The sequence below is a fragment of the Chanodichthys erythropterus genome, chromosome 20 (genome assembly GCF_024489055.1).
Source record: "Chanodichthys erythropterus isolate Z2021 chromosome 20, ASM2448905v1, whole genome shotgun sequence".
NCBI classification, from domain to species: domain Eukaryota; kingdom Metazoa; phylum Chordata; class Actinopteri; order Cypriniformes; family Xenocyprididae; genus Chanodichthys; species Chanodichthys erythropterus.
Window position 1 is genome coordinate 3,096,040 of NC_090240.1, and position 72,089 is coordinate 3,168,128.

General features: G+C 40.4%; 1 protein-coding gene, 1 long non-coding RNA gene and 1 pseudogene across 4 annotated transcripts in view; all 3 read left to right on the forward strand.

Annotated features, from left to right (window-relative positions):
* The first annotated feature begins 9,877 nt into the window (after window positions 1–9,877).
* On the forward strand, window positions 9,878–47,804 carry si:dkey-150i13.2 (mitochondrial carnitine/acylcarnitine carrier protein). The gene is made up of 10 exons (XM_067371908.1): window positions 9,878–9,988; window positions 10,592–10,666; window positions 11,406–11,533; window positions 11,763–11,853; window positions 23,823–23,835; window positions 28,250–28,354; window positions 29,218–29,290; window positions 29,365–29,471; window positions 36,809–36,930; window positions 47,742–47,804. Exons 1-10 carry the CDS (start codon window positions 9,878–9,880, stop codon window positions 47,802–47,804), a joined length of 888 nt encoding a protein of 295 aa, XP_067228009.1.
* A 2,802-nt stretch (window positions 47,805–50,606) lies between these two features.
* LOC137009718 (putative nuclease HARBI1) lies at window positions 50,607–51,666 on the forward strand (annotated as a pseudogene).
* Window positions 51,667–64,733: 13,067 nt separating this feature from the next.
* Window positions 64,734–72,089, forward strand: part of LOC137009171 (uncharacterized) — an 8,408-nt gene continuing 1,052 nt past the window's right edge. Inside the window, exons 1-7 of one of the 3 annotated variants that reach the window (XR_010892852.1) lie at window positions 64,734–64,819; window positions 65,745–65,849; window positions 66,042–66,156; window positions 66,392–66,456; window positions 66,952–67,143; window positions 68,927–69,006; window positions 69,760–72,089. The exon at window positions 69,760–72,089 is cut by the window's right edge and continues 1,052 nt beyond it. This is a non-coding gene — a long non-coding RNA (uncharacterized lncRNA). The remainder of the gene's footprint in view (window positions 64,820–65,744; window positions 65,850–66,041; window positions 66,157–66,391; window positions 66,457–66,951; window positions 67,144–68,926; window positions 69,007–69,759) is intronic. The other 2 variants (XR_010892851.1, XR_010892853.1) reach the window with 2 other exon arrangements.

Sequence of the window (72,089 nt, forward strand, 5' to 3'; positions counted from 1 at the left end):
TGATTCGAGCCCTTCACGCCTTTTAGACACACCTGACGGGACGCAACATTTTAAGTCCAGTCGGACAGCATGACAATGGTGTCATACATAAATCACCAGGGTGGTCTTTCGTCCAGCCGCTTATGCGCTCTGGCGAAGCGTCTTCTGGAATGGGCATTACCAAGGTTTCAGTCGCTCAGAGTGACTCACACAACCGGGAGAACAAACTTGGGAGCAGATATGCTATCCCAGAGCAATGTCCCCTCAGACGAGTGGATGCTCCACCCCCAGACGGTTCTCACGATCTGGGAGTTCTTCGGGAAGACAGAGGTAGACCTCTTCGCCTCAGAAGACAACTCTCACTGCCCAATTTATTTCTCGGAGGACATTGCGCTGGCTCACATCTGGCCCAGCACCCTCCTTTACGCTTTTCCCCCGATTGCTCTGATCTTGCAGATCATCAGATGAATCAGGGAAGACAAGCACAGAGTCCTCCTGGTGGCCCTGCTCTAGAGGAGCCAAGTTTGGTCCTCAGAGCTGTTCAGGCTTTCCACGAAAGCCCCGTGGCCGATCCCCCTGAGACGGGACCTCCTCTCTCAGGCGAACAGGATGATTTGGCATCCCCAGCCAGAACTCTGGGCTCTGCACCTCTGGTCTCTTGACGGGAGCCTGCTAACCTCCCCAGGGACGTGCTGAATACCATTTCTCAGGCGAGAGCTCCGTCCACGAGACGCCTCTACGCCCAGAAATGGTCGGTCTTTGACTGGTGTTCTACACGCAACATAGACCCAGTGGAGTGTGACGTATCTCCGATACTGTCTTTTCTCCAGGAGCGTTTGAGTCTGGGTCGCACACCTTCAACGCTCAAAGTTTACGTAGCAGCCATTGCAGCGTTACACGCTCCTGTTGCTGGCCAGTCAGTGGGACGAAACAACCTCCTGGTGCGTTTCTTGAGAGGTTCTAGGCGATTAAATCCTCCTCGTCCTCTCACTGTTCCCACCTGGGACCTCTCTTTGGTCCTCAGAGCTCTTAAAGGGCCTCCCTTTGAGCCACTGCGTTCAGCTGACCTCAGGCCCCTGACGCTCAAAACCGCTCTGCTACTTGCACTAGCATCGGTTAAGCGAGTTGGTGACTTGCAGGCCCTCTCCGTGAGCCCTGCATGCCTTGAGTTCGGGTCCAACGACTCCAAAGTCGTTTTGAAACCTAGGCATGGCTACGTCCCTAAGGTGGTCTTGACTCCATTCAGAGCACGGGTCATTTCCCTCTCAGTGCTTCCTCCCTCGTCGGACAAGCGAGAGCTGGAATTGCTCTGCCCCATCAGGGCATTAAGGACCTACGTTGAGCGATCACAGCCTTCCGGCAATCCGATCAGCTCTTTATCTGCTTTGGTGGCTGCACCAAAGGGTCTTCAGTCTCAAAGCAACGTCTTGCGTGTCGGATAGTCGATGCTATCACTCTTGTTACTCCTCTATGGGCCTCAACTGCCCCATAGGAGTTAGAGCCCACTCCACTAGAGGAATGGCTTCCTCTTGGGCCTGGTCTAGTGGAGTTTTGATTAAAGACATCTGTGAGGCAGCCGGCTGGTCCTCGCCGTCCACTTTTGTCAGATTTTATCATTTGGATGTCCCGACCTTACAAGCTCGGTCATCTCGGTATGATCCAGCGACCTCTATTGAGCTCCGCTTCATGCCACTCTGGGAGTTAACTCCCCTTTTGGTAGTGTAACAAGGGTTCGACGGCTCCAGCCTTCTCACTTGTCCTCTGATTCCCTCGCGGTGTCCAAGACAAGTCCAGTCGTTCCCTGCCGTGGCACGGCGCGGTTGAATTCGTTCCCCATACGCAGTACGAGTGAAGTATCGAAAGGGAACGTACTCGGTTACTAACGTAACCTCGGTTCCCTGAGATACGGAACGAGTACTGCGTTACATGCCGTGCCACGAGGCTGCGGCTTCAGTGTCGTCGCTTCAGTCGAATGACCTGAAATCCTATGGCGACGCGCCTGCTTATATAGCTACCCCGCCCATTTCGGCGGGAATATTCGCGGGCTTTGTCGCCATAGGCCGAGCGGCTATGCCGCGCCGTCATTGGTTCAACAACTTGTCTATGAGTGAACCAATGACGATGCAGTTACACTGCGTTATTGAAAAAGGCTTCAGTAACGGGGAAAAAGGAGACCTTTCCCCATACGCAGTACTCGTTCCGTATCTCAGGGAACCGAGGTTACGTTAGTAACCGAGTACGATTTATTGGATGGGGCACGCGCGAGACAAATTTGAAATTTTAAAACGAGCAAGTCAAACGGACTTTTGTAACGGTCGACTTCCAGCAGACGGACACGGAGTAAAAGGTAAGCCCTACAAATCTGCTTTTATTCATCGTTTTTGCCCATGTGACATTAAATATCACTTGTGATGAGTAATGTTAGTGCAGTGTTTTTGGTTTTCTAAATGGATTTCATAAATAAATTACGTTTGGTTAATGTGCGCACGAGCGCTGTCCCCGTACACTTCGGTAAAGTTGGTTTTATATTCGCACATTCGGACATCCGTATATTCAATAGCCTTGTCAGTCACACTACATTGGACATTCAGTGGACATTCACAAGTAAATATGCCATTAAAACTTGCCTATTTTGATAGATTGTGAAAAATGTTGTAAGTTGACAATCGTTGGTTGTCAATATCATGTCGCTGCTTAAAATTCGCAAACATTAATTTATTGCACATTTATTGGAAAGTCTGAATTTATCAGAAGTCCGAATGTGCAAATATAAAACCAACTTTACTTAAGTTCCCCGTACGGCGGTCTGAGGTAACGTTAAAATCTGAGACGCAGTTTTATATATATATATTTTTTAGTTATTTTAAGTGTAACGTTCACTGTTTAATGCTATAAACGGCAGAATAATCACGTATATTCGTTAAATGGCAACTGTAGTAGAGTGTTTGTTAATTTTAGACCCTGCCTGGCCTCCCTGAAGCTCATATGAACCATATTTAAAATCCAATAAAATCTGTATAAAACGATTAATCAGACACGGTTAATTACTTCACGATTTGTTTACTTAAATTCTTTGTAATGACAATGAACCAGACAAATCAATGACTTAAGAGTTGTTTATAACAAAATATTCTCGTTTGTCGCCACTTACTGGTTTAACGTTAACGTTATGTGTGAGTCTATTCATTCTAATAAATCTAACATACTTTTTATTTTCAGCAGCTGGAGGAGAGACAGCCTGTGCAGCAACAACAAGACAACAATGAGCATGGGTGGGTATTAAATTAATTTCTGACTTATTCAGTACCAATAGATACAAGGTCCTGGACTAATATTGCTGCTATCGGTATGTATGTAACGTTCAGTCATTAATTGCCCTTTATATACACCCACATATCATTCAGATAATCTCCAGGTGGACTGCATGGATCCAGGATCAAGAGATCATTCATCATGCAGACCATGTTCCAGGAGAAGCAGCGTATACTGGGTGAACAACTATGCCTCATTTTTCCAATATCACTTAGGTAAGACCAAATGGATTTAAAGTGATTTTAATCATGGGTCATTTGTTTCAGGTCTGCTTGATCCTTTTGTTGTCCTGGATGTGAGAACATGGTCAAAAGGTGTGTCAATCAGCATCCAGCCATAAAAGCAGCCTTCTTGTTAAAAGGCTCAGGAGGACAAACAGGTAATTCACAGGGTTGAATTTCACAATTCAATTACTCACAGAGACAAGGAGATGTTAATAATTCTGAATTTGAGGGGTCAGCAATTTTACTATTTGATACATTTACACTTTTCATTTAATTCAGAATGAAATCATTGTGATTGATGAATCTGAATATAGGTGATGTGTACATTTATTTAGAAATCGGATTTGATATTTTAAAATGCACTGTCTGTCCAGAATTACAGACTTTCCAGCTTGTTCCAAAGCTGTATACATTTCTTCTGTTAAAAACCACCATTGACTTCCATAGTTTTATTTATTTATTTTTTTTCTACTATGGAAGTCAATGTTGGCCCAAAGCAGCCTGGTAACAAACTTTCTTTAAAATATTTTATATAGCTTTGGAACAAGCTGAGGGTGAGTAAATGATGATAGAATTTTCATTTTTTTGGTGAACTATCCCTTTAATTCGACTGTGCAACTAGTCCGATTACAAATTAATTACTAGGGTTCATGTAAATGCAGCTATTGCATAGTCCCAAATTATACACAATCACATTACATAGGCTGCTTGGCAACCCTATAACTTTTTTAAATCTAAAACTATAGCAGCAACATTAGCTGTGTTTACTTGGGCTCTAATAATCAGACTTTAATCAGACTAGTAGCACAGATGGAATAAAAAAATCACATGTAACCACATTAGTTGAAATGAATTGGCTGATTGGCATTTCATTCGGATTCAAAGGGCATGATTAAAGCTTTTTTAAAATCTGTTCGATTAAAACTGTTCGAATCAATTCGACTATCATATACAATCCAAAATCTCCTTCCTCTCATCATCTCATCCGCAAGCTTCTTGTTTTGGGCGTTGAAAGGAGCATTTTTACTGCTTGATAAATATAAACAGCATGGCACAAAGCTTAATGTGCTCATTGTCTCCTAATTAGGACCCATAATAGATAAATGTTAAGTCTGTCTTTAAAACAAAAAAAAGCTGTGTAGTGCAGTCGTGCAATGTACCAACTGCTTTGACATGATAATCGGGTTAACTAACTTGTATCCAAAGGCTCACAAACTACTGAGTGTTCGAACTTACAAAGTGTACGCCTGCCTAAATGGTTAGTTCGCACAAAAATGAAAAAAAAAAAAAAAGACTCGCCCTATGTCATTCCGAACATGCAAGAATGTGTTGTTCATCTTCGAAAAATAAGTGAAGATATTTTAATGAAATCTGAGAGTTATCTCCCTCAATTTACACACCATGCAACTAACACTTTGACACTTCAAAAAGTTCATAAAGACATTGTAAAAGTGATCCATATGAATGGAGCAGTTTAGTCCAAACTTGAACTTCAAAGAGACTTGTTCGCTTAATGCAATATACAGTATGAGTTTAGACTTTTATTCACATATAAACATTAATTAGCGAACATAAATGGAAGCTCAACTGTACTTGTTTGTAAATGCACTTGTGTATTAAATTTGTTCATTATATAAAGTGATCAAGTTTATTCAGAAAATTTGGACTAAACCCCTCAATATTCATTAGATTAGATTTACGGTCTGTATGAACTTTTGTTTTAAACATCAAAGTGGCAGTTGTGTAGACTGTCAATGGAGGGACAGAAAGCTCTGATTTCATTAAATTATCTTTGTTTGTGTTTTGAAGATGAACAAAAGTCTTAACAGGTTTGGAACGACATTAATTCATGTCATGATAAAAACAAATAATGTTGTAACTTACAATATATACATGATATTTTAATGATTTCAAAATACTATCAAAAATTAAAAAAAAAAAAAAAAACTTCATAATCACAATTCATTTAGGCTACATTAAATATGCCCTTACTGTATTTTTTCTTAAAATATTTTTTTCTTGCTTTCGTGTACAGAAAGATGTATTTTTGAGGAGGCTACAACAACGATTAAAGCCAGGGACACACTTAATGACTGTAAGGCCGATTATAAATGTAATTTGATACTTTCAACTGATCTTGCCCAAACACGTTGAGTCAGAGCCAGTTGCGTTCAGTCTGTTTATAATCTGTAAGTATTTAAATCCACTTCAGTCGAAGGAAACAGTTTTTAAGTGTGTTGATTTCAGTCTTAGAATGTTTTTTCTAGTCGTTCAGTGTGTCCCCAGCTTGAAGGAGTCAATCGTTAAAATGTAAGTTCTTTGAGAATTTGTGCACTGTTTATTATCTAAATGCAATAATGTACACTGCCAGTCAAAGATATTGAGATTTGGAAGATGTTGCAAAATTTAATTTATTCCTTTGACGGAAAATTTTCGGCATCATTTTTCTAGTCTTCAGTGCCACTTGATCTTTCATCATTCTAATATGCTGAATTGATGCTTGGACATTTCTTTTGAAATGTGCTGCTTCATTTTTTTGTGTGTGTTCTGAGCATCAAATCAGGCATATTAGAATGATTTCTGAAGGATCATGTGACACTGAAGACTGGAGTTAATGATGCGGAAAATTCAGCTTTGATCACAGGAATAAATTACTTTTAAAAATGGATTAAAATAGAAAACAGTTAATAGTAAAACTATTTTAGAATATTAAAGTAAAACTACTTCACAGTATTATTATTTTAATGTATTTTTTTCATCAAATGCTGCCTTGGTAAGTAGAAGAGACTACTTTCAAAAGTAAAAATGCAACTTCTAACAATGTAATTCAACCTTTCAGCTGCCAGTGGAGGATGATGATTGCAGTGGTGACCAAGGTGTAGTGCAGCTCAGGATGAAGAAGAGCTTCCAGTTTGCCAAAATCCAAAGTGAATATATAGAGACCAGCCTCCTATCCTTGCCTCAGAAGAACCTGAGAAAGACACTCTTCCTCTTCTCTCACAGCTCTCCATCATCTACCTCTGCAACACTGTTGGCAAGAGTGTTCTACACAGCTGAGGACACGGTAATGAAAGATCTCAAATTCTTCCTGAGAAAGTCCACATGTTCATTTTCTTGAACAAAAACTGTACATGTATTTTTGGGTGGGCCAAACTATTATTTGAAGGAATGCTAAAAATCTCTATATTGTTTTTTATACATATCTTTACTCTTTATGAATGTCATCTTCTGGATTTTTTTAGCTTTTGAGAAGCTCAAGGACTGTATATCTTTGGTAATTGTGATATTGTCTGGCAGTAAAGCAGTATTAAAGAAAATTACCTCAGTATATTTGTAGCAGCTGCCTCATACAGGACACTTAGGAAATGGTTTAAAATATATTTTTTGCAAATAAATTAATAAAATATCTGCTTAATCTTTTTCATATCTTTGTCTTTTTTGTGCCAAATTATGGATAGTAGTAATCATAAGAGTATCTATAAATATAATTGATAAAATCATTATTTAACTATACCTATATAATGATAAAACACTTTGTCAATTAAAAGAATAAAACATATTAATTACTGGTTACATTTATTTATTGATTGTATTGTTTGATGTATGAATGTGTTCAATTTATGAATTCATGTGTTAACACTTTACATGGTTAAAACATGGTTACATGGTAATGTTCAAATGTTTTGGCTTAGTAATTGTACAAAGTAACAATGCTGATGATTTCATGGATGCAGTGTGTTTCTAGCCATTTTCTATCAGAATTTAATGAGGGTTTATATTGGTTTCCACTACATATTTTGATCTGCAAATGTACACTGTGTGCAGAATTATTAGGCAAGTTGATTTTCTGATCATATTTTTTTTCCAAGCACATTTTACCAATTACAATCCACATCAATCTTAATAACTACTATTAATATTGTTTTTAATCATTTATAAGTGATATATAATTATTCATGAAGGCTGGAAATGAAAAATGCCCTATATTCAGGTGTGCAGAATTATTAGGCAGGTTTTCTTTTACAGATAAAATGAGCCAAAAAAAAATTTAACTCAGACTGAAAAGTCAAAAATTATTAAATACTCATGAGAAGGACGCAATACTAATGTAATACTAGAAATTGCAAAGTTAAAGCATGACCATTGGACAGTGAAATGCTCATTGGGTCAGCGGGGTCATACAAAAACAGCTGGAGAAGAAAAGACACGCTAACTGCAAAATAATTAAGAATTAAGGTGAAGAATGAAGTGTGAAACCATCAGGAACCCTTTAGTCTCCAGCGCCACCATTTCCCAGTACTGAAACCTACCTGGAGTCTTCAGAAGTGTGAGGTGTCAGGATCTCAGAGACTTAGGATAGGTGAAGAATCCTAAAAAATGACCCGCTCTTAATAAGAATCACAAGCTGAAGTGTTATAAAATACATGAAGACTGGGTTTTTATAGGCCTTATAGACAGACAGCTTGAGAGTGACTCCTGAAGGACCAGCACCACATCCTCTTGTACCACTGTTTGAAGAATTTATCTTCCAGAATCTGGCAGTAAGGTGTGGGAGTTCACTTTTAGTCCATCTCTTATCCTGAAATGTCCATCTTGCAGAGATGGACTAAATGATCTTCCAAAACTTACTGCCAGATTCTGGAAGATAAATTCTTCAAACAGTGGTACAAGAGGATGTGGTGCTGGTCCTTCAGGAGTCACTCTCAAGCTGTCTGTCTATAAGGCCTATAAAAACCCAGTCTTCATGTACTTTATAACACTTCAGCTTGTGATTCTTATTAAGAGCAGGTCGCTTTTTAGGATTCTTCACCTAACCTAAGTCTCTGAGATCCTGACACCTCACACTTCTGAAGACTCCAGGTAGGTTTCAGTACTGGGAAATGGTGGCGCTGGAGACTAAAGGGTTCCTGATGGTTTCACACTTAATGCTTCACCTTAATTCTTAATTATTTTGCAGTTAACGTGTCTTTTCTTCTCCAGCTGTTTTTGTATTACCCCGCTGACCCAATGAGCATTTCACTGTCCAATGGTCATGGTTTAAGTTTGCAATTTCTAGTATTACATCAGTATTGCATCCTTCTCATGAGTATTTAATAATTTTTGACTTTTCAGTCTGAGTTAAATCTCTTTTTTGGCTCACTTTATCTGTAAAAGAAAACCTGCCTAATAATTCTGCACACCTGAATATAGGGCATTTTTCATTTCCAGCCTTCATGAACAATTATATATCACTTATAAATGATTAAAAACAATATTAATTAGTAGTTATTAAGATTGATGTGGATTGGAATTGGTAAAATGTGCTTGGAAAAAAAATATGATCAGAAAATCAACTTGCCTAATAATTCTGCACACAGTGTTAACCAAAGCAACACAATTCCCGATAACAATTAGAATTTATTAGGTTTTATAGCAGAGAATGAAGTGTTTATCAGTTCTGCATGGATTTCAAGGTTATGTACGGTGCACATCTCCATTTCCCGGAGTAAAGGTGAGAAGCAGATTTTAAGATAAAGGTCGAGGTGGTATTTTGGTCTTTAGGACGTACCTGTCACATTCCAGCAACGTTCCACTATAACGTCGCCACGACGAATATGGGAATCACAAATTTACGTCCCCAGAACGTTATTTGGTACGTCGCTACAACGAATATGGTCCGGTCCAGTTACGTCGTCACAACGTAACTGTGCTAGCTGGGTGGAGACGGTTGGATTGTTTTCCCCCCCGGTGGGCGTGTTTTTCAGATTAACATAAATGCGCTCTGTCTCTATAAATAAATAAATGTCGAAATAAATAAATATAGGCATAAATACATATATACATAAATAAATGTGGAAAAAATACAATTATACATAAATATGGAAATAAAAGTATAAATACTCATTCACATTTCCTTATTTATTTATGTATTTATTGATGTATTTTTGTTTTTTACATTTTTTATATTTATTTATGTATTTATTTATTTATTGTTTTTGCAGATTTGGCCCTCCATATTGGGTTGCTGGCTGGGTGTAAATGCAAAAATAAAGCATTAGGCTAAATTGAAGGGGGGAATTTTGAAAAAAAAAAAACAAAAAAAACAAAAAACATGGAATTGAGCGCGCCACTAGCATTCGGGTTAATATTTTAATAATAACAATTTATTCTATTTTGTTCTATTTATTCTAGATGCAATTCATACCAATTGCCGTTAGAGGAGGCAATTGTAAAAGGTTGAATGGTGATCAGCAGGCTCAGGGAAATATGGTAAAAGTCAATTCAAAGCAGATGATCAAAGAAAAGAGCGCACAGACAACTAAGAGGTAGTTTTTTTTTTTTTTTTTTTTTTTCCTTGAATATTGTGTAGTATAGTTGTAATAATGGATGCTGTAGAGTCAGACAGAAGGGTTTCTCCTCTGAAGAACTTTGTGGCTGGAGGGGTTGGTGGTATCTGTCTCTTATTCGCTGGACACCCGCTAGACACTATCAAGGTAAAACGTCACCCAAGAGAAGACAGATAAATAATAAGATTTATGAAATAACAGGGTACTGAACAGTTAACTAGGTTGTAGTTTATAAAGTAATACTGTTATCTGCTTTAGCATGATTTAGTAGAACCTTTGGGGTGATACTTTGAACGTTTAGCATTCATCTAGACAAACATAATGCATACTGCTATTTAGATACTATAATATGCAATTAGAAGATCAGAATAGATCACAATTATTTTTCAACATTAATTCAGTTCTGGTTTATATGACAAATATTTACACTTATAGACTTAATAGTGCTTAATGCATGAATGCATTTCCTTCAATAATTGATTGCTCAGCACTTTTAGAGTGGTTAATGTTTTGAGGACAGATGAAGTAACACAGTTACATAGAAGTTTCAGCAATAAGACTGTAGTGATATGCTATCCAAAGGCACAGGGAGCAAATAACACAGATAACGCCAGCTTCTACTGACATGCTTTATCAGTATTTATTAGACCATGCTTTATCTCAAAATTGTTCTTAAGACACCCCCAAGATAAATGTGTCTTACTTCACATTGCTGTCAGTTACGTCATGTGAGTTTTCATGTTTCGACAGGTCCGTCTGCAAACACAGGGAAGTGTTGTCTACAGAGGAACATATGACTGTTTACGAAAGACTGTTTTCAAAAAGGTAATAGATTTTTGTAAGCAAATGTTTTTGGAATAGCACATATAAAGTGTCCCCACTACATGACAGATGCCAGTTACTAGGTGTCATGGAAAATCACTCCTGTTGCTGTGACAGCCTTAAACTCACCTTTATTTCTATAGTGCTTTATACAATACATATTGTTTCAACGCAGCTTCACAGTAATAAATGGAAATAACAGAATCGCTGAAGCAAACTTCATCAAATATGAGATGAATTCAAATTTTGCTGAAAGCAGCATTAACAACATTAATGTTGCAAAATTAGTCAATTATGTAACAGCATCTTTTTCTCGACATGTAATAGCAAGTGTACACTGTTTTGGTATTTTTTTTTCAGTGGCTCTCAGCTGGTTTTGCTTGAGGACCTAAATTTGACATTGATCGTCCAGTGGTGGCCAAATTTATTTGTTGTGCAAAAAAGGTCTATAAATGTAATTATTAATAATACGTTTATTCCAGTCATGACAACTTCTTAAATTAATCTTTAGTGTGTCATATTTGTATATGACAGGTGAAAGATGAATTAATACTTTGAGTGGATGCACCTTTGACATCAACAACAAAATATATGAGAAGTGAATTTAAAGAATATTTATTTTCCGCCATGTTATCACAGTAGACATGCGACTCAACAGTTGATAACCACTGATTTAATTAACACACACTTCTCTTTCCCTGCTCTAGCTCCAATCACTTTTACCCTGTTTTAATGTCTACAGGGAATATTTGGCCTGTATAAAGGGATGGGTGCTCCCTTAGCTGGTGTTACCCCAATGATGGCTTTGAATTTCTTTGGCTTTGGGCTGGGAAAGGAACTTCTGCAACGTGACCCCACCGTACCAATCACGTTAGTACAGGAGAGGGTACATGCGAGAAAGGGGATGTTTGTCATTTAAAATGATGTCAAGTCTGTTCTGAATATGTCACCATTAACACTTTCAATTTCCATGATGTGCCTAAAGGTAAAAATTGTAGTCTTAATAAAAGCTAGTTTATCTTTGTAGCTGAAGACAGCAGCAGGTAAACAGTTTGATGCTTCTCTATCCTCCTCTTTTTAATGGCTTTATCTGATACAGGTATACACAGATCTACTTGGCCGGTATGCTGGCAGGAGTGTTCACTGCTGTGATCGTTGCCCCTGGGGAGAGAATCAAGTGTTTACTTCAGGTAGGGCACATTTGACACACACACACACACACACACACACACACACACACACACACACACACACACACACACACACACACACACACACACCTACACACCTACACACACACACACACCTACACACACACACACACCTACACACACACACACACCTACACACACACACACACCTACACACACACACACACCTACACACACACACACACCTACACACACACACACCTACACACACACACACCTACACACACACACACCTACACACACACACACCTACACACACACACACCTACACACACACACACCTACACACACACACACCTACACACACACCTACACACACACCTACACACAAATACACCTGTATCCACAGTATGGAGACCATTAGTATGGTAATAAAACAACTCATGAATGAAGACTAACTAATTTCATGCAGGAGAAAACATACATAAAAAATGTATTTTCATAAATTTGGACATTTATGACATTGACTATAACAACATATAGCTTGACTTTCATAAACTGTCAACTATTTTACTGTCACAAAAAACTATAGCAGAAAAAATAAACTGTTCTTGTGAACCAAAACACTGTCAATTTAGTTAATTTTACACTCTAAGGAGTCCAAAACTGTTACAGTGTGGTGGTAGAAGCAGAGGAAGAAGACGAAAGAAGATATAAATACCACTAGAATTAACTCTGGAGACATAAACCACACTTTACATAAATGAGAACTGACAAGCACTGTGTCTGGGTTTGGTTTCATGTTCAAGGACTTTTAGTTGGTTTCTCTTTGTTTCCTGTTTCCTGTTTTCTTATGTTCCTGGTTGTCAATGTAATTCATTGTTTGATTGACTGATCAGAGCACACGGGAACTGAGAGTTCACATATACACTGATCTATCAGTTGTTTAACCCAAACCTTGCTTACCCAAGGTATGCAGGTTCAAAAACGTGGCCTAGAGTAATGCTGCCTTCACATGCTCTCGGAATTATCGTAAATATGAGTTACCTGGTTTAAAGCTGCAGTGTGCGATTTTTCCTCTTTGTCGCCATCTCTTGTTTGAAACCTGCAATTGCAGTCATATGCGGAATAGATATCTGTATGTGCATTGTGCCTTGGCACGGTTCGTCAGCGCGGATGAATCTAATGCTTGCTGTCAGTCACATCTTGAAAGTATGACCAATATAAGAATTTTCACTGGAAAATATCATCTGAACAAGTAAGTAACATGTCTGCCACTTTTGTTCTGACCAACTGAGGAAAAAAGCATTAGGCCTAATCGCGCTGCCAATGATGATTAAATCTAACGATCTCTTAGCTCGGATCATGCCAAACCATGCAAATTATTATTACTGTTATATTGTTCTCAAATTGTTAATGTTAACACACATAGTCATAGCAAAGGTGATGTTACCTTTGCTATGACTATGTGTATATTAGTGTTACCTGTAGATTTAAATTTCTGTAGCCACTCAACAGTCCAAAGTCTTTTGCTTTTGACTACGGGTGAATCTCCAGTTCTGGATTAAAATCCACCATCAAAATGATAAGTTTAATTATTTCAGCTGCTGTGAGAACAGTCTATAAATGATCCGCTACCAGCAGCATCCTCACGTGATAAAACCGACTAGCCTGGACGGGACTCCTTCCTTTCTGTTTACGGACGTGACGTAATGACGCACAGACGAACTGCTGAATGCTTGAATTTCCTGCGGAAACACACCATGTCGCTCTTATTATAAAACATTATTACAGGCTTACCGTTGTGAATCCAGCTAAGATAATGAGATAGTTTTGAACACTGGCTGGTTATGTACTTGCTCAAAAATTGATTTTGGATAATTTTTAACCAAAAAAAATTACGGACTGCAGCTTTAAAAAAATTGCTCGTGGATGCCCTCTCATGTCGAAACTTGAATGCAATAAGCTCGTAATCACAACTTCAGAAGTGGGAATTATCAATTCCCACAACGTACTACACTATGTCCTCAGGCCCGGATTAAGAACATGTTGGGCCCTGGGGCTATAGCAACACCAAAGGGCTCCCTTTCATATGATGTTTTTTTTTATTACTATTATTATTTTTATATTTTTTACAAATTTCATTTTATCAAATAATTTTATCCACACTAAATATTCCATGCTATTTAACATATTTTAAAATATATTTAACATATAAAATATTTAACATATTTTAAAATTGTATTGCATATATTGCTGACACAATAATTCTTCCCTCTGATTAACACAAAATAAACTATTTTGAAGAATGTGGGTACAAGGGCCTTTAAGGACAAGGGTCCGCATGCTAAGTATTAGGATGCTGTCACTTTAAGACCTGCATGCGTCCGATTTTCTCAACTCACTTCAGACATAACCAACTGTGTTATGTAAACCTTTTGTGTAATTGACAGTATTATAGCGCAATCAGACGCGAAAGATGAAGTCCAGTAGTCAGGTGCTGTTTGACAGGCTTGTGTGCACGCTTCGGGTGTATGGGGTCAGAAAAAGTGCATCTCAGAACAGCACACGATTGACATGTTTAACTGGCAGGGCTTTAAAGTACATGCAAATAAAGAATTGATTGCGAATAAGTGCAGTGTCCCGTGAGTAACTCTACCGCTGTGTTAACGTGTGATGTGAATGTGTCGAGGTCGAGTTGTACGGATGCGGCACCAGAACTGCAACTGATAGTATGTGCTTCAAAGGCAGATAGTGGAGACAAGTCACTCGACATTGGTGTTCGTCAAAAAACAGTAGGAAAGTTAATTCGGGATTTTTACACGGGTGATGATGATGAGAGAAAAACACTGACATTCTGATTTCAAACGGCAATAAAATCAATCGACTCGTCCCTGTAAATGTTGAAAACACCTTACGTTTTAATGAGAAACAATTAGGCTACTATCCGAATAGGGCTTACCTCGTAATAAAAATAATAACTTGATGCAGTTGCTCTCACCTTTTTCAACATGTAAAGCACGCAGATTGGCGACGGTTTCGGAGGGTGAAGATAATTGTGAGCTGCCTCTGCACGCGGGGTCTTCCACTGGCTCGGATGTTTTATGTGAACCGAAGCAGTTAGTTAGTTTTGTAATTTTTGCTGTAAGATTAGCATCCCTTTTCTCCCTTTCAAGCTTATTTTCCTTTTTTGCGCACCACTATCACTTTTTTTAATCATTTTGAACACCAGCGAGGCTGAGCAAGCAATAAAGGACAGTTTTCTAGTCTACATGCGATGCGATAGCATAACGCAAAGAGGCGTTTCCCGATGTCATGTCCCGAATTGTAAAGTGATTTTGATTGGACTGTGATTTATCAGTCAGGCACATTTTCCAATCATTTTTTCTTGTTATTTTATTAGACACAAATCAACCACCTTTGACTTGTCAATCTCATTTCCTCCAGCCAATCACGGGCCCTCTCTACCCGCGGGCCCTGGGGCTTCAGCCCCACCTAGCCCTTATGTTAATCCGGCCCTGTATGTCCTACATTATAATGAACAGCACATCATGTCATGTGTACTACGTTGTTGAAGTTAATGCTTTTTAGATATAAGACAAATGCGTATGCGTCAAACCACAGAAGAGGAGACTCAGAAAATACAGTTCAAAGGATTTATTTTCAGGAATTCAGAATCAACAACAGGTAAGACAGATAGCTTGCATGTAAATCTTGAGCACAGAATCTGTTGGTAGAGCGAGCCACAGAAGAAGATGAGGGTATAAACACAGTCCACGAAGATGAAAAGTCGAGTATTAGAACAACGTAACATTGACGAGACCAGACAGTCAGTGTTTGTGATGTGCTGGTATTTGAGGAGTTCCTGATGAGTGCTCGCAAGTGTGTGTGATTAGAATTCCGGTGATTGAGAAGACCTCAGAGGATGGTGCAGTGGATGTCCTGAGCCCCTTGGTGCTGGCCAAATGATACACTGGTCATCATGAGATACCTAAGAACGTTCCTCTGGTCGACACCCCTGCCCGTCCACCAGATATTCGAGGCGGCTGGCTCATCTTGTCCAGAATGGTGTTCACCTTGTAGATCGACCCTTTTTTCGGATTCCACTGGAGGAGGAGGAGGTACACCAGCAACACTAGATCCTGTGGAGGGAGAAACCAGAGGGTTAGTGTAAGGTTTGAGAAGTGATACGTGGAATGTAGGTGATATACGGTACTGTGCTGGTAGGCTGAGACGGTAAGTGACTTTGCTGATCTGATGCTGGATGATGAAGGGACTGATGTAACAAGGACTCAGCTTGTGACAGGGGAGTCGGAGACTGGCCCTTGGGTGTCCAGAGCCCGGAGAGGAGTGAACTGAGTCCATGAGGGGGATGCGCAGGGTAGTTGGTATATAAGATCTCCCCTCAGGACCTCCCGGCGGACCAGGTATGGTTTGAAGGGCTTTGTGGATTTGGTCGTCCAGAGACCATTAAATGGGAATGGTGATGATGGCTGAAGAGTGAATGGGTTCATACAATGCTCCCATGTCTCATGGCCGGTGTGGTAGAAGTTTTGTGGCAAGCTGCTTGCTAAAGACATCCTGGGCTCTCAATGGAAGTAGAATTGACAGTGATGGATGTTTGTGTCTGTGGAGAGATAACGGGAACTGGCATATTAAGAAGGCAGGTCTGAAAAACTGGTCACTCCATTATATGATGCCTCCCCTGGCCCAGGAGATAATGGGTTGATGTTCCATCCACGGGCATCCCAGGATGACCTCTGCAGTGGAACCCTCCTGCACAATGAAGGATATCCTTTCAGTATGGAGATATCCAATTTATAGAGTGATGGTCAGAGTGCAATGGGCGATAATGCCTCAGCGTTTTTCCCAGAATGGCCTTGATCTTTAATGGTTGCGAGCAAGGGATCTTTCTTAGATGTTTAAGGGAGTGGCTGGAGATTAAGTTCCCCGTGGAACCTGAATTGATGAGGGCCTCCGCTGAAACAGATTAATGAGTATTGAGTATGATATTGGTACGATTCAGATGAAAAATTTCAGGATTTATGGTTACAGTACTCACCGCCGGGCAGGGTGGTCACACTGGGTACTGCGACATGAGATTGCCATCAGCTCCGTAATAGAGACAGAGATGCTGATTAATGCGTTGTTGGCATTCCATATTCCATATAATTATAATACCTACTTGTTCATATAAAACAATATATTGATTTAGTTTTTGCAAGACACTTTTTGTCAAGAAACATGGAGGCATGAATCATCATGAATAATGGCTCATTTACACCTGAGAAGACAAAATAATTGCATAATAATGACCTGAAATTACTTGCATATTAATGAGGCCTTTCAGTCAGGTAGGCTGTGAAAAAAACCCTCTGTAATCATGTCTCAGCTCAATTTAAAATAATGGTATTCTATTATATTCTTTAAAATATAATGTATTTCTGTGATGCAAAGAGTCTTAATATAGGCTTTTAGTTTAAAAGCATGCACATTTGGAGAAATATTGATGGATTCTCATATGTTTATGTCAATTTTCTATACAGAGGAGTTATATTTATTCTATATTCATAGTCATAACTATGAGCGCTGGTGTTTTCAGGTGATACTTGCAGCCGGAGGGCGCTCTGTACACCTTTGGTCCACAAATTATTCTAAATAAGAAGAGGACATTTCAGGAATGGTGTTTTCAATTCATACTTGTAGCCGGAGGGCGCTCTCTGTACACATTTAGTCTACAAATTATTCCACAGAAGAAGAGGACATATCAGGAACTAACGGCATGTCTTCCAAAGGTCGTTAACCATGGCTTTTACATACAGATAAACACTTTTCAAGACAATAAATACACAATTGAGGATGCAAACGATGAATGCCTGTATTGACTCATAATTTGCCCCTGAATAGCGCTGGCTCCGTGGGCGTGGCCGCATTAGCAGATAATGAGCTGAATCTCGGACTTCTGGCATGTGTCTCTTTTCATACAGATTACATAAACACAGAATTTTTGTTTTCGATATGACTTACACGATTTAAAACCTGACATTTCAACGTGTCTTTAGACATGTGTAATTTTTTTGTGATTAGTATTCACTAAGTTACAGTTAATTTTCTGAGAACTATCAGATTAGACTTTGTTCAGAGGGAGAGGACAGATCATGCATCATTTTAGTTTTCTTTATTTTACAAAAAGCACAACATTTTGTTTTTACTCTGAGTGTATACAAATAAAAGAAGATATTCTATAGTTTCAATTGATATATTACTTATGTCTCTATGACAAAAATTGACTGAGTCTAAGTCTGTTTTGCTGCAATGTGAAAAAAAACTGCAAAATGCGCCAGCGCGTTTTCAGACCTCAGGGAGTCAAGGAGTTCCTGATGAGTGCTCACATTTGTGTGTGATTAGCAGGGGCGGACTGGGACAAAAATTCAGCCCTGGTACTTTAGCCACTTTCCTGTTGTGGCGGTTAGCAAACAGCTTTGTATTACCATGCACGCCCCCTTCTGGATTGGAGTGTGGATTGCTTGTGACAGACTGTATTCATCAACTGCATGAACAAAACCGTGATGTCCGTACCGTACGATTTGGGACAAATACATGTACCTGTAGTAAATGAACAGAGTTCGTAGGGAAGGAAGAGGACAAGGGTCAGCTTTGACTGCTGACTGAGTATTTTATTGGTCTTTTCAATAATCAACATAAACAGAGTGCACCCGCACAACAGAGAAATAACTTCAAATTAAATGACTTCACTCCAGTATAAATCCTCTCCAGGATCCAGCAGGTCTCAGTCAGCAGTCCCTGCTTCTTCTGGTGTTTTATCCTGTCTCCACGCCAATTACTGTAATAAGAGACAGGTGTTCGTTATTTGCGCTTAACCCGCTTATTCACCACACGTCTCCTGACACTCTCTCCCGCTGCAGACCTCGCTGAACCACGCCCCCCTCGTCACATACCCCCACCACCCGACTCAGGCCGGATGGCCTGCAGCCCCCCCACCCCCCAATTCTGGAGAGAAAATCAGCCACAGCCATCCGAACACCCGACCTGTGGACCACCTTGAATTTAAAAGTCTGTAAAGCTAGATACCAACGAGTGATTTGCGCGTTGGTATCCTTCATGCGGTGGAGCCACTGCAGAGGAGCGTGGTCTGAACAGAGGGTGAATTCCCATCCCAGGAGATAATAGCGGAGGGTGAGGACAGCCCACCTGATGGCTAAACACTCTTTCTCCACGGTGCTGTACTTAGCCTATCTCTTAGAGAGTTTGCGGCTAATGTACAGCACCAGCCGTTCCTCCCCCTCTATCTCCTAGGACAGGACAGCACCCAGCCCCCTGTCCGATGCATCCGTCTGCAACACAAAAGGGAGAGAAAAATCAGGAGAGTGAAGCAATGGCCCGCCACATAGAGCAGCCTTCACCTGGGTAAAGGCCTGCTGGCACAGCTCTGTCCACTGGACCGTATCTGGTGCCTCCTTTTTAGTCAGATCAGTCAAAGGGCTGGTGAGGTCTGAATAATTAGGTACAAACCTTCTATAATATCCCGCCAGCCCAAGGAGAACTGTCTAACCTCCTTTTGTGGTTTTGGGGCGCGGACAGGTCGCAATTGCTACCATCTTATCAATTTGGGGACGCACCTGTCCATGTCCCAAGTGGAAGCCCAGATACCTTACTTCCACGAGCCCAATTGCACACTTCTTCGGGTTGGCCGTGAGCCCGGCCCCCCTCAGTGATCTCAGGATGGCCCTCAAATGCTGCAGATGCCGCTGCCAGTCATTACTGAAGATAATAATATCATTGAGATATATTGCAGCAGCATATGCACCATGGGGCCTTTTTATCCATGAGACGCTGAAAGGTGGCCGGTGCCCCGAACAGCCCGAACGGAAGAGTAACAAATTGGTGTAATCCAAACAGCGTCATGAAAACTGTCTTTTCTTTGGATATTGGCGACAAGGGGATCTGCCAATATTCCTTCGTTAAGTCCAATGTCGAATATAAGCGAGCCGTACCGAGCCGGTCAAGCAGTTCGTCCACCCGTTGCATTGGATAAGCATCGAATTTCGACGCAGTGTTCACCTTGCGGTAATCCACACAGAACTGTACTGAGCCGTTCGTTTTGGGAACCAAAACTATCGGGCTCACCTAGTTCTATTACCCCCATTTCAAGCATTGCTCCTAATTCTGCCTTTACTACTTTTTTCTTGTGTTCAGGGCTATCTATATGGCTGGCTGCGAATCACCATGCCCGTCTCGATGTGGTGCTGAATGAGGTCTGTACGGCCCAGTAGGAGAGAAAACACGTCAGCAAACTGCTTGTAATTTAGTCGAATCAGTGAGGGCGAGAGGTGATCTCCGCCTGGGGCCAGAGTGAGGGATTGTCTTTTTATATTCGCCTCTGGCCCGAGATCATCCTCTCTGCTAATCACCATCGCCAGCATCACTGATTCTGCCTCATTCAATTTTTTTAGGAGATTGAGTTGGTAAATTTAACGTGCTCCCCTCCTATCAGATCGTATTACCTCATAATTGAGCTCACCAATCTGCCGTGTGACCTCGAATGGTCCTTGCCACTTTGCACGTAATTTTGAGCTTGAAGTGGGGAGCAATACAAGCACTTTATCTCCCGGTGCAAATTTTCATAAATTAGTCCCCCTGTCATACAGCTGGCTTTGTCTGTCCTGGGCTTGTAACAAATTCTTCATGGATAGCCGCCCCAAAGTGTGGAGTTTTGTTCTCAAGTCCAGCACATACTGAATTTCATTTTGTTACAACAGACGGCTTGGAGGCAGATGTAAAAGCAATAACAATGTTTTATTGAGTTCAGCAGAGTAAATGGTGAGTATGGAGCAATGATGAGAGTTTGGTGAGTTGATAGAGGAAGTGATACTGTCCTTGTGTTGATTTCAGATGGGAATCGGAGAAGCACGCTGGAGACTGGAGACTGGGAACACTCACACACAGTTGGAGAAGCACACGGGAAGACTGGAGACACTGGAGACAATGGAAGCAGGTAAGTAGCAGGTTGGAGTCCTTAAGGTAAGTACACATGAAGTTGTGGTACAAACGAGACTGGACAAAGACTGTGTGTGAGTGTGTGGTTTATATGGTGCAGTTATATAGTTTATATGATTGCAGTGATGATGATGTGCAGGTGGCGGTGATTAGAACTCTGGTGATTGAGTGCGTGGGTATTGCAGGGAGGTGGAACCTGACATGTCTGTGACAGTAGCCCCCCTCCCACGGCCTGCTCCTGAGGGCCGAGGACCCTGACGCCGTGGTGGTCATCCTCTAGGGCGTGGAGCAGGTCTGTCCGGGTGGCTGGCGTGGAATGCTTGTAGAAGATTGAGATCGAGGATATCGTTCTTCGGCACCCATGAGCGTTCTTCGGGGCCATAGCCCTCCCAGTCAACCAGGTATTCCAGTAGACCACCACGGCGCCGGGAGTCCAGTATTTTGCGAACCTCGTAGGCTGCACCGTTGTCCAGGATGAGTGGAGGGGGGGGGGATCGGCGGCTGCCACGTCAGGTTCTGTGCAGGGAGAAACAGAAGGGCGGTGAGGTTTCAATAAGGAGACATGAAAGGATGAATCTTGTATTGTGGTGGAAGTTGCAAACGGTAAGTGACGGGGTTGATCTGCCTGATGATGGTGAATGGGCCAATGAAGCGAGGACTCAGCTTCTTGCAGGGCAGACGCAGGCGGATGTCCTTGGTGGACAGCCAGACCTTCTGCCCCGGTTGATAGGATTGGGCATTGGAGCGCCGAAGGTCTGCTGTCATCCTGCGTCTGCGCAGGGCTCTCTGCAGTTGATGGTGGGCTGGGTCCCATACCCTCTCGTTCTCCCGAAACCAGTAGTCGACTGCGGGGACTGGAGGGTTCCCCTGGAGGGTTCCCCGTCTCAGGGGAACAGTGGGGGTTGGAAACAAAGTACGCATTGGAAGGGTGTTAGACCGGTGGAAGGTTGGCGGAGAGAGTTCTGGGCGTACTCGGCCCAACCCAGATACTGGTTCCAGGAGTTCTGGTGGTCATGACAGAAGGTACGCAGGAAGCGGCTAATCTCCTGGATCTTCTGTTCGGTCTGCCTGTTTGTCTGAGGATGGTAGCCGGATGACAGACTGACGGTCACACCCAGGAGCGACAGGAAGGCCTTCCAGACGCGGGAGATGAATTGGGGCCCCTCGATCTGATACTATGTCTTCGGGGATTCCATAATATCGGAAGACATGGTTGAACATGAGTTCAGCTGTAGTTAAGGCGGTAGGTAGACCTCTCAGGGAGATGAGACGGCAGGCCTTGGAGAAACGGTCTACGACCACAAGCACACAGGTGTAACCATCCGATGCTGGGAGATCTGTGATAAAGTCAACTCCCAGGTGTGACCATGGTCGCTCAGGAACGGGCAGCGTAGAGAGCTTGCCGGCTGGTAGATGACGAGGGCTCTTGGCAATGGCGCACTCCCTGCAGCCCTGCACGTACCTTCTGACATCCCTGGCCATGTTGGGCCACCAGAAGCGTTCTTTAAGCAGCGAGAGGGTCTCATTGACCCCCGGGTGACCAGTGCCAAGTGAAGAGTGAGCAGAGTGTACAAATGGAGTGCGCTGTGTCCGGGTGATGTACTGAAGGCCCTGGGGACAACCCGGCGGAGTGTAGGAGGAGGCATTGGAGGAGGGTATCGTCTCTTCGGACCATTGGATAGGGTTCACGAAGATGGATTCTGGAAGGATGGTTTCAGGAGATTCGTTCTTTTCCTCGGGAGCATGGAGACGGGATAGAACATAAGCTTTGATGTTTTTGGAACCAGGGCGATAGGAGATTGTGAAATCAAATCTGGAGAAGAACATTGCCCAGCGGGCTTGTCGTGGGTTGAGTCTTTTGGCAGCTTTGAGGTATTCCAAGTTCTTGTGATCGGTGAAGACTTGAAAGGGATGATTGGCTTCCAGCCAATGCCTCCATTCCTCCAGCGCAAGCTTGACGGCCAGGAGCTCACGGTCACCGATGTCGTAGTTGACCTCCGCCGGGTTGAGTTTGCGGGAGAAGAAGGCACATGGATGGAGTCTACTTGGATTCCCCTGCTGCTGGGAGAGCACCGCTCCCACTCCTGTGGTGGAGGCGTCCACCTCAATGACAAAGGGCAGGTCAGGGTTCGGGTGGACGAGGAGGGGAGCGGTGGTGAAGGCTTCCTTGAGGGCTTCGAAAGCGTTGGTGGCAACTTCGGACCAGGACAGAGACTTGGGCTGGTGACGGAGGAGGTTGGTTAGTGGATGGACGATGGAACTGTAATTCTTGATGAAATAACGGTAGAAATTGGCAAAGCCGAGGAAGCGTTGAAGTTCTTTGATAGTTGTGGGAGCTGGCCAGGACTTGATGGCTTCAAACTTCCCCTCGTCCATCCGGATGCCACTGTGATCGATGAAGTATCCTAGGAAGTGAACAGAGGGCTGATGAAAGGAACACTTCTCCGCCTTGAGGAATAGATGATACTGCCGAAAGCATTGGAGGACCTCCGCAACGTGGTGGCGATGTTCGGCCAGGCTCCGGGAGTAAATCAGGATGTCATCTATATACACGAGTACAAACTTGTGGAGGAACTCCCGGAGCACCTCATGGATGAAATCCTGGAATACGGAGGGGGGCGTTGACCAATCCAAAAGGCATGACCAGGTATTCATAATGGCCGGTGGGCATGACCAAGGCGGTCTTCCACTCGTCCCCCTTGCGTATCCAGATGAGGTTATACGCGCTGTGGAGGTCCAGCTTGGTGAACACAGTGGCACCACGGAGATGTTCCAGGGCCGCTGGGACGAGGGGAAGTGGATACCGGAACTTGACTGTGATTTTGTTTAAGAAGCGATAGTCTATGCAGGGCCGCAAGCCTCCGTCCTTTTTGGCCACAAAGAAGAAACTTGAGGCAGCAGTGGAAGTAGACGGGCGTATATATCCTTGTTGAAGGGCCTTTTTGATGTAATCTTCCATGGCCTTCTCCTCCGGCACAGACAGGGGGTAGATCCTTCCCCTGGGCACTGGTTCACCCGGTAACAGATCTATGGCACAGTCCCATGGCCGGTGTGGAGGAAGCTTGGAGGCGCGTTGCGGGCAGAAAACGTCACTGAAGGGGGCGTAACATGATGGAATTTCGGTGGAGCGTTTCTCAATGGGACTTTCGATGGAAGTAGTGCAGATGGAGATTTTCTTGGAGCTTGGAGACTTGGGAACAGGGAGTTCAGAGAAGCAACTGGAGAAGCATTGTTCGCCCCACGTCAGGATCTCGCCCGTACGCCAGGAGATGGTGGGGCTGTGTTGTTCGAGCCATGGGCGCCCTAAAACCACGTCAGCGGTGGAATCCTCCAGAACCAGCAAATGGATGTCTTCCACATGTAGGATACCTACACGGAGTTGGAGGGGTCCGACACAGCGACTGATCCTCTTCCTGCTCAGGGGTTTGCCCGTGATTGATTGGACTTGGTAGATGGTCGGAGAGGGCGAGGTTTTGAGCTTGAGTTGTTGACAGAGGGAGCCGGAGATGAAGTTTCCTGCTGACCCTGAGTCAAGGAGCGCCACCACTGGAATAGATACATTAACAGCAGTAAGGTTTACAATTGTAGTGAGTGGTTCCAAACTTCTTAATGGAGGGAATAATAGCACAGGTCGAGGAGGACGAATTGGGCATGCGGAGATTGCATGCCCCGGAGATCCACAATATAAACATAAGTTCAGGGTCAGCCTTCTTTGTTGTTCTGAGGGAGACAGACGGGAATTATCTACTTGCATGGGTTCGTTGGCTGGTTCTGGGGAGCTGACGGGTTCGGATCGATGGGAAAAGATGGTGGTGAGTGGCTGGCCCTGGTGCTCATCGAGACACGACTGCATACGAGTGCCTACGCGGATGGCGAGTTTGATGAAGCGTTCTAGGCCGATGGAATCCTCGTATGCAGCGAGATGCAGCCACACTCTAGGTTCCAACCCTTGATGGAACGAGGTGATGAGAGCTTGTTCGTTCCATCCGCTGCTCGCAGCTAGCGTCCGGAACTGCAAGGCATAATCAATCACAGAATTAGCTCCTTGTTTAAGATTATAGAGTTTCTCACCAATGGAAGAGTCTGTCGATGTGGTTCCAAAGACTTCGCGGAAATGGGTGACGAATGCAGAATATGATTTCACCACGGAACCTTTCTGAGCCCAGAGTGAGTCAGCCCACTGAAGCGCCTTGCCTTGCAGTTGTGAGATTACGAACGCTATTTTAGCCGTGTCGGTGGGGTATAAATGTGGCTGCATCTCCAGGACCAACTCACATTGCAGGAGAAAACCGCTGCAATCTTCCGCCGATCCAGAGTAGGGCGCCGGTCGGGCCATGGGACTGGCGTGCATCGTTGGTGTAGGAGTGGAAGAAGTGGAGACGGAAGCGGCAGCAGGTGATGGTGACGATGACGGTGGTTGTGGGGTGAGTGCTCGGCGCAATGCGTCCATGAGCTCTTGGAATGGGTCCGGAGTACTCATGCTGAAATCCAGTTGTTATGGTCCGGTCTTCTGTTACAACAGAGACGGCTCGGAGGCAGATGTAAAAGCAATAACAATGTTTTATTGAGTTCAGCAGAGTAAATGGTGAGTATGGAGCAATGATGAGAGTTTGGTGAGTTGATAGAGGAAGTGATACTGTCCTTGTGGGAATCGGAGAAGCACGCTGGAGACTGGAGACTGGGAACACTCACACACAGTTGGAGAAGCACACGGGGAAGACTGGAGACACTGGAGACAATGGAAGCAGGTAAGTAGCAGTTTGGAGTCCTTAAGGTAAGTACACATGAAGTTGTGGTACAAACGAGACTGGACAAAGACTGTGTTTGAGTGTGTCCATATGGTGCTGGTGATTGCAGTGATGATGACGTGCAGGTGGCGGTGATTAGAACTCTGGTGATTGAGTGCGTGGGTATTGCAGGGAGGTGGAACCTGACGTGTCTGTGACACATTTTTCGATTGAGATGGTCCGTCCTCCCAAGTCTCTCTCAGGACATCCAGTACCCCGCGGGGCTGGCCTCCAAAGAGAAGCTCGAAGGGGGAAAATCACGTGGAGGCTTGCGGGACTTCTCGCACAATGAACAGCAGGGGTTCTAACCATTTATCGCAATTTTTGCCATCTTCCTGAACGAATTTACGAATCATTGATTTAAGCGTGCGATTAAAACATTCGACCAGCCCATCCGTTTGTGGGTGAAAGACACTGGTACGAATCGATTTAATGCCCAATAGCTCGTAAAGTTCGAGTAACATACGTGACATAAACGGCGTGCCTTGATCAGTGCCCTGCACCTGTACGCCGCTCTCGTGGCAGAGAGAGGGCTAAACACTTGGCGTGGAGAAAGGGGAGAAACAGGAGTGGGGTCCAGCCCGGCAGCAGTCTCTCGGTCCATAGAACTGACCCTGTTCAGTTCCGCCCCGCCCCCGGGGCGGGACACGAGGTGGGCCGGGCCGGGCGGATGGGACCTGGGGAGAGGGACAGGTCTAGAGAGAGAGGGAGGGGGAAGAGAAGGAGAGGGAGAGATAAATAGAAGGGGTTCGCCGACCCCTGGGCACGCCACTATGTGATCCTCCGCTAGATGGATGGCTGAGTCCAGCGACGTGGGACGGTGGCACTGGACCCACTCGGCTGTTCTCCTCGGGAGCTGAGTGATAAATTGCTCCAGCACCACCCTATCGATGACTTCCTCCACGTCGCCTCCCTCAGCCAGTAGCCATTTGCGGCAGGAGTCCTGGAGCTGTTGGGCCATCACAAATGGTCAGCGGGACTCCCCCAGCTCCAGGGAGCGGAAACGGCCCGTCTGAGATCGTCGAACACCAGGAGGTTCTGTACGAGGAGCTGCTACGCTGCCACCTGCGCTTCCCCGGATAGTAACAGGATCAGGTGCACCGGCCACTAATCCCGGGGCCACCCAGAAGCCTCCGCCGATTTTTCAAACAAGTCCAGAAAGGCTTCTGGGTCGTCCTGTGGCCCCATCTTGTTCAACGGCAGGTGGGTGGGCGCAGCGAGCTGTCCGGTGGTCTCCGTACAAACCTCTCGGTTAATCCAGCTCCGGAACCTCTCGCGGTCTTCCTTCTGGGCTTGTACGATGGCCTGGAAACGGCGCTCTTGATCTGTACGTAGGTCCAGAAGGGCTTGATGATGTTCCTGGTGCATGACCGCGAGGGACGAGATGATTTCCGCAAACGGCTGGGCGGAGGTCGACTGCATGGCGGCGGCTTCTGTCTTCCTTCCCAGGTTTCGGCACCAGTGTAGTAAATTAATAGAGTTCGTAGGGAAGGAAGAGGACAAGGGTCGGCTTTGACTGCTGACTGAGTATTTTATTGGTCTTTTCAATAATCAACATAAACACAGTACACACGCACAACAGAGAAATAACTTCAAATCAAATGACTTCACTCCAGTATAAATCCTCTCCAGGATCCAGCAAGTCTCAGTCAGCAGTCCCTCTCTCTCTTGCACACTCCTGCTTCTCCTGGTGTTTTATCCTGTCTCCATGCCAATTACTGTAATAAGAGACAGGTGTTCGTTATTTGCGCTTAACCCGCTCATTCACCACGCGTCTCCTGACTTTCTCTCCCGCTGCAGACCTTGCTGAACCATGCCCCCCTCGCCACAGTAGCATTACACCCCTAGTTATAATATATAACTATATAGTAATATATAGTAATATTCTGTTATGCTCACTGGAGCCTTATCATGTGCTGAATACCTCTGAAACAAACTAACCCTGGAACATTAGCAGGTTATGTTCAGAGAGTAAGTTGCTATGGCTACTTACACCCTGAAAGTTACCTCCGCTATCCTGAATAAACTTAACTGCATATGTCACATAACCTGCTTTCTGAAAGCAGGTTACTCACTAAAACACAGGATTATATATATATATATATATATATATATATATATATATATATATATATATATATATATATATATATATATATATATATATACATACATATATATATATATATATATATATATATATATATATATATATATATATATACATATATATATAAATATATATATACATATATATAAATGATACAAACAAAGGAAACAATAAGGAACAGGTGAACATAATTATTCAAAAAGTAACCCTCGAAACAAACTAGGGAATAATGAGTAACCAAGGAAATTAAACAGATTGAGGAAACAAGAACTAAAGGAAACTGAGCAGAATGTCAAAACCAAACATAACCATTACAAAAAACATGTGATCAGTAAATTTAGTTACATTTATATCATGTCTGTGAGATCCCATTGGTCCTACTGTAATCATAAGAGAGAACGTTAATAAATCCCTTGAAACTTCAAAAGAAAGAATTAAAGTACAATTTTGTATTTATTTCTTTTTTATTTCTTTTTTGTGTTTTATTTACATTTGCATGTGTTTTAGACCCAGTCCTCAGCCGGTCAGCTGAAGTACGCTGGACCAGTGGATTGTGCACTCAGACTTTATAAGGAAAAGGGAATTTGCAGTATCTACAAGGGCACTGTTTTTACTCTAATCAGAGGTGTGTGTATACTGTACTGTTTGTGTGTGTTCTTCAGATGTGATATCATGTATGACATATACATGATAATAATACAGTCCCTGACCTGTAAACTAAGATTAACAGGTTGCCTTTATGGATGCTGCACATCGAAACACACATTTGCTAGGCGAACCAGTTTGTCAGGCCATAGCTGCTATATATTGTGTATTTTATCAGAACAGCAACCCTTACAAAAAATAAATGTACTTAAAGTTCATTGTATTAAGTATACTGAAGTATATTTTAAGTATACTTTATATGGTAAATATACTAATATTAATGTACTAGAAGAATACTTGTAAGTGTACTGTTTCAATACTACTTGGGACTAAATTGGCCCATTTTTAGTGTATAAAAGTATACTTTAAGTGTAATAGTAGTAAACTTTGAGTACACAACTAATTTACAACTACGTTTTTCTTTGTACTGCAACAATATTTGGAAAACTTCAGGTACACTGATAGTTTACTAGTTAAATAATTGTAGCACATGTTTCAGTTTATGAAAGTACACTTTGAAGTAAACTACTAGTTTAGTAGTTTTATACTGCAAGTATACTTGAAAGTTTTCTTTAAGTGAACTTAACATCATACTAATAATTTACTATTCTATTTATATTTTATTTTATTTTGCACTTTAAATAAGTATATTTCTAAAAAGTACATACAATGTATACTGAAAGTATACTTTCTTATTAATTTAAAAGAAATATATTAATAGCACACTTGAATAAACTTATTTTTGTAAGGGAAGTGTTAATCTGCCTTAAGGACCACAGATATGCATTTTATGAAGATTATTGTGATAAAAACTAACATATTTTTTCTTTTTGATTTATTCAGATGTTCCCTCAAATGGTATATACTTTCTAACATATGACTACTTAAAACACTATCTGACCCCTGATGGAGAGTGGTAAGAATCAGTTTGTTGTTCTGGCTATAAATAATATCAAGATTTAGAACTAATATTAATTTACTTTTTCCAAGTGTTCATCATCTCAGCACACCCAGAGTTCTTGCGGGTGGGCTTGCTGGCATGTTTAACTGGCTGATTGCTCTACCTGCAGATGTGCTTAAGTCAAACTACCAAACAGGTACACAGCAAACATTTCTTCTGAATATGTCATTGTGTTGAATTATATGACTTACATACCATAAAATGGCTCCATATTTTACCCTAGAGGCATAAATGAAACTATAAAAAGGAAGTCTGTGAATTATGCAGTCAATTTACTGAACGGTTCCTCCACTTTATTGTGTGGTATTTCATTGCAAAACCCTGCATCATATTCACTAACCATCCGCAAACTAATTTACCAAGTGCTAGCTGTGCAGCACCACATATATTTAAAAGTAGGCAGATGTTTATTTAAATGAGTTGTTTGCATACACTTTCTGCTGATTATGGCAGCAGTATTTTGTCAAATAATAATAAGTGTTGACAAGTCCCGACTCATCAGGCAGCCAAGGATATTTATACAGCTATTCTGGGATGTGTTTCCCAAAAGCATCGTTAGCCAACTAACATTGCAAGTTCCATCGTTACTAGTTCAACAATTTGGTGTTTCCCGAAACCATAGTTCAAACAAACATTCGCAAACTGCATCTCAGCTGTGTGGTTGGAAAAACAGTTCTCAAGCTGTGGTTAGAAGCATACTTTCTTGTTTTTATGACATGTGGACTTAATGAATCGTTATCTTAAGCAAAATAAGCAAGCTGACAATAAATACAATGTACATCTTTTATTTCAAATATATAGCCTACAAATGTTACAACAGAGACGGCTCGGAGGCAGATGTAAGAGCAAGTTAAGTGATTTTATTGATGTCAGCAGACATCCAGCAGCACTGGAGACGTTGGAGATGGGTAAGTAGCGAGAAGGAGTCCTTGAGGTAAGTACACATAGAGCTGTGGTACAAACGAGACCGGACAGTGACTGTGTGTGAGTGTGGAGCTTTTGAAGTGAAAGTGATTGCAGTGCTGATGATGTGCAGGTGGCAGTGATTAGTACTTCGGTGATTGAGTGTGTGGGTATTGGAGGGAGGTGGAACCTGACGTGTCTGTGACAGTACCTCCCCTCCCACGGCCCGCTCCAGAGGGCCCAGGACCCCGACGTCATGGTGGTCGTCCTCTTGGGCGTGGGGCAGGTCTGTCAGGGTGGCTGGCGTGGAATGCTTGTAGAAGATTGAGATCAAGGATATCGTTTCTTGGGACCCATGAGCGCTCCTCTGGGCCATAGCCTTCCCAGTCGATTAGGTACTCTTGTAGACCACCACAACGCCGGGAGTCCAGAATTTCGCGAACCTCGTAAGCAGCACCATCATCCAGGATGAGTGGAAGGGGGGGCTCGGCGGCTGCCACGTCAGGTTCTGTGGAGGGAGAAATAGAAGAGTGGTGAGGTTTTAAGAGGGAAACATAAAAGGTTGAATGAATCTTGTATTGAGGTGGAAGTTGCAAACAATACGTGACGGGGTTGATCTGCCTGGTGATGGTGAATGGGCCAATAAAGCGAGGACTCAGCTTCTTGCAGGGCAGACGCAGCCTGATGTCCTTGGTTGACAGCCAGACCTCCTGCCCCGGTTGATAGGATGGAGCGTTGGAGCGTCGAAGATCTGCTGTCATTCTGCGTCTGCGCAGGGCTCTCTGCAGTTGGTGGTGAGCTGAGTCCCATACCCTCTCGCTCTCCCGGAACCAGTAGTTGACTGCAGGAACGTTGGAGGGTTCCCCCGTCCCAGGGGAACAGCAGGGGTTGGTAACCGAGTACGTATTGAAAGGGTGTTAGTCCGGTGGAAGGCTGTCGGAGGGAGTTTTGGAGGTACTCGGCCCAACCCAGATACTGGTTCCAGGAGTTCTGGTGGCCGTGACAGAAGGTACGCAGGAAGCGGCCGATCACCTGGATCTTGCGTTCCGTCTGCCCGTTTGTCTGAGGATGGGATCCGGATGACAGGCTGACGGTCACACCCAGAAGCGACAAGAAGGCCTTCCAGATGCGGGAGATGAATTGGGATCCTCGGTCTGATACAATGTCTTCGGGGATTCTGTAGTAACGAAAGATGTGGTTAAACATGAGTTCAGCTGTGGTTAAGGCGGTAGGTAGACCTTTCAGGGGAATAAGACGACAGGCCTTGGAAAATCGGTCTACTACCATGAGCACACAGGTGTGGCCATCTGATGCTGGGAGATCCGTGATTAAGTCAACTCCCAGGTGTGACCACGGTCGCTCAGGAACGGGCAGAGGATTGAGCTTGCTGGCTGGTAGATGGCGGGGGCTCTTGGAGATGGCGCACTCCCTGCAGCCCTGAACGTACCTTCTGACATCCCTGGCCATGTTGGGCCACCAGAAGCGCTCCTTAAGCAGCGAGAGGGTCTCATCGACCCCCGAGTGGCCAGTGCCAAGTGATGAGTGAGCAGAGTGCATAAGTGGGGTGCGACATGTCCGGGTGACGTACTGATGGCCCTGGGGACAACCGGGCGGAGTGTAGGAGGAGGCATTGGAGGAAGGTAGAGTCTCTTCAGACCATTGGATAGGGCTCACGAAGATGGATTTTGGAAGGATGGGTTCAGGAGATTCGTTAGTTTCTTCTGGAGCGTGGAGACGGGATAAGGCATCAGCCTTAATATTCTTGGAGCCTGGACGATAGGAGATAGTAAAATAAAATCTGGAAAAGAATAGTGCCCAGCGGGCTTGACGAGGGTTAAGTCTTTTGGTTGCTTTGAGGTACTCCAAGTTTTATGGTCGGTGAGTACTTGAAATGGATGGTTAGCTCCCTCTAACCAATACCTCCATTCCTCCAGCGCAAGCTTGACGGCCAGGAGCTCACTGTCACCGATGTCGTAATTGACCTCCGCCGGGTTGAGTTTGCGGGAGAAGGCACATGGGTGGAGTCTACTCGGGTTCCCCTGCTGCTGTGAAAGCACCGCTCCCACTCCTGTGGTGGAAGCGTCCACCTCTACGATAAAGGGCAGGTCAGGGTCTGGGTGGACGAGGAGGGGAGCGGTGGTGAAGGCTGTCTTGAGGGCTTTGAAGGCGTTGGTGGCAACTTCGGACCAAGACAGACACTTGAGCTGGTGATGGAGGAGGTTGGTGAGTGGATAGACGATGGAACTGTTATTCTTGATGAAACGGCGGTAGAAATTGGCGAATCCGAGGAAGCGTTGAATTTCTTTGATGGTAGTGGGAATGGGCCAGGACTTGATGGCTTCTACCTTCCCCTCATCCATCCGGATGCCACTGTGATCAATGAAGTATCCCAGGAAATGGACAGATGGTTGGTGAAAGGAGCACTTTTCAGCCCTGAGGAACAGATGGTATTGCCGTAAGCGTTGGAGGACCTCCGCAACGTGGTGTCGATGTTCGGCCAGGCTCCGGGAGTATATCAAGATGTCATCTATGTACACCAGTAAAATACTGGAATACGGAGGGGGCGTTGACAAGTCCATAGGGCATGACCAGATATTCATAATGGCCGGTGGGCGTGACGAAGACGAGTCTTCCACTCGTCCCCCTCGCGTATCCGGATGAGGTTATACGCGCTGCGGAGGTCCAGCTTGGTGTACACAGTGGCACCACGGAGATGTTCCAGGGCCGCTGGGACGACGGGAAGTGGGTACCGGAACTTGACTGTTATTTTGTTTAGGGAGCAATAATCTATGCTCCACGAAGAAGAAACTTGAAGCAGCAGGGGAAGTAGACGGGCGAATATATCCTTGGTTAAGGGCCTCTTCGATGTATTCTTCCATGGCCTTTTCCTCCGGCACGGACAGGGGGTAAATCCTTCCCCTAGGCACTGGCTCACCCGGTAACAGATTGATGGCACAGTCCTATGGCCGGTGTGGAGGTAGTTTGGAGGCTCGTTGCGGGCAAAAGACGTCACTGAAGGGGGCGTAACAGGATGGAATGTCAGTGGAGCATTTCTCTATGGGGCTTTCAATGGAAGTGGTGCAGACGGAGATCTTCTTGGAACGCGGAGACTTTGGAACAGGAAACTTGGAGAAGCAGTGTTCGCCCCACTTCAGGAACCACGGGCGCCCTAGAACCACGTCAGCGGTGGAATGGGGCTTTCAATGGAAGTGGTGCAGACGGAGATCTTCTTGGAACGCGGAGACTTTGGAACAGGAAACTCGGAGAAGCAGTTGGAGAAGCAGTGTTCGCCCCACTTCAGGAGCCACGGGCGCCCTAGAACCACGTCAGCGGTGGAATCCTCCAGAACCAGCAGATGGATGTCCTCGACGTGCAGAATACCAACACAGAGTTGAAGGGGTCCCACGCAACGGCTGATCTTTTTGCTGCTCAGGGGTTTGCCCGTGATTGAGTGGACTTGGTAGATGGTCGGAGAGGGCGAGGTTTTGAGCTTGAGTTGTCGACAGAGGGAGCCTGAGATGAAGTTTCCTGCTGACCCTGAATCGAGGAGCGCCACCACTGGAAGAGATACATCAACGGCAGTAAGGTTTACAATAGTAGTGAGTGGTTTCATCTTCTTAATGGAGGTAATGATGGCACTCACCATGGGTCGAGGAGGACGGATTGGGCATGCGGAGAGTACATGCCCCGGAGATCCACAGTACAGACAGATTCAGGGTCAGCCTTCTCTGACGTTCAGATGGTGACAAACGGGAATTATCCACTTGCATGGGTTCACTGACTGGTTCTGGGGAGCTGACGGGTTCGGACCAACGGAGGTACACGTTAGGAAGTGGCTGGCCGTGGTGCTCTTCGAGACACGACTACTTTTGTTGATAGTAGGAAGATCGGGAATGCACACGCTGGAGACTGGAGACGAGGAACACTCACACACAGTTGGAGAGGCACACGAGGAAGACTGGAGACACTGGAGACATTGGAGACATTGGAGATGGGTAAGTAGCGAGAAGGAGTCCTTGAGGTAAGTACACATAGAGCTGTGGTACAAACGAGACCGGACAGTGACTGTGTGTGAGTGTGGAGCTTTTGAGGTGAAGGTGATTGCAGTGCTGATGATGTGCAGGTGGCGGTGATTAGTACTCCGGTGATTGAGTGCGTGGGTACTGGAGGGAGGTGGAACCTGACGTGTCTGTGACAACAAATGTCATTTACATATTTTAGTTTGTCAAGAGATTTTAAGCACTGTTTTTGAAGAGTGCGCATGTGCGTCCGTGCTCTAGTAGATAAGAATGAGCCTATGATTTAATCTGGAAATAAAGCAAAATAACTGAAAAATAAGAAGTAGTCATCAGATGCCCTGTCCGTAGTTTATAGCAAAAATATCTAGCATTAATTAGATCTTAAACGGATTCATTTAAAGTTATTACTCCACAACCTGCGTGACATGATTCACCAACGTGGCTGAATGACAGGTTTGCGACAATATGGTTTCGGGAAACAGTCATGACTAGCTAGTTGATTTGCTCAACGATGCATATTACTATGGTAGTGAAGCAGTGAGTTACGTCATTGTACTTCTGTACAGTCTAATCTTTCCAGTGTAAACATATTAAAGCTGCAGTACAGAATTTTGAGCTCTATATCATCGTCTGTTCAGTATGTAAAATTTCATGTTACTCACATGTTTCTTTCATGTTAGCTGTACTCTGCACTTCTGAATTCAACACCATATCAAAGAGCATCTGTCATGCTGCTCTCACTGACAGTAGGAAGAATTTCTAACAAAACATCTATTAAAAAAAAAAAAAAAAATATATATATATATATATATATATATATATATATATATATATATATATATATATATATATATATATATATATATATCATCAGCACCCACACACATGGTATAGTAGACATATATTTATTACATTCACCGGCCACTTTATTAGGTAGACCTTGCTAGTACCGTGTTGGACCCTCTTTTGCCTTCAGAACTGCCTTAATTCTTTGTGGCAGAGATTCAACAAGGTGCTGGAAACATTCCTCAAAGATTTTGGTCCATAATGTCATGATAGCATGACACAGTTACTGCAAATTTGGCAGCTGCATATCCATGATGTGAATTTCCCATTCCAGCACATCCTAAAGGAGGATCCTATTGGATTGAGCTCTGGAGACTGTGGAGGCCACTTGAGTACAGTAAACACATTGTCATTGTCATGTTCAAGAAACAAGCAATGTTTTTCCAATCTTCTATTGTCCATTTTTGGTGAGCCCATGTGAATTGTAGCCTCAGTTTGATGTTCTCATTTGACAGGAGTGTCACCGGTGTGTCTTTTGCTGCTGTAGCTCATCTGCTTCAAGGTTGGATGTGTTATGCTCTTCTGCAGACCTCGGTTGTAATGAGTGCTTATTTGAGTAACTGTTACCTTTCTTTCAGCTGGAACCAGTTTGGCCATTCTCCTCTGACCTCTGGCATCAGCAAGGCATCTTCTCCCACAGAACTGCTGCTCACTGGATATTTTCTCTTTTTCAGACCATTCTCTATAAACCCTAGAGATGGTTGTGTGTGAAAATCCCAGCAGATCAGCAGATTCTGAAATACTCAGACCAGCCTGTCTCGCACCAACAACCATGACACATTCAAAGTCACTTAAATCACCTTTCTTCCTCATTCTGATGTTCAATTTGAACTTCAGCAGATATTCTTGACCATGTCTACATGCCCAAATGCATTGCAGTTGCTGCCAAGTGATTGGCTGATTTGATATTTGTGTTAACCAGCAGTTGAACAGGTGTACCTAATAAAGTGGCTGGTGAGTGTATATTTTCTATATTTACGGACATAACATAAATACATACATAAAAAAATAAAAAAATAAAAAAAAAAATAAATATATATATATATATATATATATATATATATATATATATATATATATATATATATATATATATATATATATATATATATATATATATATATATATATATATATATATATATATATACATATACATATATATATATATATATATATATATATATATATATACATAAAAAAAGAATAAATGACATTAGAATTATGTAATTTGCAAGAATGTGGTTTTGAACACAATCTTTTTAAAATTGGTCAATAATGGAATTTAGTTAATTGTTAACAACTTGCAACATTAATAGAATTTTTGGTAACACTTTATTTTAGTGTCTTTTAACTAGTTGCTTATTAGCATGCATATTACTAGAATATTGGCTATTTATTAGTACTTACTAAGCACATATTAATGCCTTATTCTGCATTCTTAATCCTACCCAATACCTAAGCTTAACAACTAACTTACTAACTATTAATAAACTAAAACTATTACTAACTATTAATAAGCTAATCTAAATAATAAATTAGGAGTTTATTGAGGGAAAATCCGTAATTGATAGTTTATATGTGTTCACAATACTAAAGTATTATAGAATTTTTTTGTGAATACTTTTAATGGAAGATTTTTTTTACTGTACTGTAGATTGGATAAAACCAAAAATGTGGACAATGTTCTGTCCTCTGTTGTACAGCCACTGATGGCCGTTACCAGGGTTTAAGAGACGTGTTAAGAACCCTGTTACGGGAAGAAGGAGTTCATGCTTTCTACAAAGGCTTAAGCGCAGTCATGTTACGAGCATTTCCTGCTAATGCGGTAAGAAAACACACTCATGCTTTACATTTTACAAACTCAGCACTGAATTGTAGAAAATGGTTTGTGAGCTGTTTAGAATTTTATGGATTTCTGAAGAAATAGATCTCAGTTGGCCACAGTGGAGTAAAAAACAATAACAAAGTCTTGTGCCAAAACCAAAAAAAAAATGAATAAAATATTTGTCCCCTTTGACATCAAAAGAGATGAGTATGCTGCCTTAACAGGTAGGTCAATTTCCTACTTCCTACTTCTGAAGTTGTAATTATGAGTTCATGTTCAATTTCTGACTAGAAATGTGTATTTATTCACGATAAGTCTACTAGCACTTGAAGGGAGCATGAGCCTTAGCAGAGCAGAAAACTTGTTGCATGTTGACAAAACTTGTTGAAACTTTGAAGTTGAAGCTTTTTCTCAAGTTGAAGTATCTCTGATAGGTTTATGACTGCATTTACAGTAGATTACTATTGAGGTCCATTTTGTCTTTTTAACTATTTAGTGGCGATTCTAAATTAATATGGATGCTGAATTATTAGTAATAATATAGTAATTATACAGTAATTACATCATACAAGAGTTATAATAATTGTATATACACTAATCAGACATAACATTATGACCACCTTCCTAATATTGTGTTGGTCCCCCTTTTGCTGCCAAAACAGCCCTGACCCGTTGAGGCATGGACTCCACTAGACCCCTGAAAGTGTGCTGTGGTATCTGATACCAAGATGTTAGCAGCAGATCCTTTAAGTCCTGTAAATTGCAAGGTGGGGCCTCCTTGTTTGTTCAGCACATGCTCGATTGGATTGAGATCTGGCGAATTTGGAGGCCAAGTCAACCTTGCAACCTCAAACTCATTGTTGTACTCCTCAAACCATTCCTGAACCATTTTTGCTTTGTGGAAAAGTGCATTATCCTGCTGAAAGAGGCTACAGCCACCAGGGAATACCGTTTCCATGAAAGGGTGTACATGGTCTGCAGCAATGCTTAGGTAGGTGGTACATGTCAAAGTAACATCCACATGGATGGCAGGACCCAAGTTTTCCCAGCAGAGCATTACCCAAAACATGTCAAGTCAAATCAAGTCACCTTCCGTTGCTCCGTGGTCCAGTTCTGACGCTCATGTGCCCACTGTTGCCACTTTCGGTGGTGGCATGGGCACCCTGACTGGTCAAACTGCGATGCACTGTGTATTCTGACACCTTTTTGTCAGAACCATCATTTACTTATTGAGCAATTTGAGCTACAGTAGCTTGTCTGTTGGATCGGACCACACGGGCCAGCCTTCGCTCCCCATGTGCATCAGTGAGCCATGACCCTGTCGCCAGTTCACCACTGTTCCTTCCTTGGACCACTTTTGATAGATACTGACCACAGCAGACCGGGAACACTCCACAAGAGCTGCAGTTGTGTGACTGTTACCCAGTTGTCTACCCATCACAATTTGGCCCTTGTCTAACTCACTCAAATCCTTACAGATGCCCATATTTCCTGCTTATAACACATCAACTTTGAGAACAAAATGTTCACTTGCTCCCTAATATATCCCACCCACTAACAGGTGCCGTGATGAAGAGATAATCAGTGTTATTCACTTCACCTGTCAGTGGTCATAATGTTATGCCTGATCAGTGTATGTTGATTCATGTCTTTGTAGGAGCCATATTAGATACTTGCACACTATTAATTTAAGAGACTTTAATTTAATTAATTTTTATTTCATATATTATGATTTAAATATAGAAAGAAATTTTATGTTTGTTTGATACTTGGACGAACCTGTTTTATATTAATTTACTTGCTCCTCCTCCTTGATGCATCACTACAGCGCGAAAGTGCAAGTGTTAATAGCCAGTTAGCATTGTTTGGCAGGAACAGGTTAGAGGGTGGAGAGCAACAGTTTCTTGAATCGCATGCTCACACCTGTAGTTCGTATTTTCTGGAATTTGATTTGTATTTTGTTTGAAAAGTAAACTGGAGATCGTGATTAATAAATAACGTTTTGTTTTGTGACGATTGAATATCCGTGCGTGCTTTATGGACTGGACATGTGTATTATACGAAGAGACTCCTCCACTAACCTTAGGGGGCTAACGAAAGTTTTTAAAGATTAGCCGTTCAATAGTTATTGAAGAAACTTGCACTTATGATCAATGGACAAGATACAAGGGAATGCTTAATGGATTATTTTCTCAAGAAAATTGGATGATTTGCTGTTCACTGCTGAAGTGGAAGGACGTGATCTGTGAATGAACAAACAACAACGCATCAGCTGTGAGTACGAGAAATACAAACAAGCAACACAACTGAGTTTGGAACGCGAGTTTTGGAAAAATGTTTGAGTAAACACGTGTAAACAAACAGGTATGGAGCGGGAACAGTAAAGCAAACAAATGTCAGAGATCATGAAATGTGTGTTTAAAGTGTTTAAACGCTAAAGCAAACGACAATTGTATACAAATGTCTGATGAGGAGATTCAGGCGGCCGCTGAGGCCGAAAAGCTTTTAAATTCACGCATTGCTACGCGTAGAGGCAAATTAGGAGTATGCACGAGGAAAATGAATGAGATTAAAGCTTTGCTTGCTGGAGGTGGAAGCATTGAACAGGTGGAGGATTGCACGGCGTCATTGTTATTTTTCATTCAAGATTTTGAAAGTGTGCATAAATTAGTACAAGAACTCTTAGCAGAAGAAGAAAAGGAAAATGATAATGTTGATTGGTATGAAACTAGAATGATGAATTTTGATTATTTTATTAAAGAAGTTGAAATGTGGAAGAAAGAACAACAAAGTCTGCAAACAATAGTCGAGCCAATAGATAGTATATCTAACATTTCTAGTTTATCTAAAAGGTCAGCATCATCTAAGGCATCTTCTGCAGCTAAAATAGCTGCCGCTGAGAAGGCTGCTTTGGAGGCACGTGCCAAAATACAAGCTTTGCAGATTGAAGAAGCAATTATAAAATCAAAGATTGAAAGGGCAGAACTGCAAACACAAATAGCTGCAGCAGATGCAAAAATCAAAGTGCTGAAAACTGATACTGAATCACAAGGTGATGTTATGAATGACTATTATGAAGAGGCAGAAAAGGAAGGTAATGTTGAACCTACTTATGCTGACACATCGGCATTAGAGTTTGCTCCTGTAACTACTGTCCCCAAAACTCCACTCCAGAGAGTTGTTAGCCATGTGCAAACTAACTCTCAAGCAGCTACAAGTTCATCAAGTCCACAGTTGGAGGCCAGTAATGGCTCAAACAAAGGCATAAGCTTAATGGTTCAAAGGCAAAAGGAAATTTCTGATCTTATGATCCTGCAACAAAATCTTTCTCTACTGCCCAAGAGAGAAGTACCAGTCTTTGATGGAGATCCACTGTCCTATCAGTCTTTCATTCATGCTTTTAAATATTTGATTGAGGACAAGACAAGCAGCAGTCAGGATAGACTCTACTTTCTTGAACAGTTCACTTCTGGTCAAGCCAGAGACCTTGTTCGTAGCTGTCTGCACATGGAACCTCGCAGGGGGTATACTGAGGCTCAGCATCTTTTAAAGAAACATTTCAGCAATGAAATGAAGATTGCAAATGCTTACATAGAAAAGGCACTGAACTGGACAGCCATTAAAGCTGATGATGGAAAATAACTTTATGCCTATGCTTTATATCTTAGGGAGTGTTGCAATGTCATGCAAGATCTAGAATACATGGATGAACTGGATGTTACATCAAACTTGAAATTGATTGTATCCAAACTCCCGTACAAGCTCCGCGAAAGGTGGCGGACAGTAACTTTTGAACTCTTCCAAAGAACGAATACTCGTATCAGATTTAAAAATCTCGTAGAATTCCTTGAAACTCAGTCAGACATCTTACTTACTTCTTGTCAAAGATACAGTGTCAAAACTCAAAACAACCAGCATGAGGATACCTAAAAGGGGCAGCAGCTTTGTTACTACGGTGACACGAGCTGATGAGCAGTCAAGTAGAGAGTTATATAAAGTGCAGCAGCAAGCGAACACCCATGATATTGTTTTGACCTTGTGTACTTTCTGCCAAGGTAAGCATGCACTAACTGACTGCATGAAATTAAAATCAGAGTCACAGGACAAGAAGGTTGAATATCTCAAAAAGAATGGTCACTGTTTTGGATGCTTGAAAAAAGGTCAATTGAGCAAAGATTGCAATAAGAGAATGACTTGTCAAATATGTCAACGAAAACATCCTACAATGCTCCACATTAACAATGTAAATTCAAGGCCGCAGATTTTGCCGAACCCGAACCTCACAAAACTGAAAGAAACACCAATCAATAGTGCGTTAGTATCAGCTGATCATGCAACAGGGGCCAGTAGAGAATGTGCACTAGCTATCGTGCCAGTTCAAGTTAAAGTTGCCAAAGGCAGCAAGATCATAAAAACCTACGCCTTTCTTGACCCAGGCAGTTCGGCGACATTCTGCACTGAGAACCTCATGAATCAACTGAATGCCAAAGGACACAGAACCGAAATCCTTCTGCGAACAATGGGGCAGGAGAGACCTGTCAAGAGCTATGAGCTCACAGGACTTAAAGTAGGCAGTATAGATGAAAGTACATACATTGATTTGCCTAAAGTATATACTCACACAGATTCCTGTATCAAAAGAGAACCTTCTCACCAACCATGATCTTGAAAAATGGCCTTATTTGAAAGAAATCGAACTGAAAAGTATCAACGCTCACATTGAAATTTTGATTGGAATTAATGTTCCAAAGGCCATGGAACCGTGGCAAATAGTGAACAGTCAGGGTAATGGACCGTATGCGGTCAAAACTGTGCTAGGATGGGTGGTAAACGGTCCACTCCATTCTTGTTCCTCAATGGATGAAACTGGATTAATGTCAGTGACTGCAAATCGCATCTCTGTGGAGAATCTCAAAGACCTGCATATCAGGCAATATAATCATGACTTTCCTGAAAAGGATTATGAAGAAAAAAGAGAAATGTCAGTTGAAGACAAAATGTTCTTAAACATAGTAACAACTTCAGCGGAACTCAAAGATGGACATTATCACTTACCTCTACCATTTCGTGATAAAGATGTAACCTTGCCTAACAACTATGAGGTGGCGCCACTGCATACATTAAACCTCGCTAAGAGATTCAGGAAGGATTCTGCTTACACAAATGAGTACAGAGCATTCATAGAAGATATGTTGAAAAGGAATATGCAGAAAAGGTGCCGCAAGAACAACTTGAAGGGAGTGACGGTCATGTATGGTATATACCACATCATGGTGTATACCATAAGCAAAAGGGGAAGCTTTGAGTCGTTTTTGACTGTTCTGCTTCATACAAAGGCAATTCTCTTAACTCCAAACTTCTCCAAGGTCCTGACTTGATCAACCCACTTATTGGTGTTCTGCTTAGATTCAGATGTGAAAGGATTGCAATAATGGCAGACATTGAAGCGATGTACTATCAGGTACAAGTTCAAAATCATCATTGTGACTTTCTTCGATTCCTGTGGTGGCCTAAAGGGGATATTAACCAACCACTAGAAGTTTACAGAATGAATGTTCACCTCTTTGGTGCAATATCTTCCCCAAGCATTGCCAACTTTGCTTTAAAGCAAATAGGAACTGATAATTCTGAACGGTACAGCGCAAAAGTCGTTGACACAATTAATCACAGTTTTTACGTTGATGATTGCCTCAAGTCTGTGGCCTCCGTGAAAGAAGCAATCAAGCTCACTAAAGACCTCAGAGAAGTGTGCGCCCTAGGAGGTTTTACTTTGAGTAAATGGGTAAGCAACAGCTGTGAAGTCCTTGAAACTATTCCAGAAAGTTACAGAGCCCCTCTTGTCAAACAGCTTGACTTGGACAGGGCACTCGGAATCCAATGGAATATCCAAAAGGATGTCTTTACCTTCCGGGTGGCTGTTAAGAACCGAGCTCCCACAAGACGAGCAATTCTTTCAATACTCAATTCCATCTATGACCCACTCGGTTTCCTTTCCACCTTTGTTCTCATAGCTAAGCAAATCCTGCAAAGACTCTGCCATGAGAAGTGTGGATGGGACGAAATAATCCCAAATGAATTGAAAAGACCCTGGCTAAAATGGCTCACAGAGTTAGATCAACTGAGCAGATTTGAAGTAGACAGGTGCATGAAGCCTGAGAATTTTGGTGTCATAAAGACTGCTCAACTGCATCACTTTTGTTCGTTACATCAGACTTACAGACAGTGTCAAAAATCACATCACATCACTTTTGCACTGGGAAAAGCCAGAGTAGTCCCGCTGAAACGAATGACCATTCCGAGACTTGAGCTTGCAGCTGCAACACTTGCTGTGAAAGTGGACCGAATGCTGCAAAAGGAACTTCACATGGAACTGGAAGATTCTACTTTTTGGACAGACAGTACATTAGTACTGAAATACATCCATAACCAAACAAAACTGTTTCATACTTGTGTTGCTAACAGAATTGCACTGATACATAACCTCTCGCAAGTACATCAGTGGAGAAATGTATGTTCTGGAGACAACCCAGCAGATGACGCCTCATGTGGGCTACAAATAGAATCCCTCTTGAATTCCACTAGATGGTTGAACGGTCCTCGCGTCTTGTCAAAAGAGAAATCTGAATGGCCTGAGGTTCCAGAAGATCTCGGTTATATCTCACCAAGCGATACAGAGGTGAAAAAAGAAATCACCATGAACTGCCTGAACCCACAGAACAATGCAACTACCAGAGTAATTGAGTATTATTCTTCATGGAAGAAACTATTGAGAGCTATTGCTTGGTGGCTAAAGCTCAAAAGACTCCTGATGCTTCGTAATCAGAAAGACAAAGCTCGTATTCTAGATTCCAGTACTGAACAAAAAGGATTAACACCGGAAAACTTGGACGAAGCCGAGAAATCAATCATTCGCTATGAACAACAGCGCTACTTTGACCTGGAGCTCACACTTTTGAGAGAAGGTAAACCCATCAACTCAGGTAGCTCCATATACAAACTAGATCCAATTATTGATGAAGGAATTTTGAGAATTGGAGGAAGACTAAGTAAAGCAGGCATGCCAGTGAGTCTGAAGAACCCAATGATTCTGCCAAAAGACTCGCACATATCCAAACTAATCCTGCGTGATATCCATCAAAGGGTTGGACACTCAGGAAGAAATCACAAAGTAGGTCAGAGGTTCTGGTTGCCTTCTGCCAACTCTTCTGCTAGAAAGATAATAAAATCTTGTGTCTTTTGTAGACGAATGAAAGCTAAAGCTGGAGAACAGAAAATGGCTGACTTGCCAGAGGAGCGTGTTGCTCCTAATCTACCACCTTTCTCGCATGTAGGTATTGACTATTTTGGACCTATAGAAGTCAAGAGAGGTCGCTCTCATGTGAAAAGATGGGGAGTGATATTCACCTGCCTGGCGAGCCGAGCCATTCATTTTGAAGTGGCAAACACACTTGACACAGACTCTTGTATCAATGCTATTCAACGATTTTTATGTCGGAGAGGACCAGTACTGACTATCAGAACAGATTGTGGAACCAATTTTGTGGGTGCACAGAAAGAATTAGAGACCACATTGAACCAGATTAACCATCACAAAATTCAAGAGACATTACTTATCAGGATCCCGGTGTTTTGTGTTTTGTAGGACTTTTATGTTGAAGTGTAATCTTGGTTTTCTTTGTTTCAATCTCTATTTCCTGTGTTTTGGTTTCTGTTTTGCCTGTACCTTGTGTGTCGCTATAGTTACCCTCATTAGTTACCATGACATCATATCACCAACACCTGTCCCTTATCAGCCCATTGTTAACGTGTCTATTTAAACCTTTATGCTTCATTTGTTGTTTGTTGGTCGTTGCGTTTGTGAGTGTGTTCTTGCCGTTGCTCTCGTCTGCTGTCTGTGAATTACTCCTGTTTATGGATTACCTTTTGTTATTAAACATTGGTGCTTGCATTTGGATTCTCACTCTGTTACGATTGCGCAGGTTACCTCAGACCTCAGAGTGTTAATATATTTTGATGCATTTTCAGTATTCCTGTAGTTCCAATAAATCATGCTGCTATCAGACCCCCACCAGTCCCTTGAATGGCATTTTGCAGATTTTAAATATAGCGCTCTAGAGCAGCATCTAAAAAAACATACACCAAATAATAACATTTTAAAAGATTTGTAATACAATTCAAACAAACCTTTTGCAACCTCTAGACACCGTCAAACAACGGTTTGATGGTGTACTTGCAGAACGCAATGCAAACAACAGCATTTAAAGGTGGTTAAAGAACATTACCTATGCATATCCCCAACTGCCAGTGTAATCATGGATCTGATAGATAGTTATTCTAAATAAAAAAATAACCATTTGAAGAAAATGTTTTGAATGAAATGTGTATTTTTATAGTGTTTTTTGGATATTACCTTTCATGTAGTGTGTTATAAAGCTGTGAATGTTAAATGCCTGCAAAGTTTTTAAAGATCAAAGTGCAGATAAATGGAGTTATTGTCTCCAAAAGAAAGAACCGATTTTCAACTGCCTGAAATGAGTCGTCAGTAATTCAAGCCTTAAGGCCTGTTCACAACAAAGATGGCAACTATAACGATAATGATAAACATATAGTTCTAAAAATCGATCTAAATGTAAAATAACAGCAGAGTTCACACCACAACTATAACAATAACGGCACAGAGTAACAATATTGACAGCTTTTCAGAAACCATCCTGCTTTAAGAGCTCAAGCATTTAAAGTGACATGCGACATAAACTGCAGCGCGTGCTTAAAATAAAATAAACAAAATAATATTGTGCGCTGGTGTGGATGCTAATGTAGTATAGTTGTGTGAACAGGCCTTTATGCTTTGTTCCATTTACCTCGGAAAAGGGATGTTGTAGCTCGAGTTCCAGTACACAGGTCGGAAAACTACAACTGGAAAAGACCATGGCAAACCTTTGTTGTGTGACGTGAAAACTATGAATTATAAGAAAATGAAAGTGTTTTTTGACCTTGGATGTATGTAAACCTATTGCAGGAAACCTCCAAAACATTTAGGAACCTTTAAAGTCCCTGTAAAGTAATTTTAAAGTATGTGTTCTGAGTTTGTCACACCGCAGAAAAATGTGTTATTAACCACCCAGCCAAATTTGAATGATTAAAAAAATCTGCAAGTAAATTAAATAAGTTATCAAAATCTCGAAAAAATAGGCAGCGCTCTCTGCTCTCAAACGCTTGGGGGCGTGTCCGCTGTCTGCGCTGAAACCTCGCCCACTTGCGAGAGCTGCCATCTCAACTGACTTGAGTCTAATGAGTCAAACATACTGATGTATATAAAAAGAATAATTTAGAGGGTTGCAAATTTTAGTAGAGTTACTGTGGACTACCTAACTAATTATAACATACGCAAACTTGGCAACTTACACTCATTGGTGAGCACGTACTGCCGACTGTTGTCGAGTCGACAAATGACGGTGCCGCGAGACTGGAGGATGAAGGCCGGGACGGGAGAGACTCTGATGATAACCGATGATATCCGGCCCCATATATCATCGGTTAACGGTGGGACGGTAGGAAAGCCGAGGTCTGTTCAGTCACATTCACCAAAAACAGCGGATTATCTGTGAATCCCAGCTGTTTGATGAAAGTTTGTAAAACTATCCAGTGTAGAACTATCACTTTAGAGACAAAATTAATCCCCTTCTTCATATCATCTGTCATGATCACCATCTGTTCCTGTCACGTTCCTGTTCACTCCGGACTCCATTTCCCATAATCCTCCGTTGCTTATCACCTGCACTCACACCACAATTACTCCACACTAATCACCACACCCAGCTGCAGCTCATTACCAGGACTATAAAGGACTGTCACACACACCACCTCACCGCGAAGTATTGATTACCCTGTGTGTCAATTCCAAGTGTTATTCTGTTTTCCTGTCTGTTCCTGTCTGTTCCTGTCTGTTCCTGTCTTTGACCCTTGCCTTGTTATCCTGTTCCGTGATTGATATCTGTCTGCCTTTGACCATTGCCTGTATTTTGACCATGAAACTGCCTGTTCCTTGTGATTCCTGTTTGCTCCTGTCTGACCCTGCCTGTACGACCACTCTAACTACAATAAATCTGCAAATGGATCTCTGCCTCAGTCCCGCTTCGTTACATAATCGTTTTAGGAAATTTAAATAAGGAGACCAAGCATATTGTATATTATAACAACCATGTAATATGCATTTGCGTGACGAAGGCATTACTAGCTAAATGTGCAAAGGGCTGTATAACTTTAATGACACTCGAGATTGAGTGAGTGGACCACTGTAGATTTAGAGGCGGCGCCACGCTCGGTACGTCATCGACAGTTATATAGTTTTAGGGGTGGGGCTATGCTCGGGGGTCCAAGTGTGTCATCAGACCCCCGTTTTAGCTCCACCCAAAAAATCCTGAGCAGAGACTTGGTGAAAAACTGTTTAATGCTCTAACTTCACAATTAAGCATTACACAATTCACAGTCTTTGGAATGTGTTTCAGCAATACATTTGTAACATTTATAAAGTGTTTAGAAAGAATTCTCAGATTTTACTGTACAGGGACTTTAAAACAGCATAATAGGGGTCAAATGATCACATTGTAGGCAGTGACACAGAAATCCTGACAATTCTAAATGGTTCACAAACATTTTCTCACAACTCTGCGTTTTGTAATGGGTCAGTGATACATTTTCTATTGTACATTTGCTCTTCAGGGGACACAGAATGCTACAATGGTGTTGAAGTGTTTTGAAATGTTCTGCTTTTAATAGTGTTATGCTCTGTGTGTTTATTCTGCTTGTAGGCTTGTTTTCTTGGTTTTGAGGTTGCGCTAAAGTGCTTAAACTACATTGCTCCAGACTGGTGATTTCACAATTCACGATTCTTATTTAACTAATTTATTTTTTCCCCTATGTAGTATTGTTTTTTCACAACCCTTTTTGTTGTAATTTCAGACAGTCATGTCTTTTCCTTGCCATTTAATTTAAAACAGATGACAATATTTTTTGCCTTTACAGTTTACAGTCAAGTCTGTTACTTTTCTAAGACGTTTTCTTATGTCATGTCTATTACTTTAATGTATGTATGTATCATGAATGTTATCTTATTTTGTTAATTTGCAATTTAATAATAATGATACTGTTTAATTTACACCTGACAATGTTTGAATTCTTCTAAATGTTTAAAATATTGTTTTTGCAGTAAAACCATGTACAAACCCGATTCCTAAAAAGTTGGGACACTGTACAAATTGTGAATAAAAAAGGAATGCAATAATTTACAAATCTCATAAACCTATATTTTATTCACAATAGAATATAGATAACATATCAAATGTTGAAAGTGAGACATTTTGAAATGTCATGCCAAATATTGGCTCATTTTGGATTTCATGAGAGCTACACATTCCAAAAAAGTTGGGACAGGTAGCAATAAGAGGCCGGCTGTGGCGAAAAATAGTGGAGCAATATCAGAAAGGAGTTTCTCAGAGAAAAATTGCAAAGAGTTTGAAGTTATCATCATCTACAGTGCATAATATCATCCAAAGATTCAGAGAATCTGGAACAATCTCTGTGCGTAAGGGTCAAGGCCGGAAAACCATACTGGATGCCCGTGATCTTCGGGCCCTTAGACGGCACTGCATCACATTAGTTATGAACAAAAATTTATATCACTGTATTTTTCAAAATTATATCGGTTTCACAGTATATGACAGTATTTTTTCCCCCTATGCATGACCGGGTGTTAACCACATTTTCTACTGATAGAGAGAGGAAATACTGTAGTAGATTGACTAGAATGCCCTGTTTTACTGTCATGATGAGTGAATATTGTAGAAAAATTCCAGTTAATACAAATTTACAAAGCCCCACAAAATGATGCTGTGGGGAGACAACAACCAATAAAACACAGACCTGCAACATTCTCATACTCATACTCATTACAGACACATGAATATTAAAATATGACCATGGAGATAGAAAAAAAAAGTTTAGGGCACCTTAAGCATTTTAAAAATCTAACCCTATATAATAACAAACTGCCAAAACGAGGGAGAAACGCGGAAGAACATTTAAACTGTCTAAAGGACTGTACACACCGGGACGAATATCGCACGCGTTTATCGCCAGTGTTTTTCGAGACGTTTTTGTGTTCATACCCAAGCGATTTTCACTGGCGATGCGCAGAGTGAACGTGCAAATTCACTCCCTGACAGTATGTGGCGCTTGTGCTTAAAGGTAGTGCAAATCAGACATGGGGACTTGTGACTTGGTGACTTGGGCTGCGTTCCAGTTCGGTTTTTAAATGCCCTTCCCTCGCTAACTTCACTCGCCCTGCGTTCCAATGTCCATACTATCCACCCTAAATAGTATGTGAGATTAAAATAAGTGTGTCCCAAAGCATAGTATGTTGAAAAGAGTATGGCAAAAGTCCCCGGATGGTCTACTATTTCCGGTTGATTTTCGAAGTGTGGATCCGTGCACACTATAGAGGCTAATATTGCCCACAACCCATTGCGCATTGGACGAGGATTCAGTTCAGAACTACAAACACGAGTAAAAAGTGTTAAAAAACTACAAAACATGGCGGATATATGCAATCGACGCTGAGAGATTTGAGTGACTAATAATCAGTTTAACCTGATAGAAAATATATATGTAATGTTACCCGTGTTATTTTTCATCTGCAAATACCAATGTGGACTTTTATGAAGATCCGATAATGGCCATTAACTTTTAAATGCATCATTATGCATTAATATGAGGAGAGTTCTCCACATGAAAGACCCGCGACTGCAGATCAACGTGCTGCATTTCTCTCCAATACGGTAGGAAATTAGCTAAATGAAATGTGGAGGAAGTAAGATGATTGACAGGCCAGTTTACGGTGACAGGATGCGACAGAGAGAAAAGACGCGATTGTATGACGTGTTAGTATGTCCCAAAGCTTGTCTACTCTTTTACTACACACTCAAAAGTAAGTACTTTTTGTTCACAGAAAGAGTACATACTTTTAGGGCGTAGTATAAGTAGGCGAATTGGAACGCAGCATCGGTCTCGTTGACTCGGATGTACGTCATTGCTTACGTTGCACGAGTGCCCACTTCTGACGGAACCTGCAATGGGCTGAACTGGAACGCCCTAAGCCCTTGATCACATGGAAAATAGAGCCCGCAGTGGAGACCGTGGTCGCTCTCTCATTAGGAGTAGTGTCACTTTGCGGAATTATTTGGCAATTTCTGCACCTGAAAAGAAAACGTTTTCAGAGACTGATGCAATCCCAGATTAAGGTTGTTTATTTGTAACAGTATTGTGTTTTAATAATTTATTGTTATTTCTATTTCATTTAGAACCATAACTGCATAAATTTGAATGCACAATACCATCTGTTAAAGAGCTATTTGCTATTTGTGACTATTCACTTTCCTTCAGTCTACCATAGTCTTGATTATTATTGCAACATATATGGTTAGCTAAATTTAAAAATTCACTTGTCATTTTCACCTTAATTACTCTATTATTTATTAACTGTCCTATTAAAGTTTTAATTTGTGAAGTCATGTACTAATAATGAGCCAATGTTATGTACTAATATATGTATTTATTATTATTAAATCATTATTAGATGCAGTTTATTGTTGTTATTGTTATTTTTCGTGTTATTTTAAATGAATATTTATTCTTCCAAATTTCAGCACCAAAGGCAAATCGTAAAGGTCAACCCCAGTGTTCCAGTGCTTCAGATTTATTTTGAAGAAATTATGGACACAAAAACTGACTTCAGACTGTCTCGAGATGCCATATCTATGTTGGTTAGACTACTTGGCATTAAAAAGAGGCATGGTTGGAATCCTGTTGTTGAGGTCCTTGTGTTTCTCTATTGGCTTGGGCATGGGGCTTCTTATAGTGTTGTGTCTCGTGTGTTCTCCATTCCAAAGACCAGTGTCTTTCGAATTGTCCATTCAATTGCCTTGAAAGTTGTAGCTCTACGAACCAAGTGTATTCAGTTTCCTAAACCTCAGGACTTTCACAAAGTTGGAGAAGAATTTGCCAAACTGGCCCATAGCCATTTCTTCAAAAAGTGTGTGGGTGCCATTGATGGGTGCCATGTTAGAATAAAAAAACCTGTAGGACCAGATGCACAGGATTACTTCAATCGAAAGCTCTTTTATTCTGTTCAATTACAGGCCATATGTGACAGCAATGGAATTTTTCTGGACACTTTTGTTGGGTATCCAGGATCAGTCCACGACACAAGAGTACTAAAAACAGTCCAGTATACACAGAAGCTCTCTATATCCACCAGCAGGATATTTTATTCTAGGTGATGGTGGTTACCCATGCATTGAACATCCCATATGCATTATTACACCATTTAAAGAACCTGTGAGGGACGCCATTGAGGGACGTTTTAATGCCCATGTTTCAAAAGCCAGGTGTGTAATTGAGAGAGCATTCGGGATGATGTAGACAAGGTGGCGTAGTATCTTCTTTAAGGCCCTTGAAGTTGACTCCCATTTTGTACCTGACATCATCACATCTTGTACAGTATTGCATAATATATGCCTTGGGGTTGGGGACGTGGAGGATCCTGAACCTGCAGAAAATGACGTGGGACCATTTCCTCAAATGGGCCCTGGAGACCTGAGTGGAGCAGCTCTGAGGAACACACTCACTCGCCAGATTTCGGCACCCAGAACCCAGCTCCATGACCACAATTACTTGTAGGCAGCAAACATTTCTTTCATAACATTTTTTTGATGTGTTCTTTTTATTTAAGGACTTTGCAGTGTAAACAGTGAAATTAATTCAAAATATTTCTTGTCATTTTTTTTTTTTTTTTTTGTCAAGAAAACATACAAAGTATGTAAAGTCACAATGTAAATGTGCCATATTAAACTGAAATAATGCACTTAATTTTTTCTCTTGTCAATAAGTAATTCTTACACATTTTAAGAACACATTTTAAATATTTTTATGAAAATATGGCAACAAATCAATTAACAAAAACTAAATATTATGCAGATACTGTATAACAGGAACAATTCTTATTCCTTTTTTTAATATTGCATTGCTAGTGCTTAGAACTGTCAGCCAGCTTCTCTAGAATGTCTAGGAGGCGGTCAGTCTGAGATTGTAGATGCTGAAACCTCTGTGCATCTCTGTCTGCCTCCCTCTGCATAAAATTAAGCAAAGAGTCTTTCCTTCGTCTTTTTGGTGTGGGGGTTTTGGGGCTGTTGCCAGAGGAATCAGATGGGGAGGCAGGCGAGAGAGCAGTGGCTGGTGTGACAGAGGCTGATGATGTTGATGGCTGTGGGTGGGGTTGGCTACTGGAAATGATGGCTGCTGTTGATGGCTGTGTGTGGGTTGGAGAGTCTGGGGCCACAGGTGAAGGTGGATTTGGTATGTGAGAGGATGGCACCGGCTGGTTGGATGAATTTGGAGGGGTTGCCACAGCAGATGAAATTAAAACAGGGGGAGTAATGCTGGCCCTTGCTCCAATAGTGGAATGCATTAAAGTAAACCACCTCCATGTGCAGGCACTGGGTTCCCCCTGATCTGTTCCAGTGCCAGTTGGTGGGTTCCGGAGCTCCTGAATAAGGTTTGAAAGAACAGAACCGCATTACAATTTACAATTTCAAAGTTTCCAACAGCAACTCAGCACTTAAATGTCAGCAGCATTTTTTTAAAAATTCAAATTACAGAACATTTGAATAAACATGCTACTTTATATTTTTTCTTTAAATTTTCCCATTTTTTTGAAGCCTGGGCACCTGTCACCTTTCCATCCAGCATCATTTCTTTGACAACTGTCCTGGCGAAAGACATAAATGACAGCTATTAATAATAATAATAACATGAATGTCCAGTATTCTGTTATTTCCAAAACAATAATTTTATTTTATGTGCAACAGTGAATAACACAGACATAATAATGTGCTTCAAAATAACAAAAAATGTGGCTTAATGACATTTCTGATAGAAATACTCACTCCCATGCCAGTTTGGCTGCATTTCTCCGGCCAGTAAACAGGCTGCCATTTGCTGCTCTTAGCTTTATAAGTTTTTCAGTGTCTTTATCTGACCCTACAATAACACAAACACTTGGCTGTAATACATTTGCACTGGGCATTTGGTTAAACATTCTTAGAATTTCTGTGTGGTTAATGTTAAATTATGCAAACAACTATTTTGTACAAGCTGGTTTATTATTAACCTTGTAGTTTTCTTTATTAATGTGTATTATTATTATTTTTATTATTATTTGCTTTGGTCCTATTTTCACAAGGAAGGTGTATATTTTCTAAACTCTTAGTGCAAAACTTCAAACTGATCACACTTGTAACACAGCTAGTCATTCTTTCAAAACCTCATGCTTTCGTTCTAGTTGTACAAATTTTCATTTGACATAATCACTGTTTCAAAACACAAGATCATTGTGATATGTAAAGAGAACATTTGGTTTAATCACAGAAACACAACAGTATGATCTTCTTTCAGTTTAGTACTTTTAACATTCAGTTAATTCAATAGCAAACAATGCAAGATACATGTTTCAAATAACCCTTGTTGCTGAAATATCTATGCAGGCTACAGATGCCACAATTACAAAATACACTTGTAATATTATTTATTCAGTCCGTTATGAAAAAAGGAGTAAAGTATGACACAGTCATAAGGTTTTAACAGTAGAACAGAGTTTGCTGCCAATACAGTAAATGTTGTCACTGTACCATATGACTGAATCCATACTGTAGTTGACCTTTATAAGGGTGAGTTATAGTAATGTGGCAGTCTCTATACCATGGTAAAACCTCTTTTTACAGTATCACGTGGCATTCTATAATGCAAAATGATGCCATCTGCCTCCCTTCTTCCATGCATCTCTGATCAATCTGATGTAATACTGTACAGTTAGTGACTATTTCTTTTTCCTTTTATTCTGTCTTGTAAAATACAAGGCCAAACAAAGTCTAAAATTACTGGTATTACCATACTTGTTGGGACATTTGGTTTACAACACAGTGTTTACCAAGACCACACACACACACACACACTTTGAAAATTGTGGTTATCTTCTAAGATAAATTTCTCATAATGCAAAAATAATTCATTAAATTTGATTATCCATATCAGAAATTGAAAATAAGTTCTATAGAAACTATGCCCATAGAATCAATATCTATAGAAATCTATAGGTGTACCAAATGATTAACTGATTAATCATTAAGATCAGTTGGATTAAATAATAGACAAATGTATTAAACTGAACGAAAAGAGATGCAAATGAAATGTTTGATAGTAATAGCATTATGAAAGGCAGTTACTATGAATGGAAAAATTTATATAGATGAAACACTTAGCCTATTTTGTATAGTGAAAAAGGTTATTTATGATTTTGAGTATTGTAGTAACACAATTGAAAATATGCTGAAATGTTTGAAAAAAGTGCACTTTTGATGATCTGTTGTGATATTAGTACTAAGAGTTTTGAAAATGTACCAATTGCTTGTGAAAATTGCACCAAAGCAATTAAAAAAAATACTGTAAGCCAATTAGGTCTTACACAACAGAAAAATGTAACATTACAATGAACAAATCTTAATCAGTTACAACCCAGCTAACACAGTTACGTTGTGACGACGTAACTGGACCGGACCATATTCGTTGTAGCGACGTACCAAATAACGTTCTAGGGACGTAACTTTGTGATTCCCATATTCGTCGTGGCGACGTTATAGTGGTACGTCTCTGTAACGTGAGGAGTACGTCTCAACGACCAAACTGGCACGTTGTAAAAACGTAACCAGATTGGCTCATATTAGTTGCAACGACGTCCCGAATAACGTTCCAGCGACGTAACTTTGTGATTCCCATATTCATCGTGGTGACGTTATAGCGGTACGTCGCTGGAACGTGACAGGTACGTCTCAACGACCAAACTGGCACGTTGTGAAAACGTAACTGGATCGGCTCATATTAGTTGCAATTACGTCCCGAATAACGTTCCAGCGACGTAAATTTGTGATTCCTATATTCGTCGTGGCGACGTTATAGTGGTACCTTGCTGGAACGTGACAGGTACGTCCTAAAGACCAAAATACCACCTCGACCTTTATCTTAAAATCTGCTTCTCACCTTTACTCCGGGAAATGGAGATGTGCACCGTCCATAACCTTGAAATCCATGCAGAACTGATAAACACTTCATTCTCTGCTATAAAACCTAATAAATTCTAATTGTTATAGGGAATTGTCTTGCTTTGGTTAATACATTTGCAGATCAAAATATGTAGTGGAAACCAATATAAACCCTCATTAAATTCTGATAGAAAATGGCTAGAAACACACTGCATCCATGAAATCATCAGCATTGTTACTTTGTACAATTACTAAGCCAATACATTTGAACATTACCATGTAACCATGTTTTAACCATGTAAAGTGTTAACACATGAATTCATAAATTGAACACATTCATAGATCAAACAATACAATCAATAAATAAATGTAACCAGTAATTAATGTTTTATTCTTTTAATTGACAAAGTGTTTTATCATTATATAGGTATAGTTAAAGGAACACTCCACTTTTTTTTGGAAATAGGCTCATTGTCCAACTCCCCTAGAGTTAAACTGTTGAGTTTTACCGTTTTCGAATCCATTCAGCCGATCTCCGGTTCTGGCGGTACCACTTTTAGCATAGCTTAGCATAGTTCATTGAATCTGATTAGACCGTTAGCATCGCGCTTAAAAATGACCAAAGAGTTTTGATATTTTTCCTATTTAAAAGTGGAGTGTTCCTTTAAATAACGATTTTATCAATTATATTTATAGATACTCTTATGATTACTACTATCCATAATTTGGCACAAAAATGACAAAGATATGAAAAAGATTCAGCAGATATTTTATTGCTTTATTTGCAAAAAATATATTTTAAACCATTTCCTAAGTGTCCTGTATGAGGCAGCTGCTACAAATATACTGAGGTAATTTGCTTTAATACTGCTTTACTGCCAGACAATATCACAATTACCAAAGATATACAGTCCTTGAGCTTCTCAAAAGCTAAAAAAAATCCAGAAGATGACATTCATAAAGAGTAAAAGATATGTATAAACAACAATATAGAGATTTTTAGCATTCCTTCAAATAATAGTTTGGCCCACCCAAAAATACATGTACAGTTTTTGTTCAAGAAAATGAACATGTGGACTTTCTCAGGAAGAATTTGAGATCTCTCATTACCGTGTCCTCAGCTGTGTAGAACACTCTTGCCAACAGTGTTGCAGAGGTAGATGGAGAGCTGTGAGAGAAGAGGAAGAGTGTCTTTCTCAGGTTCTTCTGAGGCAAGGATATGAGGATGGTCTCTATATATTCACTTTGGATTTTGACAAACTGGAAGCTAAAAAAAAAATAGTAATTATTGTAGTAAGGTTTATTGTTTGTTAGAAGGGTATGAGGAAAGCATGTTTAACTTACATGTTCCTCTTCTTCATCATGAGCTGCACTGTCACCTCGGTCACCACTGCCATCATCATCCTCCTCTGGCAGCTGAAAGGTTGAATTACATTGTTACAAGTTGCATTTTTACTTTTGAAAGCAGTCTCTTCTACTTACCAAGGCAGCATTTGATGAAAAACAAATATATAGTAAAATAATAATACTATGAAGTAGTTTTACTTTAATATTCTAAAATAGTTTTACTATTAACTGTTTTCTATTTTAATCTATTTTTAAAAGTAAGTTATTCCTGTGATCAAAGCTGAATTTTCAGCATCATCAGTCTTCAGTCAGTGTCACATGATCCTTCAGAAATCATTCTAATATGCTGATTTGATGCTCAAGAACACAAAAAAAATGAAGCAGCACATTTCAAAAGAAATGTCCAAGCATCAATTCAGCATATTAGAATGATGAAAGATCAAGTGGCACTGAAGACTAGAAAAAATATGGCGAAAAGTTTCCGTCAATGGAATAAATTAAATTTTGCAACATCTTCCAAATCTCAATATCTTTGACTGGCAGTGTACATTACATTTAAATAATAAACAGTGCACAAATTCTCAGAGAACTTACATTTTAACGATTACTTCCCTCATTGCTGACTCCTTCAAGCTGGGGACACACTGAACGACTAGAAAAAACATTCTAAGACTGAAATCAACACACTTAAAAAATGTTTCCTTCGACTGAAGTGGATTTAAATACTTACAGATTATAAACAGACTGAACACAACTGGCTCTGACTCCACGTGTTTGGGCAAGATCAGTTGAAAGTATCAAATTACATTTATAATCGGCCTTACAGTCATTAAGTGTGCCCTGGCTTTAATCGTTGTTGTAGCCTCCTCAAAAATACATCTTTCTGTACACGAAAGCAAGAAAAAAATATTTTAAGAAAAAATACAGTAAGGGCATATTTCATGTAGCCTAAATGAATTGTGATTATGACTTTTTTTTTTTAATTTTTGATATTTGATATTTTGAAATCATTAAAATATCATGTATATATTGTAAGTTACAACATTATTTGTTTTTATCATGACATGAATTAATGTCGTTCCAAACCTGTTAAGACTTTCGTTCATCTTCAAAACACAAACAAAGATAATTTAATGAAATCTGAGAGCTTTCTGTCCCTCCATTGACAGTCTACACAACTGCCACTTTGATGTTTAAAACAAAAGTTCATACAGACCGTAAATCTAATCTAATGAATATTGAGGGGTTTAGTCCAAATTTTCTGAATAAACTTGATCACTTTATATAAAGAACAAATTTAATACACAAGTGCATATACAAACAAGTACAGTTGAGCTTCCATTTATGTTCGCTAATTAATGTTTATATGTGAATAAAAGTCTAAACTCATACTGTATATTGCATTAAGCGAACAAGTCTCTTTGAAGTTCAAGTTTGGACTAAACTGCTCCATTCATATGGATCACTTTTACAATGTCTTTATGAACTTTTTAAAGTGTCAAAGTGTTAGTTGCATGGTCAGTAAATTGAGGGAGATAACTCTCAGATTTCATAAAAAAATATCTTCACTTATGTTTCGAAGATGAACAACACATTGTTGCATGTTCGGAATGACATAAGGGCGAATCTTTTTTTTTTTTTTTTTTCATTTTTGTGTGAACTAACCCTTTAGGCAGGCGTACACTTTGTAAGTTCGAACACTCAGTAGTTTGTGAGCCTTTGCATACAAGTTAGTTAGCCCGATAATCATGTTAAAGCAGTTGGTACATTGCACGACTGCACTACACAGCTTTTCTTTGTTTTAAAAACAGACTTAACATTTATCTATTATGGGTCCTAATTAGGAGACGATGAGCACATTAAGCTTTGTGCCATGCGGTTTATATTTATCAAGCTGTAAAAATGCTCCTTTCAACGCCCAAAACAAGAAGCTTGCGTATGAGATGATGAGAGGAAGAAGATTTTGGATTGTATATGATAGTTGAATTGATTCGAACAGTTTTAATCAAAGAGATTTTAAAAAAGCTTTAATCATGCCCTTTGAATCCGAATGAAATGCCAATCGGCCAATTCATTTCAACTAATGTGGTTACATGTGACTTTTTATTCCATCTGTGCTACTAGTCTGATTAAAGTCTGATTATTAGAGCCCATGTAAACACAGCTAATGTTGCTGCTATAGCTTCAGATTTTAAAAAGTTATAGGGTTGCCAAGCAGCCTATGTAATGTGATTGTGTATAATTTGGGACTATACAATAGCTGCATTTACATGGACCCTAATAATTAATTTGTAATCGGACTAGTTGCACAGTCAAATTAAAGGGATAGTTCACCAAAAAAAAAATGAAAATTCTATCATCATTTACTCACCCTCAGCTTGTTCCAAAGCTATATAAAATATTTTAAAGAAAGTTTGTTACCAGGCTGCTTTGGGCCAACATTGACTTCCATAGTAGAAAAAAAAAAAAAACTATTGAAGTCAATGGTGGTTTTTAACAGAAGAAATGTATACAGCTTTGGAACAAGCTGGAAAGTCTGTAATTCTGGACAGACAGTGCATTTTAAAATATCAAATCCGATTTCTAAATAAATGTACACATCAACTATATTCAGATTCATCAATCACAATGATTTCATTCTGAATTAAATGAAAAGTGTAAATGTATCAAATAGTAAAATTGCTGACCCCTCAAATTCAGAATTATTAACATCTCCTTGTCTCTGTGAGTAATTGACTTGTGAAATTCAACCCTGTGAATTACCTGTTTGTCCTCCTGAGCCTTTTAACGAGAAGGCTGCTTTTATGGCTGGATGCTGATTGGCACATATTTTGACCATATTCTCACATCCAGGACAACAAAAGGATCAAGCAGACCTGAAACAAATGACCCATGATTGAAATCACTTTAAATCCATTTAGTCTTACCTAAGTGATATTAGAAAAATGAGGCAAAGTTGTTACCCAGTATACGCTGCTTCTCCTGGAACATGGTCTGCTTGATGAATGATCTCTTGATCCTGGATCCATGCAGTCCACCTGGAGATTATCTGAATGATATGTGGTTGTATATAAAGGGTAATTAATGACTGAACGTTACATACATACCGATAGCAGCAATATTAGTCCAGGACCTTATATCTATTGGTACTGAATAAGTCAGAAATTAATTTAATACCCAGCATGCTCATTGTTGTCTTGTTGTTGCTGCACAGGCTGTCTCTCCTCCAGCTGCTGAAAATAAAAAGTATGTTAGATTTATTAGAATGAATAGACCCACACATAACGTTATCGTTAAACCAGTAAGTGGCGACAATCGAGAATATTTTGTTATAAACAACTCTAAATCATTGATTTGTCTGGTTCATTGTCATTACAAAGAATTTAAGTAAACAAATCGTGAAGTAATTAACTGTGTCTGATTAATCGTTTTATACAGATTTATTGGATTTTCAATATGGTTCATATGAGCTTCAGGGAGGCCAGGCAGGGTCTAAAATTAACAAACACTCTACTACAGGTGCCGTTTAACGAATATAAGTGATTATTCTGCCGTTTATAGCATTAAACAGTGAACGTTACACTTAAAATAACTAAAAAATATATATATATAAAACTGCGTCTCAGATTTTAACGTTACCTCAGACCGCCTCACGGGGACAGCGCTCGTGCGCACATTAACCAAACGTAATTTATTTATGAAATACATTTAGAAAACCAAAAACACTGCACTAACATTACTCATCACAAGTGATATTTAGGGTCACATGGGCAAAAACGATGAATAAAAGTACATTTGCAGGGCTTACCTTTTAATCCGTGTCCGTCTGCTGGAAGTCGACCGTTACAAATGTCCGTTTGACTTGCTACGCAATATCGCGTTCATTATCGAAGGCGATTCATCTGCGATATGAACGCAATATTGCGTAGCTTGTCAGTGAACTACGGTTCTGTCTATTAAATGGCGCTCCATTTGAAAGCAGGTGATGGCGATTTAGCGGTAATCAGGGAACCGGCTTTACTTACGAAATGCGCGTGACAATCGCATGCGATACATCGCCCAGCCCTACAGTGTAGTTTAACTTACCTGACTCGTGCAGAATTTTGCCTGATGTTTGGTCCACCCTTTATCTGGCTGTGGCGCCTCCATCATCCTGACACTCTTCAGCAAACGGTCCAAGTCTTTGAATGGAGGCCACCACGATTGGCCATCTGAGTACCAGGACTTTGCTACAGGTCCAGTTGTCCCTTCTCCCACAAACTCCACTATCAGGTACATGTTTTTTTTTTGTTTGTTTTTTTTTTGGTGGTTTTTTGTTTAAGCTGCAACAACCTAGAGCCCCATTATGTTTAACGACATTCATTAAATATCAGTTGTTCATATGCATGATTCAGATATACAAAATACATCTAACAAAACAAAAAACTCATACATTCAAAAGGAAAAAGAATAATTATTGTGTGTGTAAAAGAGGAATTGAAACAAAATAACGGTCGTAAGGAACTAAGAAAGCTTTCCCCTCAATGTTCTCCAGCTTGCAGAAATTGGTTGTTCTTGAGAGGTCATCAACTTGATGAATACCAAGTGCCGAGGATGGAAGGGGATAGTCAAAAAAAAGTTCATGATTGTTGAAGGTACTGTAGGCCACATACATTTCATCCCTCACTGAAATTATATTTTGCAGCTTTGAAACTTTACCGCCAATGTAAACAAAACTGTTAGCCTGGTCCAGATTCAGAGTGTAAGAGCATGTTTTTATTTCTTTGTACTGTGAAGCTCCATGAAAAGATTCGGGTAGAGGGCCAGCTGTATGTAGTTTTCTGAGCAGCTGTGGGTTGTTTTTCTCTTTTTCTTTGCTGCACCTTTGCATTTCAGAGAACCTTCTTACAATCTGACTCAGTGGACATGTAGGTTTCCGCAGAAGTCTCTTCAGCTTGTGCAGGTGGTCCTCGTACTTGAAAGCGCTGAAGTTGTCAAGGACGCCGTGGTCCTTTGCATCTTCTGCAAGATGTACAAGACAGTGAACATTGTAGGACAGGAATTTGGGGCCGTATAGCTGTCCAAAGTGTGTGACAAATAGTCGCAGAATATCATTGGCATAGTCAATGTGATCTCCAATTAGGCTGTTATTGCTCAAGATGAAAATTCCAACAAAAAACAGCAGAAAGTTTTTGTACACCTCTGTGGTGAGTAGATCTTTTAGCATAACCAGGCCTGTGTACAATAAAAATTGTCTAAATTCAGTCGCTTTCCATCGATCTATTTCCCTCAGTGCCCTTGGTTTGCGTGCAAATTCCATGGGCACATTTTTCTGGGCACCAACCAATCTTTCTGTCAGAACAGAGACTTGGAATCCTGACAGCCTGGATGTGAGGGGACCCAGCCGAAGCCACAAGAGGAGAAGCCGCCTCATGACTCCAAGGCACACAAGGTGCATGTAATCAAGGGGAAATCCAGAGACCATGTCCAGTGAGGTTTCTTCCAAAGGTGAGGTGCCATGGTGGTGATCCGAATCGGTTTTATTTCTGAAACTCTCATTTCTAAGAGGCATGTCATTTCTGGGGAAGGTCATTCTATTCTCCAGGTAAACACCATCCTGAATGCACTTTTCGCACCCATGGTAGCCTGTGTGTCCTTTGACCTTTTTTAGAAATGCACGTGCAGGTGCGTCACAAACCATCGAGGTAATCTTTAGTGTTAACTTAACTCCCTCAAATTCAAAACCATTACCCAATTCTTTTATTTCACAGATAAAGTCTTGGAGATACTCATCCAGTGAGCTAGGTTTACCAGCATCACAAAATAAACCTATTGTCACCGGTTCCTCCTGCACCAAGTTTTGAACAGTTCCGAGAATAGGCCAGAATTGAGTTGCTGAACTCTTATAGAGAGGCAGACCATCAATGTTCACTTGGAGCTCCAAATTGCTCATGTTTCTCAGAATGTCCATGTTCTTGTAGAGTACCCCTGAAATAGATTGAAGAAGGCCAAAATGATAGTACTGGCCACCAGCCTTGTTCTGTATTTCAGATCTGTTGGAACGCACTGTTCCTAATAGTGTCCTGGCATCTTTTGGCAGATTCAAATCATGCTCACGGAGGATATGCAGTAATGAATTTAGTGCCACATGTGTTATTTTATGTTCTGTTGCCCAGGTTGCCAAGTCATCATCCAGGGAATTTGGATGCAGTTCAGACTCTGTGTCTGAGTCTGTGTTAGATTCACTACTATATAAAGCATGTGCCATGGTGCCGCATTCAGGCTCATCGATTTGGGACAGACAATCCATAAATTCGACATCATCATCATCAACGGTGCTGCTTGTGTCACTTTGCATGCTACCATACTCCTCCCTCCATGATGGTGATGATACTGCTTGCATTGACTGCAGTTGTTTGTCCACCTTCTCTTTGGCTTTTCTTCGCAATGTCCAGTACGATTGTTTTTTGCAAGCCATGGTGCTGAGACATTAACAAAACAAAGTACATTGTACTAACCTGCTAAATGCAGTGGTTCTCAACAACAGTTCTGGAAGCCCCTTGCATTGCACATTTTGGATGTCTCCATTAGTACATATGATTCAACTCCTATAATAGAAGCTCTAAACAGCACAATAGATGAGAGAGACATCCATAATGTGTAATTTTGTGGGTCCCCAAGATCGGAATTGAGAACCAATGGCTTAATGCATTAAAGTCAATGAGTGCATATGAGCACATACCTTGTTTTGACAGCGTATACTGTGGCTACTGTCGTTGAGTGAGTGCTGTTGACTGTAGAGAACTTTCTGTAGTTGGGGAAAAAACATAACATTTAACTGTCAGTTTTGTCGTTTTATGTATTGAACCTAAATGTGTGCCTAGAAATTGTATACAAAAGTTTATTAAACCTGTGTGTGGTCACTACTTTTTAGATGTTTATTAATCCATTCAATTCAACTAGTTACTTTGTGAATAAATTTTAAGTCTAGGACAAGGTTGTCAGGTTTATCTCTACTTTTAACTAGTTGATGAATGTTGGTTGAGGGTTAAGAGAACTAAACTCTGAAGAATGGTTGGTAAAATGTCGTCATTGTAGTATTCCTTTGAATGTAAAAATATATTTTGATCTGCCAAATTTTATTTAATTTTATTGTCACGAGACAATGATTTTTAACGTAACAAGCTTTTAAGGACTTCTTTTTTTCTTTTTTATAAGTGCATTTAAGTAAGCTTTTATAGTTATGTATACAAAATCATTTAGTCTTTAGTCTTTTTAGGGCCCAAGCTCAAAATGTGCAGGGCCCAGTTGTTTTCATGTAATTTGTCATATCACCAGAGCATATGAACAATCACATTTGGTATATTTAATATTTAAAGAGTTTTATCAACTTACTTTGTAGTGGTTTTATTAATTTACTTTGTAAATAATGTTGTGGCTCATGTAAATCATGGCCAAGGGACATTTTTGACCAGTGGGTAAAACATAAGTTTGAATCGAGTGCCATTATAAAAGTCTGCAGGTGTTTGTTGCATGAAAGTTAAATTAAAATTAAATGAAACAAAGTTAAAAATGATTAAAAAAAAAAAAAAAAGTGTTAATTTTATTTTCCTCACAGTTGCCTAAAAATGTTATATAAAGTCATGGAGCTAAAATATTTGTAAATATGTCATGGAGTGGGGTGTGGTTTAATTTCTGGGAAGCACATGCCAATCACTCTTTCACTTGATTAGAGAAGAGGTGACTCGCATGCATGCTATGCAGCACACTTTGCAGGTTTCATTACAGGTAGGTAAAGTAAGTACATTCTGTTTCATGGCATTATTTTCTTGTATAGTAAATGTTTTCGTGGTTATGGTGGGGGGAACGGGGCCAGCACATCCACTGAAGCCGGAGTTTCAGCATTAGGTAACCATTTTAACTACACATGGCATGAACTAACGTTAGTGCAAGGGTGACCAATCCTGTTCCTGAAGGCCCACTGATCTGCAAAGTTTAGTTCCAACCCAAATTAAATCTGAAACGGCTAATCAATGTATTTCTAGGCATAATAGAAACTTCCAGGCAGGTGTGGAGACCAGTTGAAGCTAAACTGCAGGACCGAGTTTGGACCCTCTGAACTTGTCTACATAATGATTATCACATGTTCATATTGTTTGTTTCGTTAGTTTAGTGTTTATTAAACTTAACCAGTGCAAGCCTTTGTCATCCAGGCCGCTGCTAAAGCTTGTTACATTTCTCAGCGCTGATGGGCTAAACCAATCATAGTTATCGAAGCAGCTCAACGCTTCAAATTTCCCCGCCCCGCCCTGTGGTTGGATCATGTCGGTTAAATAGCGCTCATGTAAACAGGACGCTGTCAGTCAGCCACCGCTGTTTTCTCGGGGAGATTCAGGACCGCTTACGGTTTTTCGGTGAGGTGGTTATTGAATTTGTAACTATTATGGTATTTAGTTGTATCTATTATATTGTTAATTTCAACATGTTATGTCAAAAGGCTAATTAATACTTACCAACAACTTGCTGACGACAAACGGCTTAAAGCCGACTTAACCAAATGTAAAACGACGTATGTAAAAAACGAACTGGCAATTAATAATAAATAGGAACGCTATATATACAAATGTTAGTATTTACAGATTACTGAGGTAAATTGCGAAAGAAATGTTGAGGGGTCAATAGGTCGAGTGTACTATAGTAAATCAACGGTCATCTGATATGAATGAATAACGGTCATCTGATACAAATGGCTTGTGGTCACGTGATTTATGAATGGCCGCGCGACGTGTCACTGAGCTGGATGCAGGAACCCCTATGGCACGTAATAAGCGTTTAGTAATGTTACTGTATTTATAAAGCTTATTAAATGTTTCTTCTCCACACATCCACTGGAGAATCATACTCGTATGATTTTTTTTTTTGTGTGTGTTTATTTATTTTTTAATGTATTATATATTATGTCATTAATATAATATATTGTTTATACCTTTGTTATAGGTGGTTGTTCACCCCATGCATTTTCTGTTTTGTTTTTCGTATGTTATGTAATTTAGTAATTTTTTATGAGATTTTCATTTTCATGAGATTTTCATATTTAATGACTTGCTTAAAGTAGATTCTTTTAAGGAGGTTCAACTTTCTGACATCAGGTCAAATATCTTATTTTTCCAGGCATTTCTGATTCTAATTTTTCATAAATGTAGCACGAATGTTGTTTATATATGCTGATAGAAATTAAGTTCCTAAATTTCATTTATGAAAGCATTAAGCCATTAGAGGTCTTGTACTTGAAACTTTGCCATCTGTTTTATTAATGTTTTTTCTGCTTACCTGATTCAGAAATCTGGCCTGATGTTTGGCTCAGGTGCCTCCATCATCCTGACACTCTTCGGACTTTGAATGGAGGCCACCATTGGCCATTTGAGTACCATCGTTTTGCTACAGGTCCAGTTGTCTCTTCTCCCACAAACTACATTTTCATGTCCTATATATTTTTATTTTTAACTGCAACAACGATGACTGTATTTTATCCACCGATTTTCACCGTACAAGAGTAAACTGTTCAGGTGGTCCAAAAATTATAGATCAGTGTATCTGTTATATGGTTTGAGTTCTGCTAACTTTTGTTCCTCACAGTTCATTAGTGTGTTGTGGTGGCAGTGGAAAGAGACAAGCCACTGATAGAACAATCTTCATCATAAAAATATCCTGTCTGGGAACATTCTGGCTTTATAACGTTTCAACAGCAATGGTGAAAAAACATGGACAAAACAGTCACTCTTTGTAAACTTTGTTTGATACTAGTGTTTGATTATTCAATTTCTGTATCTGAAAACTACTGTTAAGACCATAAAATCTGAAAAGCACTGCTTTGTTTATTTCATTTAATTTATATTTTTGCTTTATTTATTAGTGCTACTGCTTATACTTTGATTATTTGTACTTTTCTTTTTATTTGACAGCAGTCTTTTCTTTTTTTAACATAGCACATACCGAAGAATACCAAAGCAGTGACTACGGTGACTCAACCATGATACAGACCAAAATTTGAGTAATTTGAACCATTACACCCCTTGTACATGTATAAATATTTTGCACCTTGTTTTTCCTTACACCATGTCTACACCAGACAGCAGCATTTCAAATGTGTCAGATAGCAAAAGCACTGTTAGGCTAATCAGACATGTCCTGTGCTTTATTCTCATTCATGCATGTTTTTTTTATTGCTCTAACATGTCAGTAACTTTAAGTAGCTTTGGGTAACTTTTAAGTAGTAATCTTGGGTGTCTACCTTCCACCACCAAACTTCTTCCCACATGTAGACTATTGTATACATGAATGTTTTATTTTATTAGGGCTGCAACCATGGATTAATTTAATAATATTTTAAGTATATTTGAAAAGCAGGTTATCATTCCCAGTGTTCAAATTGAATGTGGTGTGATCATCTGTGATTCTATTGTAGCACATCCATGCTACCTCAGCTAAAGGTAAGGTGCGCTGTCACTGTTTTCCTGGTGCTCATGTTCTCGATGTTGCTGCGCAGGTATCCACGATCCTGAATGGTGACAAGAGCATCGGAGCTTTAGTGCTCGGGGGTGAACGACATCAGGCTGTGGCAGACGGAGGTTCTGAAGAGGGTCTTCAAGAGCCTGATCGCAACAGTATGCAGCACATCGCCTGCAACAAGGATCATCGTGTCCAGAAAGCTTCTGATATACTGACGAGAACATGAAAGGTTCGTAGATTGTTTGCTTTAAATTAATGTTAATGTCTTGGTGTAATGAACAGAAGCTGCTCTTTGTAAATAATTAGAATCTTTTCTGGGAGCGACCTAGGCTCTTCCGTGCTGATGGGCATTTATGGACGAGGAGAGGCTGATTAATTGTAGACATTTTAGAATAGCATTTTTATGACAGTCTTAGTTACTCAAGGAAGATCATTTAAAATCAAGCTAAAACATCACTCAGTAAGTCACAAAAATATTAAACAAAAATGAATAAAACAAGGTATGTGTTTTTGGTTTTAACGGGATAGTTCACCCAAAAATGAAAATTCTGTCACTCACTTACCTTCAACAACAACAACAACAACAACAAGGTAAGTAAATGACAGAATTTTCATGTTTGGGTGAACTATGCTCTTCTTCTGCGTCAGCGCTTTGTGAGTGTGAAAGAGTGCACAAACGGAGATCAGGGACACGTTCAAGTTCAAACCGCTGCGCAACATTTTGCTATGGTTTTCATGTTGAACAACATGTTTCTTGGAAACGGTGTGCAACGGGGTTTGACGTTTCCTCTTGATTGGTGGGTGTGTCAAATGTCAGCCCAATCAGCAGCAACATGTAAACCTCGCGGTATTAAAGAGACAGCTCGCACAATGGGTCCAAGTAAAGTCTTAAAAAATGTGTCCGCTGCAGCTCGGTATTCACAACAATTGAAGATATTAGAAGACATGTTTGTCATAGGATTTTTATAGTAAAAATATAGCATATCAGTCCTTCAAAAGGAACACAAAGAATGAAAGAAAAAAATTAAGATTTTTAGAAAAAGAAAACAAAGAATCCTGAAAGTATCACAGGTTATAAAATATTAAGCAGCTCAACTGTTTCCAACATTGATAATAAATTGGCATATCAGAATGATTTCTAAAGGATCATGTGACACTGAAGACTGGAGTAATGATGCTGAAAATTCAGCTTTGATCACAGGAATAAATTAAGTATATTAAAATAGAAAACCATAATTTTAATTTGTAATATTTCACAATATTAGTTTTTTCTGTATTTATTATGAAATGAATGCAGTCTTAATGAGCATAAGAAACTCAAACTCAAAATTAAAAATGGTAATGTTTCCAAACTTTTAGGTAGTGTAGGTTAATCCTGAAAATTATGAAAATACATTTTAAAATGTACATATATAATTTTTCTTTCTTTTTTTAAATCACTTTCCACAATTTAAGTGGAACACAATGCAGTTGAGTTGGGTCTTGATAGCCCTTTCTTTTGCTTTGTTGCGAGGCCATTCATTTTTTTGTAGGTCATGGTGAAAACATGCATCACTACACAGGAAAAAAAAGTTTACAGTTTCATGGAAGTTACACCTGTAGTTTGTGCAAAGCGCTGTGGGGTGTAGGAAAAATGTAGACAAACCTATGGAAATTATGAAAGATGGTAGCTTAAAAACACATTTAATATAAATATAAATTCAAAGCAAACTGCCATAGCTTCATAACAAAAAGTAATAATGCTGTCATTTTATTCTTTTACTTATCTAACACAGTTAATACAGTGGATCTCTAATGGCACGTTGGTTTGATTTATAGAATACTCACAGACTCCATGGTTTGTTGCTTCTCCACTAAAAGAACTTGATTCTACAGTTTTTTTTGTTTTCCTTTTAGCGTGTGTGTGTGTGTGTGTGTGTGTGTGTGTGTGTGTGTGTATGTGTTATATCTATTCCTTTCATACATGAGTGATGTGTCTGGGACTTTTTTTTTTTTTCTTCTCCCCCTTCTAGTCTCTTTGATTCTGCCGCCTTGGGTGCACCAGCTGTGGAAACCTGACCTGGTGAGGACCCTCTTATCACACTTGCACAAGGTAATGAATTAAAGATACTGTTAGTCAGTGCATGGTTTTTGTTGGTGCTGTTGTTTTGTTAAAAAGATTATGAAAAATAAAGTTGATACATTTAATTTATGGAAGCATTAAGCCATGGGAGGTCATGTACTAGTGACTTAACCATTTGTTTTATTAATGTTTATTTACAGTGCATTTTATTCTGCTTGCCTGACTCACGCAGAATTCTGTCCTGTTGGCAAAATAGGCCATGTTAAAATACTTGAAACACATTGAATCTCAGAGCTCGCTTAACATCCCGACGTGACCCGCTGCTGAGAGTGGCGTTTCGATAGAATATGTACTGCACACTTACAAAAAAAAAAAAGTCATCAAATAGACTGACTTTCTGTTGTTAAATACTTTAGAAATTAAAAACTGCTATACTGTGAACCTTTAAAACATATACACCTAAAGAATCCTGCAGTCACTTTACTGTTTTCCCTGTATTTAGATTGCACAAAATAGTGATTGTGATATAAATGCAAATGATTATTTTTTTTTTTGTCAGGTTTTATGCATATGGTTGTTCTTTATGACCGTTTTTTTTCTAAAATTAGATTCTCTTTCTAAAGATTCTCTTTACCCTCTCCCCAGAAATATTGCAATATATCGCCTTTCTTACAGTATCGCAATGTATCACAATATATTGGATTGTGGTGCGTATCGCCAGATTCTTGGCAATACACAGCCCTACTGTCATTCATGCCCTCACAGCTCTGTTCTCCTTCACAGATACGTGCTGCACTCTTTATTGCCTTTCACGGGATTGCTCTCACGCTCCGTCCGGATGAGTTTTGATGAGAGCCCACGTTTGAGCTTTCTTCAGGACAGCCACTTCTATTCACATGAGGAGATGACAGCTCTCTACTGAGACAGAATTTTGAACTATCCCATATTTACATACATATAAACCAGTGTTTCCCCAACTACTGTGTTCAAATTCCAAAAAAATAAGTAAAAAAATAAATGCTACAAATAAGAATATATCACGCCGTTGGGCCGAAACCTCGTATCTCTATATTTCATCATTGTAACAGTTATGAGCTAATAAAATTAATGCTATTGGTCATCTGTTAAAGTTTGGAGTCAGAGATCTCTGCTTGTTTGCAGTGCAAGGGTAAAATAAAGAACTGAGGTTTGCGTAAGTGCAGGCTTTTCCTTACTCAAGAAAAACTGTCCATTTATAGTGTTTTTTTGTATCTTTGTCTTTGCCATCTAGTTGAAGCATACGGTTTTAAATATCCTTTGTTGTAGCGCTTGATCATATCATGAGGTTTTGATCATGAGATTTCAACAATGAAACCGAGTGCCCATAAGCTACAATAAACTTTATCATGTATGTTGATGAAAACGTAATGGGATGTCTCAGATGCTGTTCCCGTGACGGATTACATATCTGGCTCATGGTAGCTAACAAAAACAGGGAGGCCACACTCAAGTTGACTCAAAAATATTTATTTAAAGAAGAAACACATAATAAACTAACAAACAAAAATAATAATAATTCAATATTAAAATGCTCACCAGCTTTACGCAATTGATCTTTCGTGAGACCTTCCAATTTTTTTCCTCCATCGGCGCCGCTAAAAAACTCGTAACTTATCCATTATAAACTATTTTCGATTTCAACAAGAAGAGTTAGAAATTAATGAAAACAATCGAATCACCCCATTTTCTTCATTTTCTTTTTGGTTTTTGGTTCATAGGATAGTGGCAGAGGTTGCGAAGTGCAAGATGAAACTTTTTTTTTTATTATTATTATCATTATCATTATCATTATTATTAGAAAAAGAGTAGGTTTACATAGATTTGCCTCATAAAATTAACAAAACAAACTCAAACCCTAAACTCTTCAATGTGCCCACATGCAGCTCAGCTGCCACCACAAGCAGTCTACCCGCGTCCGACAGAAACACAAAAAACTAAAATAAAAAATTAAAATTAGAAACAGCGTTAACCGCTCTTTAACTAATACGAGGCTAACTTTTACAAAGTAAACCTACTAATCACATTTCAATGAATCAAGCACAAGCAACACCATGACAACTTACCCCAGACCAAATATTCAATAATAATAAATTTACTTACTTGATCTCTTATCTCCAACACAAGAAAAGAAAAAGGAAAAAAAAAAAAGTCTCTCCCCACAGCTTTGAAATCTACTCAATCAAGAACAATCAAAATTACTGATTATTTCTTTCAGTTACTCCGAGACGAGCCCCCACATGTTACATACTACCTGGCTCATGGTAGCTAACAAAAACGGGGAGGCCATGCTCAACTCAAGTTGACTCAAAAATATATTTATTTAAAGAAGAAACACATAATAAACTAACAAACAAAAATAACAGTAACACAAACTGGTGCTGGAGAGAGATCAAGTCCAAATGAAGCAGGAACCCAAGCGCAGATCCAACGATCTCTAGAAAGACAGATCCTTTTATCAGTCCACTCATAGGCAACCTGTTACACCTGTTACTTGACTCCACCCTGCAAAACAAAGACAAACACAGACACAACAGAATCTAGAACGCCACCTAAAGGCGACCAGGTTCCGTTTCGGGAACAGATGTTACCCTTATCCGTAACAGATAATATACCTTTCATTCACTGGTCAAAACCTTGTAACTCCATTTGAGCTTGATTTTCATAAAATGATAATATTATGGCACATGCAAGTGTTTGACCATAGCTATATAAAGCCACAACAGTGTTAAATTAAATATGAGGTATCTGTCTGACAGCGACAATATGTAAATTCATTTTTAAGCCGGGCACACATTTAACAACTAGCTAAAACATTCTAAGACTGTGCTCAACACACAGCGATTGTTTCCTGCTCCTGAAGCAGATTTATATACTTTCACATGGAATTTGAACACCGACTGTAATTGCAGACTGAACGCAACTGGCTCTGACTGGACGCGTTTGAGCGCAATCAGTCATATCAATTTACATTCATAATCAGCCTTACAATCATTAGGTGTGTCCCCGGCTTTATTAGGGCTGCACGATTTGGAGAAAAAATGAAATTGCGATTTTTTTTTTTTTTTTTTTTTTTC

Bases quoted from the DNA above. Each gene is read 5' to 3' on its own strand.
- si:dkey-150i13.2 (XM_067371908.1), top strand. From the start codon at position 9,878: ATGGATGCTGTAGAGTCAGACAGAAGGGTTTCTCCTCTGAAGAACTTT. The intron at 11,534-11,762 runs GTTAGTACAGGA...TATCTGATACAG, and splicing joins GACCCCACCGTACCAATCAC to GTATACACAGATCTACTTGG. The intron at 29,472-36,808 runs GTACACAGCAAA...TCTGTTGTACAG, and splicing joins TAAGTCAAACTACCAAACAG to CCACTGATGGCCGTTACCAG.